At 38.9% G+C, this 72,089-nt stretch overlaps 2 protein-coding genes across 3 annotated transcripts; both read right to left on the bottom strand.

The window, feature by feature from the left end:
* Positions 1 to 3,436: 3,436 nt before the first annotated feature.
* On the bottom strand, positions 3,437 to 5,473 carry sf3b5 (splicing factor 3b, subunit 5). Its single transcript, XM_042502505.1, has 2 exons — positions 5,371 to 5,473; positions 3,437 to 4,131 (listed from the first exon to the last, which is right to left on the bottom strand). The coding sequence occupies exon 2, from the start codon at positions 4,103 to 4,105 to the stop codon at positions 3,845 to 3,847; it is 261 nt and encodes an 86-aa protein (XP_042358439.1). The 5' UTR covers positions 4,106 to 4,131; positions 5,371 to 5,473; the 3' UTR covers positions 3,437 to 3,844.
* Positions 5,474 to 14,181: 8,708 nt separating this feature from the next.
* On the bottom strand, positions 14,182 to 50,302 carry oprm1 (opioid receptor, mu 1). 2 transcript variants are annotated; one of them, XM_042502754.1, is made up of 6 exons: positions 49,854 to 50,302; positions 22,236 to 22,585; positions 19,997 to 20,172; positions 18,011 to 18,189; positions 17,531 to 17,720; positions 14,182 to 16,263 (listed from the first exon to the last, which is right to left on the bottom strand). In XM_042502754.1, the coding sequence occupies exons 1-6, from the start codon at positions 50,123 to 50,125 to the stop codon at positions 16,258 to 16,260; spliced, it is 1,173 nt and encodes a 390-aa protein (XP_042358688.1). In that variant the 5' UTR covers positions 50,126 to 50,302; the 3' UTR covers positions 14,182 to 16,257. The 2 variants fall into 2 exon arrangements, with proteins under 2 accessions (XP_042358688.1, XP_042358690.1); XM_042502756.1 differs by having other exon boundaries at positions 17,537 to 17,720.
* Between the last annotated feature and the right edge of the window lie 21,787 nt (positions 50,303 to 72,089).

The raw sequence follows: 72,089 nt of genomic DNA, 5'->3' as shown, positions 1-72,089 counted from the left end.
GCTTTTTTAGCTATTCTGACCCACAATCCTCTGCAGGAGCAGATACTCAATCTTGACAGCTGGTTGACAGCTGACAGAAGATGGATGACAGCATACTAAAATGACTGATGACTTTTCAAATGTCAAAGTGAACAAAATAATCATAGAGAATAACAACAACAACAACAACAACAACAAAAGTAAATTACCATAATAGAGAAATGCATATGTGAATATTAAATGTTAGAATAAACAATGTATGCAGTTACCACCTAAAAGTTTTACACTGAAACAACAGCAGAGCTCTCCGGGTTAACCTGCGTCTCCTCCAAGTTTGATGATTTCTTTTATCTCCATGGTAACAGACGTATGAGAAGGTCAGGGCTCAGTGTTATGAGGAAGTAGTATGTCCTGATTGTGTGCATACTGCGTGCAACAGCGCGTACTTTGTAAGTGCATTAGTAGTACCAACTTACTAAAAAGTAAAGAGAAAAAGTACGCGATTTAGAAAACAGTTTCCTTCCATGCCTGTGAAAACATGGATGCTTCACACGTACTATTGTGACGCAAGATTAGTGTCACCAATTCGGTATCTGTTGTTTCTCCTTTGAGTTATGATTGAGATCATTTTCTTTTTCAAAATGTCATGATGTTACAGTGAAGCTGACCTTTGACATTTTGGGTATAAAATGTAATAACATGTTTTGTGAGGTCACAGAGACCTTGACTGTTGACCACCAAGTGTTCAAGTGAACATTTGCATAAATTATAAATAAAGAAAGAAAGACAGACACAAGCTCACAGTGACATTGACCTTTAACACCCAAAATCTAATCAAAGTAATAAAGTCATCGTTGAGTACAAATGGACATTTGTACTCAACATTATTTGAAAATAAAAAATAGATATTGCATTTAAGAGTCCAAATGTATGTTTGTGCAAAATTTAAAGAAATTCCCCAAAGGTGTCCTTGAGATATCAGATTCTCAGGAATGTGGAGAAACGGACGGACGGACGGACAGCCTGAGCGTTTATTGCATAAGTTCTTGGCTATTGCTTGTGCGCAGGCATAAAAAGAAGAGTCCATCTCCCCTTATGCTCCTGAAAATGGAGGAGCGGAGGCCTATTAATGTGCTCAGAGAGAACCAGTCAAGCAGTTTGCGTGTGTTTTATGTGACGGAACACCGACAGACCTCAAGCTGCCTTCACGCCTGACTTGGCAGCGCCGTCTTCACGACTCTCACAGTGAGAACAGATGGCGAGGGTTTACCCCACAAGTAAAACTCCAACACACACACACACCCAGACGTGATGCGCAACACAAGAACTCCTTGGCACCCACTGACTTGTCTCTCAATCCAACAATGAGTCATGCAGCAACCTTTCCCACCAAGTGTCTGTATTTGTGAGCGTGAATCTGGCTGGACGTATGCTTTGCTAAATCACCTTAAGTCAGCAAGTCCAACCTCAGCGCCCGCTGCTCTTTTCTGGTCACAGGTCTCATTTTGCCTGCTGCCCATTTCAGCCAAAACAAGACCGCAGCTTGAGGCATCTATTCTACTTCAACAACCCTAAGGGGGTTTGCTTTAGTAAGGCATTTTCTCATGGCTGGAAGCACATTAAACTGACACTCCTGATTAAAGGCACTAATTTAAACTCAACACTGGAATCATTTTTTTAATGTCTACCACGAGCTGTGTTATTGGCAGTTTCTAAACATCTGCCGCTGCTTTCAAAACACCAATTGCAGCTTCTTGCTTTTCAGATATGTAAGTGAAAAAAGTACCAGGCAATTTGTAGCTCGATCGGCGTGAAACATGAACATTTTTCTTGATTTGATTTCATTCTGTTCTCCGTAAAACAGACAATGCATGTTAAGCACATAGCAATGTAATAATGTACTTGACAATCAGACATAATGACACACAGCATGTCAGGATGTGTGTTTAAGTCGTGCACAGCTGATCTGAGTGAACTCAACTGTGTGGGTGGATGATTGGGTACAAGTGTGTGTGTGTGTGTGTGTGTGTGTGTGTGTGTGTGTGTGTGTGTGCCTGAATGTTGTCTATGTGTGAGAGACTGTGTGGGTGGACAACAGTTTGTTGAATCTGCAAGGCCAAACGAATGAAATGCACTGCTGAGACATACCACCATGCAGTACATACGTACACCCAGCTGAAAAGCTTTTTGTCCGTACTTGAGGTTGTTGATGTTCTAGCCTGCATTGTACATTTTCGTAATTGACCCAAAAGTTTGTTTCCATGGGTTTTGGTTTTAAAAAAAAGACACTCAATGCACTCAATAGATTATTTCTCTCAAATCTTGGTCACAATTAATACTCTAAAATGTGCAGTTTGATTCTAACAAAATGCCACAGATGTCTCAGCGTGCCACATTTAACCGTCCTCACAACTGCACAAATCTGTTACCATGACGAACTGCTGTCATGCAGACACTGGTGAGGACGACGAGCATGCAGATGAGCTTCCCTGAGATGGTTTCTGAGCGCATACATTTAAGTTGCTCAAACTAATTGTTGTCTCAGCTGTTTGGGTGGCTGGACTCAAACAATCCTGCTGGCATGGTTACATGTGGTCTGCAGTGGTGAGGCTGGTCATATGTTTGCCAAATTAATGGACATGGCACCGAATACTTCTTTAGTAGTTAATCTGTTCACAGCTCTGAACATTACACTCCCTCAAAACATCTGTGGCAATGTGTTGTGTGATCAAACTGCCCCTTTTATTTCGACCATCCCAAGACACACCTGGGTGCTGATGATGCTCTCTAATCAGCAGCTTAATATGCAACACCTGTAAGGGGGATGGCTTATTTTGGAAAAGGAGAGCTGCTCACTGACATGGATTTCAACAGATTTGTGACACAAATTTGAGAGAAATATATATGTTGAATGAAGTCTTGAGTATCCAACTTGCAAAATGGGAGCAAACTCCATACACCTTTTTCAACATAACATATGTTTAGTGGTCCAAAGTAGATAAAAGGATCTATGTTCGATATGATGTCTAAGTAGGACAGATTCTGATTGGCTGGTAGTATTTCTATCTTTGATAAAATCGTCCAAACGATATTGTTTGCCACTTTTGTTGTCGGTATAATTGTAGTACGGACTCCGCCATCCACAATTTTTAAAATGATCTTTTTATAGTTATAGTTATGTTTCTTGAAGTCACTGAGTGATCGAATGAATATGTGTCAGTCACATGCTATTGCCTTTGTAGTGACGTTTTCCAACTGAATACCAAAGGTAGACTTGCATGCTACACCACCATCATAAAAATACTATATGAGGGGATATCTGTTACAAGAATCGTGTTTATCCCTTCTGTGGCATTACATAAACTTGCAGAATCTAATGCAAAGATTTGACTTAAATAGTTGCTGGTTTGACTTAAATAGTCTGGCTAATGACTTTGTGATGAGAAAATACTACATGTTTAATGGAAACACGTGAAGTTTAATTGAATCAAATAAGAAATTTCAACCAAGAATACAGCTCCATCAGTTAATACAAATATGTGACACATTAGTACACCATTTTTCTATTATCTTTTCTGATAACTGTTTGGATATTGAAGCCCGTCCTCCTTCCTTTTCTCTTTGCAGCTGATTTTCCTTACAGCTGGGGAGGAAACAATGTTTTTGAACGGTCCAGATCCAAATGATGAAAAGATCTGAGTCCAGTCATCTTCTGTCATGTAACTTGACACTTTGTTTTATGGTCACAAATTCCAGAAGATAATATTGGCTTTGTTTAGCAGAAAATCAAGCTGAATGTCCAACATTAAAAAATGCAAATCCTACACAAACATCCTGTAAAAAAACACCCACAGCCCAGTGTAATTTAGGCATCATCAGGTTTGTCTGCTGGTGGTCCACAAGGTTGAAGCATCTTCTCCATCAGGTTGAAACGGACGCGCGCTTTGCTCTCGTTCTCAGCGACGGAGAAGTAGTTGAGCAGGTCGAAATGCCCCATGTAGGAGCAGTAAGAGTCTCGGTGCTGGTTGACCAGCCATTCCCACTTGCTGGTGTCGGCGTGTCCTGTGCCGATGTACTTTGACTGAAGATGCTCCAGTTGACTGTGGATGTTGTATCTGTCAGTCATTTTGGCTGTGATGAGTCCCAGAAGCTCTAAACAACAGTTAGAAAGTAATCAATATAAGTACATAAGTAATTGTGTGTTTTGGGGAGTGTCTGTACTTTTCTTGAGTTTTTTTCTCAATTCTGTCAACTTTCATTTTTACTCCACTACATTTCCCCTGAGCATCTTTGTTACTTACAACAGAGTAGGGAAGGAGGGGAGGAATGAAGTGGGAAAAAGGGATGGATGGACAACTAAAGAAATGGGAGGGAATGACAAACTGGATTATGCAATTAAATCCTGTAACGATTTGAAAAGGACCTTGATTATCTTTAAATGTAACGCATGCAGCATTTCAGGTGATGTACATGTTAAGGAAAAAAATCAGACAGTTTGCTTTTTTTATTGCCAGCATTTTCTTTTCTTTTAATTTCAATACTTAATAAAATTTAACATTATAAAATTATTTTTGATACTAAGGCTAAAATTAACCACGTATCACTGAGGACAAGTATATTTACTGTGCCTAGTTATCAAAAGTTATTTTAAGGTAGTAAATATACTTAAGTATATAAAGTAAAAATACAAGCAAATGCTGTTAAAAAAACTCTATGCAGTCTGAATTTGAACTCCTGCGTGAAATGTACAATTAAAACAAGTTTTTTCCCACATCTGAGAGAATTTAAAGAACAACATCTGGTTGTTCCTCCCTCTTGTGTCCACCCTTTCTTCGCTATTTTGTAGTAAGTTACTCAGGGGGGATGTAATGGTGTAAAAGTATATTTTATGTTAAAAATGTAGAGAGTAAAGAGAACAAGTTGACACACACACACACACACACACAAACACACAGATTCTTCCAATGTACTTCTGCACCCTAAAATATAAATAAAAAAATAAATGATTTGTTACCTTACACCAGTGCTACTTTTTCGGTACGTAAGCCAGTAATGTCCGCAACATAAACATTTAACGCACGTAAATACCGTTTACCGTTACAGCTTTAAAAAAGATAGTAACAGTAAATCAGCTACTTTATTTCTAACTCCGTAAAGTAAAAGTAAATATCTTCTTTCATCGAGTTTTCTATCGCTGTAACAAACACACAGTTAGCATGCTAACGCTGCTTTCAATGGCTTTTGGCTAACAGGAACATGATGTTAGCTTGCTAATAGCTAGCTGGTGTTAGCCCAACAACAGTCTCCTCGAACCGCAAATTAAACTACTCTTTTCACTAAATTAATGTTTTTTAGAGATAGTATAGCACTTAAATGCGAAAACATACTTACTCGATGAAATTTAAACAGTTTAAGAGCGAAAGCAGAAGATGTAAATAATTGTTATATCCGTCCACAGTTCACCGCAGTGTTGGGGCACAACGACTTCCGGGAAGTTCCCCCTGTAAAACGAACCGGGGGGAAACAAAGGCTTAACTTTGTTCTTTTCAAATTACGATTGACGATTGAGTACAGTGTCGCCTAACCAAGTTTAGGTTAATTAATTAATAACTGATAAGGATTACAGCAATGGTACTCTGTTTTATTTTTTTATTCGATTTTTATTAACTTGTATGATAATATATTTTTTTTCGATACTTTTTTTTCAATACTTGATGTCTTATCAGTGGTAAAGTCCTGCAAATTTTTTTTGTCTAGGCCTAGTTGTTTGAATTATTCTTAACATTTATATTATTTTAATTTTGGGCACATGTTTGTATTAAAGGCGCTACATAAATAAAGTTAGATTGAGTTGAGTTGATGATTATATCATTTTAAAAAATATTTTTAAATATATGTTGATGACTTACATGTTTGTTTTTTGTCTATCTTGTGTAGCATGAAGGGACTACAACTGCATTTCGTTGTGCAACCTTGTGTTGCAGTCTACAATGACAATAAATGAACCCTAGAACCATAAAGGAAAAATGTAACCTAAAAAATAAAGATAAAGATAAAAATGAAAGAATAAGAAAGGATTTTGAACGAGCTCAGTACAGTTTAATCTGCTTTAATGCTGTTTTCCCCTCAGGCTCTGACACACAGAAAGTGATTTACTTTGCTGCTTTTATGGGAATGTAAAATAGTATGAAATGAAATAGCAGCTGAACTTTACAGTTGAAATATTTCAGTTTGAACCAAAGTGGCAGACTGAGAGACCTAATAACACCATCCCTGGAGTGACACTGCAGCCTATGGCTAAAAACGTAACCACAATTTGTTATCTGTTATCAAACAACTGCCTGTATCATCAAAGGTGACTGATGTCACAAATGTTTACCCTCGGGCTGGAGTGATAAAATGTTTATTTTGGGGCAAAACTGATGCTAAAAATCCAACTTTTCCACTGATAGATATCACAGACAAGCTGTTTTCTTATCCAAGGATGTTTCCTCATTATGGCCTAAACAGCTAAATTTGTGCGTTATTATAATATTTTCACTGGTGCTTTAATACATTCATCCCTAAAGCTCAGTTATGACAGAAGGGTGCATATTTTTTTTATTAAGGTTTTATGTCTGTTATATCAGATATATCTAATTCATTTTTTCATAGCAAAAGCTTATTTTCTAGTCCCTTGATGGGAACACCTTGTACTTTGGATAATGACCAGCAAAGGTTATTTTCTTTTTCAATTTCAAGTTTTTTTTTTTTATTATTATTAATACATTGCTCTTTGAGCTGAGTCAACTCCCTTTTCTTGATGTTTCTCATTAGAAACAGCAGCGGAGAGAGGGAGCAGGAGGAAGCAGAGTGCAATAGTCCTGGTAATAGCAAATGGTAGTGCAGTCCTCAGCAGATAACATCCGTTGAGTCACACTACCTCAACAACATAGATGTGGTACATAAAACACCTCATACATAAAAGCATTATTACTTTTTGCACAAAAATGCTACAGGTTTGTTCCCACTAGAGCCACAGTGAGAAATTTACCGTTACTTTTTCTAGATCTTGTTGTGGTAAAATGTACATGGAAAATTGACTCTGGCTTTTGTTCCCACAAGACACACAAGGAGGAAATTGCCTGAGCATTTACAGTGCATGTGGGAAAGGGGTTGATTGTCCATAGATGTTGATGGTATTGTTTCAGTTTTTCAGCCTGCAATGAATAGAAATTTAGAAAGAATCAACAGAGTTAGGTAGAGCAATGCTGTCAGAGGTTAATTTCCAATGACATGCTGACAGCAAGCATAAAAAGCAAACAATGTGATATAAGATTGCATTATTTAGGCTGACCTTTATGTGTGAATAAACTATACAGCATGCCCTCTGGAAATAGCTCACACAAGCTCCCTTGTAGCTCACTATAGAAAAAAAACTGAAATATGTTGATATGAAGGATAATAAAGGACAGTCTGTTTATCTCACGGCACCATGCAGATCTACAGGGATAGAGATGACATTTCTGATAGCGGAAACCGCCGATTTATTGTTCTTATTCTATTAGAGAGAAAAAAGAGAAAGGGCCAAAAGGGTCATGAGTGGTGATTAGTTTCCATTATTATTATTATTATTATTATTATTATTATAGTTTATTATTATAGTTTATTCTTGTGGTATAGTGCAGTGCATTCAGTCCTCATGGGTGAAATCAGAAGTATAGGGAGTTCAGTGTCATTTTATGTATATACTGTATCTCCTGTCCCTTTGCATAAGAATTGCTGAGTGCACGATAAAGGACAGCAGACAGTTGGGGATTTGGATCAGAATGAGAATAAAGATACAATTATATCTATGTCATTAGTATCCTCACATTCACTTAAACATGGGGGAGAATGAGATAAGCTGTTATGCAGCCTGTTGCATTATGCTACTCATTTTCTCATTATTTTTATGTGTGTGTTTGATTATGATCGTAACATGCTCTTCCTTCAGTTTCCATTTCACTTCAGTCTGGACCAGTCCATTATTCAATATTCAACAGTTTGAATGAGAGTTTTTAAGTGTCCCATAGCTTCTTATAACTGATTCATAGAAAAGTTTCAGGAAATGGCAGTGTAATTTTGCACTAATTATTGAGGAAATGGGGAAAGTGTCTGGTGCACTTTTGAGTAATTACTTTCTATTGACTGTCTTTTTTGTCAGAGCACAGCAGGCCAGCTGAATGTGAAAAACCTGACTTTTGTCCACTCATGAGCATAAAACTTAACATCAAAGCAGGTGCAAGGGTGACACTCAGAATGCTATGCAACACATTAAGTCCAATACAACCATTGTATACAAGCATTTATCAACTAGGAGCAGAGGATTATTTTAAAAATGAACGCAGTGTCCCAGTGGTCTTCCAGGCCCTTACCCACGTCTTTTGACAGACAGACTGCCCATTCGATGTTCAGCAAGTTCAGCTAGTCCTCCAGCCATGAATGTCAAGAGAGCAGACTGTTTAACGATCTTTCCATTTTAAATGAATTGGTCTATCTATATTCTGGCCCTCACCTATGGTTATGAGCTTTGGGTATTGACTGAAAGACTGAGATTGCTGATACAAGCAGCTGAAATAAGCTTCCTGCGGAGGGCGGCTGGGCTCGGCCTCAGACATAGGAGCTCAGACATCCAGAGGGAGTTCAGAGTAGAGCCTCTGCTTCTACACATCGAAAGGGGCCAGCTGAGGTGATTCAGGTGTCTGATAAGGATGCCTCTTGGGCACCTCTTGCTAAAGGTGTTCCCGTGACCCGGCCCTGATTAAGCGGATGACAATGGATGGATGGATGGATGGATAGTCTTTTAGTAGTCAAGCAACCTAATGTCATAGACTGTTGGCATTACCGCCACAGTTACTGTTTGGTTTCAGGCCCAGCAGGCATGCTTTGGGACATACAGAGAAAATAACACTGAATGACTTTGACATAAGAAATATCACTTCTGACCAGAGTGTTTTAACAGCTGTACAGTACCAGAGCAAGGGAAATAATGAACCTTGATTGCCACAGTTGTGCCAACATAGATCTTGTTTTGTCATTCATTTTGGATAATCCAACACCTCCTTTAAAGTCATTAAATAACTGTTATCACAAGCTGAGAGTAGTTCATGCGAGTAAACTGATCTTCATATGTGAAATCTTTGCAATGCGCCTTTAAAACACTGGTTTATCTGGTAATGAGAAAGACCAGCGTGTGTGTTAGTGCAGCCGCAGCCACATTTGCAGTATACAGCACACTATTGAAAGAACGCATTAATGTGAAACAGGTACTATGGAGTGTGCATTCAATGATGGTATTACAGCGACTCTGTAAAATCCACTTTATAAAGAGCCCTTTTGCAAGGAAGTCAAGTGTTTAAGTGCTACATTGTCTTTGAAAGAGACTCTGGCACAAAAGGTCACGGGTACACAATGCATTTAAGGGGCAGCCCTGTATCCATATATATAGGCTACTGCATCTGTGTGTAAGGCAGAAGATTAACTGTAAATATTTTTCCTGTAGTTTTTTGTTTTTGCACTCTGCCAGCATCTGCATCGAAGCAGTTTTCTCTCACTTTTGTGGAGTTACATCTATGGTAAAATAATAGTCACCGGGGCATAATAATCAAACCTTGATAGCCAATCTTTTAGCAAGCAGACCTGGGAACTGCAAAGCAAAGCACCAGCAGGAGGAAAGGGCAATGAAATCAGGTGGATGGATGGGAATATTGCCTGACTGGATGGCTCCTGTGCCCCACAGTCCCTCTGAGTGATAGCACAGTAAAAAATGGAGTCAGCGATACTTCTCGTGATTTAAACCAGCTGCCTGAGACGGAGCTCGTTCCCAACCACCAGATGTCAGAGGTAGATAGAGAGGAGAGGTAAAAACTAACTACACCCTGTGGGGTTGTTACAGCGACGGCTGGTTAGTCGACGGACAAACCGAGGCTGCTCAGTGGTCAGCTGTTAAACTGCCGGCATTTGCTGGGTGGCTGGGATAAAGTAATGGCAGCTTTACAGGACTCACTGGTCATTTGCTTACTGATGCATCAGCTCGACCAACTGTTTTTCTGGCTTACTTCCTGTCTTCCTGTTTTCTTGGGACAAACCATGACTTTATTTCCACCACACCTGAGATTCTCTCTGCAGCGTCCACTTCTCACTATCCTACCATGCCGTGAACCACACCGGCAAAAATGCAATGTCCCTCTCAGTCAGAAGATGAGAGCCGGTTAGCCATTAATCTGTGTGTGAAATAGCCTGAGTAAGCTGCTGCTCTATGACAGTGCTGATCTGCCCGGCCTGGTGGACTTAAATCGGATTTTGCACAGCTCTGAACATATAATATCATACCTTCTTGCTGTGTGAGGTTTCGCAAAGGATTAATGTCTATTTGCTCCTTTAAAACTCCGTATTTCTCCATTGGCCAAATGCTACAATCAGTAAAGAGCCTGTTCACTCACTTTGTATGACCTGAGAAAATCCAAAAGCAGTGGAAGAGTAGAAAAAGACTCTAGCTTTTGACGTTTTCCCTGAAACATTAACACGAACATCAATCTGCTGCACTGTGTGAATCAGATAACACAAGATCAGCACTATATGGCTATCTCAAATGAATAGAAATCACACTTCCACTGAATTTTATTATTTAGGCCAGTGTTTCCCAAAGCTTTCATCGAGTACCACTTGTCCTGCATGTTTTGGATCTCTCACTGCTGCAACACAGCTGAATTAAATGATGAGCTCATTATCAAGCAGCTTCAGGAGTTAATACCGAGTTGAACATTTGAATTAGGTGTGTTGAAGCACAACTCTAGTACTTGAGTCAAAGAGTCAAATTATTAATTGAGACTAAGGACTTGAGTTTTTGCTTTTAAAAATACTTAAGTATTCAAAGTATCTTTTATTGTATATTTTCACAATACATTTGCAGAATCTAACGACTTTAAAACAGCCCCACTGAATGCACTGACTTGCTTGTAGAACCTGTAGAATGAAAAGCTTGTTGAATATGGATGTGGAATTCTTGTAGGCCATGATGAGATTTGTGCGCAGTAAACGGAGCAGACGTTTAAACAATACGAATCATTCTTGATCTCAAAAATGGACTTGAGGTTAGGGCCATGGCTGATCTGGTGGAGAATCTTCCACTCAATCTGTTGCCGCGGCCACTGATGACCACACCGATGAGCCGCCCAATCAGCGAGGTAGAGGGGACACCGTTTCGATAAACAAACCATATGCAGAACTGTTTCTGGACCTTTGCATTTTAGAAACGAAAAAAAAAAAATCAGCTGGCTTCAAAGCAAATGTAAAGAGTAACGAGAGCCTTCATAGAAACGTAGTGAAGTCAAAAGTACAATATTTGGCTTTCAAAGGTACAGGAGTCAAAGTACTAACTTTACAAAAATAATATGCAATGCAGATACAGATACTCAAAAACTGTTCTTATGTACAGTACTAAATGTGCTTCATTACTGTCCACCACTGTATCTAAAACATACAGGACTAGTGGTACTTGAGGATAAGTTTGGTAATCACTGATTTAGGTCATGCCTGTTGCAGACAGTGTGATATTTTACAGCCTCTGTAGCACTCAAACCCTCTAAATATACAATTCGAGAATGTGCAAAACGTGTACTTTTAATCAAGGATATTAGATCATGAATATTTGTGTGTGAACATGTGCAGAATATGTGTTTACATGCATCACAATGAGATAATTAACCTTATCCAATGTGTCCAATTTAAAGAAAACAATAACAGAATGTGCACATTTGCATGAGTAGGTGAATAGCTGTTCCCTGTATGCAGGACGGCATGATAAGGTTCCATACAAGAGAAATGAGTTGGCCATGGTAACACATTTCTGCAGTTACTTAAAATAAAATGTTTTTAATCTTCTGAGACAGATAATAATAAAAGATAATCAACCGAACGACCCTCGTTTTCTCAAAAACGAGGGTCGTTCGGTTGATTATCTTTTGTTTGGTTGATTTCCATACCTAGACAAGGGCAGCCTCGCATGATCACGTCTGAATGTGAGTGCCGTCTATGCAGGAGGAGGCGACATTCAACGCCACTTGACAGAAATCACTATGACAGGACTAATCATGCTGCCAACTCCAATAACATAAAACGTGGCTCCCCGTCAGCCTCACACATGACAGGGTAGAGTTGAAGGCATGAACGCAGACATACATGCCGTGAATGTGCCTATGCTCTTCTGAGACTGTATTTATGATGTTTTCTTACGGTGTTTAAACACATTGAATCCACAGTGACCTCGCAGATAGTCTGGGTTGGTATCTGTATTTTTGGATGAAATCTGGGGTGAAATTATGCAACAAAAGCTTAGATTTCCCCAAATATTTGTAAGTGGTTTTAAAAGACTGAAAGCTTCAGTGCAATCACGGCGTCCTAGTATGAAATAAGAAAATGGTGTGGTAACATATCTGTGAAGTGTCCTCTTTTACTTCCCCTCAACACTTGGTAATACGTAGCACCATATGTCAAGCGAGGGGCCACTTGCTGAGCAGGGTCAGAGCAGCAGAGGAGTGAAAATGAAACACACCTGCTGGTAAGTGAGCCTTATAGTTGAGAATACTGAGAAGAGGGAGGGATGAACAATGTTAAATTACTCACTTTCATAAATAAGTCTTTAAACATTAAAAGAAAATGCATGATACAAAATTGCTCTAAGTTATACAGTAAGTCTAAATTACTTTAGAATTAAAAATTCTATCATGCATTGTGCAAAAAAATGATGAAAGCCTTAAAGCATACCCTTTCAATGTGGATAATTGATCCCTCACTCCCTCAGCCTTCAACCTGTCGATCTCACAGAAGTCCACTTGAGTTTCAAACAGTTTTCAAAGGATTTCCCATGAGAGGAGCTGCCAAGGAAAAATCAATTACATTAAAAATCATTACACCCCCCACACAGACACAGAGGGCATTTATCTGGCCAAACACATTTAGGTTCACTTGTTCTAGGGTCCTGGCATTGTGCACGCAGGCTCACTGGTATGCCGCAGTGGGACAGTTAAATTGGAGCAGAGCAGTCGTTAATGTTATTTGTTACACCTGTGCTTGTCCTGCATTGACATCCTAATGCACAGCCAAATGAAGATACACACACTGAGCTGACGCAGCACCTTTGAGGCTGAAATATGGAGAAATGTCACACTAATAAGTCTTTGCATTGCAGCAATCATTTGGTGGTAAATTCTAGTTTGGAGGTAACACGTGTTTGATGGTGGAAAAAGCACAAACTGATGGTTGCTGGATTTGAATAATGCCTTCCCTGGCTATACAGTTTATTTTGAGATGATATCCCCGTAACTCATTTTTATTGTTTGTTACTTGTAGTAGTCATCACTGTGTGTACAGAGAAAAGAAGCTGCGTTGTGTCTCAGGAAGACGCACTTGTATTTTCAGGAAGGACACGTCGCAATGCAGATGATGCTTCAATTATATTCAAGAAAAAAGGCATTCAGTGAGACTCAGAAGTACATTTTATTCCATAGACAATGCACTGATTAACAGCAAAATTACATGTACTGTGTTACAGAGTGTCGCCCATAGAGTAGAAATTATCATCTGTACATTAGATTACAAGCAATGGCATTTCAAGATGAGAATACAAGTTAAGTCATGACTGAGTCACACGTATTATTATGAGCAAATAAAAAAAAGAGTTTAATGTGTATCAGATCATGGACACCATCAAATTATTGTCATTTTTAAAAATTGTCTTTACATATTCTGTATGGTATACCAAATACCACCAGCTGCAAAATGTGTTATAATGATAGCCTATTACATTAATCCTAAATGTCAGTTTTTGTGTCAAACAATGTATCATTTTCTTTATCTCATGATAAATAAATATAAATGACAATTTCCTAAACTGCATTATAGCATACACAAGTGACACTTGCCCCCTTAAAACTGGTTTTGTTTATGGTTCATAAATGAAACATTTACATTTTGTTGCACAATAAAACTCATTTGCATGAAATATAGGATGTTACACTTTCGCCAAACTCAGCTGCTGTTTTTGCAATATTTTTTTTAACTTAGACAATTTGGCCACACATTTTCAAAGACTATATCTACAAAATTATATTTTTGTATATAAATTACTATCCATGCTACCTTTAATTTGTGAAGAAACTTTGTTTTTCCAGCATGCCTCCATGGTGACTGAATAACATAAAAATGGAGAAAATTCAGGATTTACTAGTGTAAAAGGGGGCAAAATTTTCAGCAAAAAACAGTTTCTCAGTTTCTGGAAATTTCATTGTCAATGGAGACATGCAAGAATAACATTTTCCTCACAAATTCAATGTAACATTGGTTGAGTAACTCATGTATTAATTATCATTTTGTCAGTGAAGTATTAGTTTTAAACAGTTTCTGTCATAATAGCTGGTGGCCCGAAATACTGGAAATGATAACAGTTTCCTGCATATTCTTTCAAAATTGATTGAAAGCAGCAATACCAAAAATAGACTGTCTGTATGTACAGAATCACGTCACCAAACACCAGTTTTATGTCAAAACAAACAAAAAAACATGAAACAGTCGATTCAGTTAAACTCTGCATACATGTTCAAATTCACAATTGAAGGTTTTACACACATTATTTTCTCTTTAATATCTCCTCAGGTAACAAGGCAGCGTCCATATGACAAAAGTTATAGTTAAAAGCACAATAACTTGCTGGTCCAACATGATCATCAGAAATCTTTCTCTGGCAAAGTTATGATATCATGTTTATAGAAAGCAACAGAATACTTTAAGTATTTTACATTGGAGATAAATACAATCATGTCCGACTTTACAGATCATTAAAAAAAAAATACTTGTACACAGAATATCGAGTAGAGCTACTGTAAAGGCAACTGGTAAGTATAGCATACAGCACGACAAGTTAAGCACAAGCGATTCTAAAGATTACAACAGATGTACAATCCTGCTTGACTCACTTGTTAACTTCTTTACAAGTGTCTCCATTGAAACCAGTAGCTGTTGTAACGGCTGTTAAGCTGTAGTTAATCATACTCTGGTCAGCACATGTTCAAACTACGCTGCAATAGTACGCGCCGAGTGCTGTGCAAATGGGCTGATGCATCATTTTTGCTGGTTTGGAGGATCCACAGTTCAGCACAATGATCCAGCGTGATAAATACAGCTGGTTTTCCCTCTGTACATTCAGAAGTTTGTCAAATTCTGAGAACATACAGTGCTCAACTATATGTCTATTTAATGATAAAGTACAGTAAAAGGGCATAAAACTTCTTTACAGAGAATAAAAATAGAAAGATGGAGACTCAAGGGGCAGTAAATGACAGCAAAGGGTTAGCTGGGTTGAGAAAGCACAGTTTTACGTCAACACACTCAATCTTCCTGAAGTGGCCAAAGCCAGCATGGTGCTGTGGAGATCAATCAGTAGAGAGCATTGTAATAGGCTGGAATTCATACAGAGGGTGAACGGGAAGCTGTAAATGACTTTGAACAACACCTCCTGTCCAGAGATGTCTTCATGTGGTGAAGGAGCCACAGAGCTTTTGAGCATGAGTCCAAAATCGGATTACTTTACGGTCCATTCATCCCCATAAATCCATATTTCCTGAAAACTACAACTACATTGTCCTCACACGGACAAATAGAAAACATCAGGAGGAAAAGCGATGGTTAGAAGAGGAGACTTAGATCAATGAGGCAGCGTTCTCTGGAGCATTCAGATAGTAGTGTCTTGTGTGGGTGGCTTTTATAGATCTGTATACTGTCTTTGTTTGCTGCAAATATTCAGTTTGTATTATCTATCTTGTCATTGTAGTGATAATAATAACAAGATACAAGTTTTGTCAAGTTGTAGTAGAATTGTTGCTCAGTTTAGTGCAACAGCTTCCTCAGTAAAGAGGAGTATTGTTTTTTTTCTGTTTCAGTCTATCCTGACCTCATTCCTGTATCTGTTTCAGTAAGAGTTAAAGCCTTGCACAGCCATGCAGTTAGTAACAGTTAAGCTGCCCGGCAGGTGAACAGCCTGACCCGATGCAGCGCTGCAGTTAAGCTTGCAACACATCTGTAGAACGGTCTGTGCTATTGAGTCTCAGTCATGAGCCTGGTTTGTTTGTGTGTAAGTGTTGTTTGTGTTTTGTGTTTGTGTGGTCAGAGCCCCGTGGTGACCTGCGTAACCTCTGAGTTGAGATCGTCGTTGGCAACACCGCCACAACAGCGGGAGTCCACCGACGACCCCTCCAAGGCTAGTCATACCTGCAGAAAGGTGGTTAAAAAAAGAGAATGTATTTCTATGTTATGTTGTGTATAGTATATTTTTATGTACCTTTACATGACTGTCTGTTCATAGTTATACACCTAAAATATTGAATGCACTCTAATGTCTGTACGGTCAATTTGACGCTACAATCAAAGGGCACATGCTGAATCTTTAACCTGGAAAACACAAGGTCGGGTGCAGGATGCTACTCTTTAGCCTGCTGTCTGCTAACTTCCAAAAGCACGGAGGCAGGCTGCGTCTCAAGTTACTCAGTGACAATTACCAGCACTGCATTATAACCCATTTACCAAAAATCCAGAGTTTGGAGCTGATCTTCTGTTGTTTTTGAAGTGCGCATTAGGCCTAATATATTGTCTGTGGGACAGATGTAAAGCTCTGAGTAGCCCTGCACTAAACAACTTCTCCATATTTACCACAGACTGATATTTATTGGTGAAAGGGAACATATCTGCTGGTTGTAATTTGTTGTTCCTTGTCAAATAACATGCCGTGCATTGCTGTGTTCCAAAAGTTGAAGTTTATCTCAAGGCACAGTCATCACAGCAGTATTGTTTTCACTTTGAGTGTGCTCTCTCGATTTACCAGTCTATCTATGTTCTGACCCTCACCTGTGGTCATGAGCTCTGGGTAGTGACCAAAAGAATGAGTTAGCTGATACAAGCGGCCAAAATGAGCTTCCCTGGAGGGTGGCTGGGTTAGAGGTGTTCTGGGCACATCCAACTGGTAGGAGGCCCCGGGGCAGACCCAGAAAACACTGTAGGGATTACATTTATTATCTGGCCTGGGAACGCCTAGGGGTCCCCCTGGAGGAGCTGGAAAGCTTTGCTGAGGAGAGGGACGTCTGGAGTGCTTTGCTCAGCCTGCTGCCCCTGTGACCCGGCCCCAGATAAGCGGACGGCTATGGATGGATGGATGGTGTGCCTTCTGATCGTCTAGATTAAAATCAACAGATTTGAGGATGCAAAAAAATGTGATGTGTGTACGGGCCCTTAGTTTGGCATAAAAAAATTGGAAATAGGGGGAGAATTTTAAATTTGACCTAAAAAGAAACCACTTACGAGCATCTTTCAAACTCACAAAGAAAAACAACATTTTGTTTTTCTTAATGTGCTGGACTATTTTTTGGCCAGGTGAAGTGACTTTTGAGCAAATGACATATTGACCACAAGTCCTTGACTTAGTCTGACTGACTAGCTCCTGGCTGTAGCATCATTTACTCAACAGACACAAGTGTAGTCTTACATCTACCTGCTGATTGGACCTTTCTCCTGTGTTTGCACTGTTGTGTTCACGCTGGGGGAGCTTGCGGCTAGTGACTCCGGTCCGGGACGAGTTCTGCATCTCCATCACCGAGGGGCTCGGGGTGCAGAACTCACGGAAACAACGCTTGAAGTTTTCATCCAGGTAACCATAAAGAACCGGGTTCAGACTACTGCAGAGGTCAAAAACAACATTTCACAGCATCCCTCAAAACCCACCAACATCATTTTCACTTTCATTCGCAGCATAGCATGGGTCAACTACGAGTCGACTTCCGTCACTGAAAAAACCATGTACATTATCAAAAAGTCAATACCATTTGCTCTTATCTGTTAAACACACAATTCTTATCGGGCACATCCTGTTATCTACATTTAACAGGCTTTAATGATTTATCTCCTCTTATTAGACCTGAATTCTTAGCTTGAATATATTTGTCTGAGACTAATGCAGGGTCTCTACCTGTTAGTGTAGCCCAGGGCAATGCAGAAGTGCCAGGTGATAGTCTGCAGCGTGGAGCTGGGGATATTGATCAGAGCTGTGAGGATGACAAAGATGTGGATCGGTGTCCAGCATACGATGAAGACAGCAACCACCACCAAGACCATGCGGGTGATCCGACGCAGGTTCCTGTCCTTCTCCTGCATGCGTATGTAGAAGACATAGAAGGTTTAGTGTTGGGAGTAGGGCTGCACGATTAATCGAAGAAAAGAAAATCTGGCTCAGTGTGAGAGCCTTTACTGTGTTTTCCTGTTGCTTGGCTGCATCTGATGTGAGCACGCAGACACGAGGCAGAGAGAGGAAAGAGAAACGTGACAGACACAGGGGACATAACTTGAGTTAACAGCCTGCAGTTCTATCAGGACTTTCAAAAACACCTTAAAAATATAGTTAAAAGCTGTTCAGCGCGTATTCACGCAGCAAGTATTCACTTGTGACGTGCTATTATGTGTAGAGTTTTATTGCGTGTTTTATGTGGGATGTGCCTTTTTGTAGTTTTATGTCTGTCTTGTGTCATCTTTGTATCACTTTATATCATGTGCTATTGTGTGTATTGTTTGTCATATGTGTGGTTTTTTAAATATTTTGTACAACTTTATATTATCATGTTATTGTGCTGTATCTTTGCTCTGACATACTGAGGGACTGTAGATGTGAATTAGCTCTAAACTATAATCTGGTTCAGTGCATCAGATGGTAACATTTATGTTTTAAACTGTACATGGTCCCTTTTGAATTAATAAACAAATAAATAAAAATAAAATAAACCTCTCGTTACATTACTCGTTGAAATGAAAGTGAAATAAAATCCTCCAAAATCTTCCAAACAAATGCAATTTATTATTGTAATCCATCTAAGACCCAAGATTTGACACCTGTCAACCCCAAACTAGTCAAACATGTGTGTGTGTTGGGGCTCAGTTCATGTCTGTGCACGGAATATGTGACAATATACAACAATGTTTTGATATTTTTTAAAGTATTCTGAATACTTAAGTATTTCAAAAGCAAGTACTTAAGTAATTTAACTCAAGTAATAATTTGATTTAGCAACTTGTGTTGCTACTTGTGTCTATTCTTTGACTCAAGTAAGAGAGTTATGTATTTTGTCCCCCACTATGAAAGACAAGCACTTTGATATGTTATGTTGATGTTGTCTGTTTAAAGCCCTGTCTGAAAAGCAAGCATCTCAGAGGTGTTTTTTCACTTGAGCATCTAAGAGTGCAATAGAGAATTGTAATTTCAATCTTCAAGAGAAAAATCGTTTAGTTCTAGTTGGGAGTAAATAAGGGTACAAGATGAGTAGTGTAGAAAAGAGGAAGTACAGATAAACAGGGGAAATGTGATGTAGGGAAGGTAATGGCAGATGAAGTACACAGGAGAGTAGAGGATGAGAGGAAGGAGGAGGAGAACATGGTTAGAAGGGAATGAGAGTTGAAGAGTTGGATCAAAAGGCAGAGAGAAAAGAAAAAAGAAGATGGAAAGGAGGAAAAGTGGTTGGGAAAAGTGTGTCTCTGGCTGAGGAACCATGAGTGGAACCACATCATATCTACAACCACTTTGATATTGTATTGCAGCAAACGTCTAGTGCATTTTCTCAAAATGATTGTTGTTGGGTTATTTGGTCTTTTACTGCGATGAATTAAAACTGAGCCGCAACCTCAGGCTTAAGTTGATTCTCCCTAATTGCTTTCTCTTGAGAGCAATAAGTGCACCGTATTTGCATGCAAGCTCTGGGCAGCCTTGCATTTTGCTTCATTACTCCAAAAGATAGAATCAATTAGTTATTTTGTAAAAAGTGTAGACCACGTAGCTGGTAGACACAAGCTGTTGAGATTTCACAAAAAGCTCACTGATGCTTGCATTTCAAAATCCCCATTTGCATGTAATAGAAAGCCTTTGGCACAAAATATACAAAATACAAAAAGAAAACAGATTTTTCTTGACCTGAGAGCCCGACAGCATGCGCACACTCTTCAGACGCAGGATCATGAGGCCGTAGCAGACAGTGATGATGAGGACGGGCATGATGAAGGCGAAGATGAAGACGCAGATCTTCAGTAGGGTGTCCCAGTACCAGGAGGGGTGGGGGAATATGAGCTTGCAGTCAACAATGCTTGAGGCTACACAGCGTGAGAGATATATGTTGTCAGGTAAACAGGGACGCAAACATTCATCACTTCCACATGAGCAATTTCAAGAGTACCTATTTGTATCTGCTCTGAATATAACTCTGTTTTTCGGGATTAAAGGCACAGCGTGTACGATTTAAAGGGATTTAGTGGCATCTATCAGTGAGGACTTCATATTGCAATCAGCTGAAACTTCTCCTGGTTAGAAGTCCTTCAGTGTTCATTGCTCAGGAGGTATTTACCAGGAGCCAAATTATCTGCAGAGGCCTCTTCCTCTCCAAAACAAATGGACCAAGTGAAATGAAACGGGTAAAAACACTGAATAAAGCAGCTTCATATTACAAATCAGTTCTTCTCCCAAGTTGTTTGGCACACTGTGGATAGGCCGCCTGCTAGTGTGTGCTCACCCTATTTCTGATTCAGATGCTCAGGAGGTTTTAACTGGGAGCGGAATTATATGCAGAGGTCTCTTACTCCCCAAAACAAACGGACCCAGGGATTTAACCTTTTGAAACCTGGAGCCACATCACTTTTCTTGTGCTGCTTTCAAACGCCTTTCACAAGTATTTAAGCATTTGAACCCGTAGCAAATTGGTGTGATTTCTTTTAAAAACATAAGAAAAACTCAATAAGCAACTTGTTAAGAAATTTCAGGGAATTAATACACAGTATCACTCTTTTACTAAAAAGCTAGGGAAAAATATCTAGGGTAAAAAAAAAAAATAGCCACAAAGAACTTATATTTATAGCTCATCATAATTACATATTTAAAATTTAGCACTTTTAAAAACATTGTTTCTTTTTTAAATTATTATTATTATTAATTAATTATCATCTTTAAAAAATAACTGTTAGATAACTCATATTTGGGTGATTTTGTCTTTTCTTGCTTATTGCCTTCTTCCCATGTTTTTGAAAGAAATCAAGCCTATCTGGTCAGGTTTAAAAGAGCTTATCAAAACACTAAATAAAGCAGTTTCATATTATAAATCAGTGTTTCTCTGATGCTGTGATGCTGTTTGGCATGTTGGAGGTGGGCTGCTAACCATCTGCTATTGTGCGCTCAGTGGTTTTTTTTCTCTGAAAACTGAAGGTCAAATGTTTAGGAGGTTTTCACCAGGAGCCAAATTATTCGCAGAAGTCCCTTCATCTCCAAAACAAACAGACCCAGTCATTTAAACTGTTTAAACCACTGAATAAAGCAGTTTAACATTTTTAAAAAATCAGCGCCTTTTTGGTGTTCTTGTTGCAGAGTAGCTGAAAAATGGCAGACGCGAGAACTCGATTGCCCCTATCTAGAGTCTGTGTTTAAACGGCTCATCCTAAGACAATGAATGCACAATGATTCACATTTTCAGGTGATTATACACTACATACTTATCATATTATATTCCATTTCTGTCAATACATCCTAACACTAAATCCTAAATACTGGACCGTTGACCATGACACACAACATCATCAGTTTGAGTCCGACCATTTTCTGCGTTTCATTCCCCATCTCCCCCGTCATATTCTGCCATCTCTCTACTGTCTAAATCGCTAAGAAAGACACGGACGCCCATAAAAATACCACTATTATGTGTTCTGTCTCGCTAAAGAAACAACATCTTAATGCTCCATGCAGAGTTAAAACTTTAGTGGGTCAGCAAATCCCTCATTACTGTCTGTCATCAAAACAAAGCGGGATCACACATTAGCAATTTCAGTTGCAGTTTTCCCTCCATTACCTCTGCAATTACGCTGTCAGAGAAGCCAGACTTTGCAGGTAGCCTCTTGACCACGCAGAGGATTGTATTAGTCACCATCCTGGCATATAGCATTAAATGGTTCTTTTATGCAGTTACAGAGAAACCTATAAGCAACTTGTCTGGATTGATTCCTTTTATAGAGCCTGCCTGAGTACATTGCTCTTTCAATCTGAAAGAAGATTGCTTTCTGATGAAATATACTTTTATTCGCCTTCGAAATGCTCCAGGAGAGATAAATTCCCTAATTTATTGTGGTTGTCTCAAAGGATATACAGCAATTATATTGTGTGTGCACATGCTTACGGGTGACGGCAGTGGAGGCCATGAACATGACAGGCAGCCCGATGGCCGAGGAGAGAATCCAGTTGCAGACGTTGACAATCTTTGCATTACGCGGTGTCCTAAAATCCAACGCTTTGACAGGGTGGCACACAGCGACGTAGCGGTCAATGCTCATGGTGGTGAGCGTGAATATAGAGGTGAACATGTTGTAGTAGTCGATGGACATCACCATCTTGCACAGTATGTCTCCAAATGGCCAGGTCCCCATCAGGTAGTTGACGCTCTGGAATGGTAGCGTGCTGGTGACCAAGGAGTCGGCCAGAGCGAGGTTAAAGATGTAGATGTTGGTGGCGGTCTTCATTTTAGTGTATCTGCACAGAAAGCATGGATTTATTATGAGACAAAGGGCCTCTGGGCACAGACATGTAAAATGTCCAACATTGCTCCTATACAGGAGCAAGACCCCCAAACTGACTACAGATGACGTGACCACATCACATATTGTTGTTTTGAGTCTCTTTGTGGATATTTATTGTCTCTCATTTTTAGTCTTGTAAAAGTCATTTTTAGTGTCTTAGTAGTCTTTTAGTGCCTCTTTGTTGTAGTTTTGAATCTCCTTGGAGTTGTCTTGAGTCTCTTTTAAGTCAATTTGTGTCTCTTTGTAGTCTTGTTCTGTCTTTTCAGTTCTTTTGAGTCTCTTTGGGGTCTTTTCATGTCCTTTGGTGTCTTTTTGGAATGGAATAAAGAAGACACTACAAGGACATAAGTAGAGTGCCAAGAAATTATTTAAATGTGTTCAGTTTGTGTTTGTACAGGAAGAGCATCCATCATTAAAAAAAAACGTGCTTCAAGGTACTGTCTGAATGAAGGTTGATCAAAGGCTTTTACGGATGATTATGGTGGTAAATTGGTCAAAAGAGGCAGGTACTTCAAAGAGAATGGATGATCGTGGGCTGTTTGTTGAAACAGAAGAAAGAGTGTGGATCCATTAGCACAAAGGATGTAACACAGACGGCTGAAAATGCCTCAAGTGTTTAGAGCTCCTGTCAGCAAAGAAAAATGTTATGTTTAGCGTTTTCTGTTTACTTTGCAATGAAGCAAAGGTGAAGCTGGATCACGTCAAGAAGATCTTAAAGAATCTACCTTGTACGTCATAACCTGCATACCAAAGACTCCAAATGAAATATGTAAGAGAAAAGAATTATCTGGTTATTTTTTAGGTTTACATTTCTTAATGACATCCAGTGTTCATGAAAAAAGAGCATTAAATGTTTTTTTTTTAATGGATTAAATAAAGTGATAAATTGAGCAACAACCTGTAGCTCAAGACCACATTGGACAAGTCTGAGTGAAGTATGACATTTTATTCAAGCTGCTTTTGTTTTCATAATGATAAATGTGAGACGAATTTCTACTGCTGGCTCCCCCAATGAGGTCAACATGCCTCCGAGCTATTAAGCAGCTCCACAGAGAGCTAATCAACCCACAATGAAGCTATAATGAAGCTATTCAGGAATTAGAAGATGCTACCTGTGAAAGGCACTTAAATTCTAATTTCACTTATTATTTTGAATTCGTTTTCCCATATAGGTGAGTTAGATAAGAAAATTGATACCACTCTCTCATCTGTTCATTAATCTCCTGAGTCTCGAGCTTTTGTTTTTAACTTATCATTTGACATTCGTTAAACTTGATAAGTATAAAAAAAGATGCATTTTTAACTACTCCATCATATAAACAATGGGTTTATCTTTTATTGTATCAAGTTTGTAACAAAGTACAAACAGATTATTTCAATATCTTAAGTAAAACAAATTGCCAGCAATGCAACATTTGTTCAGTCTTGCAACTCTAAGGGTAAATGGTCACTGTTATAGTCTAGAGTGTCTAGAATGGATGAAAATTATTCATTTCAATGCCCAAACAGGGCTTTGCAACAAACATTGCAAATAATGCAACATGTCTAAAAGCCTTGTGACTTGTCCGTTTTGTAACTGTAGACATTTTCCTTGCTCCATATTTAAAGCTAGGAATATCAGTTGTTTTTTTTCAGTAACAGTCACACATTGGTCTGTGTGAAATGCTGTGATAATACAAAAATAAAGTCCCAATGTCCACAGTTGAGCAATTCCAAATTAACAGTGTCTTAGCTTGTTACTTTTGAGAAAATTAGTGAAATTTGTATGCCTTATCAAACCACAAACATTACTATGCATACATTAACAAGTTTAAACCATAATGGTTAGGATTTGTAACTTGTGCACCGTTTAGTTGGGTTTGGCTGTGACTGTCCCAAATTGTCAAATAGCAATGCTTGTTCAATACTGTTTACTTCTATATATGACGCACTAAGTATCCTCATGCATCTGTTGTTGATGCTTCAGGACAGCATGTCAATTTATGTCTCTTAAATGAATTGTGTCTCATCAAAATACCCTTCTGTTTTCACAGAAAATGTGCAGTTTATGTTTTAGATGCATACAGTCTTTTTTAAAATAAACGTATAAAGTCAGTAAAACACTTGTGTTTATGCCCATTTCCTTATGCAACACAAGTATGTAGTTATTTTTAGAAAAAGAAAACATCATGGTTTGGCTCAACATTCACACAGGAAGTGAACAGTGGGCTCCCTGGTGAAAGTCTGGGGTTTGTTGGACCAATCCGCCACCCCTCCCTCTACAAGCTCGATAAGGACTCTCCAGCTCCTTACATTAGGTTTTTTACAGTTGCATATCATGCCTCAGCAAAAGATACCATCTAGATTAAGAATGACAACAGGCTGGCCATCACAGATCAGTGTACTGTGCTTTGCTGCCACTAGTTGGCACAAAAACAAAAAATAAAACGTGTCCACTAATGACCAAAACAGGTCAAAGTTTAGCAGAATGAATTATAAATTGTAGCAGAAAACCAGAATATTTTGTCCTCATATGAAGACACAGAGTCACAGAAGAAGCTACATTGAGCAGCTCGTTAGCTTCGCTTAGCATAAAGACTGGAAACGGGGGGGAACTGTTAGCATGGCTGATCTTTCAAACTGTTACAAAATACACCTTTTCCAGCACCTCTAAAGCCCACTAACACGTTATGTCTCATTTGTTAATATAAAAAATATAGAGAAAAAAGAAAAGAGTAAAAAAGTAATTATACCTATGTATTGTACTATTCCTTGGCTTTAGGTAGTTGCCAGGCAACCAGAGGAGACACCAGCAAGTTACTGGTTTCCAGCTAGGAATTAAATATCCCCCATAAAACATTAAAAAGTTTTCACACCGATTTTTTGTAGATGTAATAGGCTATAATATATCAATTAGAGAGTGTTAGAGGTGCTGCTGACTATAGCCTTACATTTTTAAGACCAATTTGCAAATGGTATTCATCTGCTCATGACCAAAATGTCAAACTATTCCTTTAATTCAATTTCCAAGGTACAACAGTAATTATTCTGTTTCCCCACTTTTCCATGTAAAGACTACTTAGACACATCCCTGCCGTAATGTTATTGAATTATTCTGGATGCACAAAGTGACAGTGATACATTACACCCTCTGGTCTTCACTTTATTAAACCCCAGCTGTCATTCTACCTGCGAGGTAATTTACTTCTATTTCATTGCAGCACTCACCTCAATAATCCCAAATCCTCTTAGCAACCAGAAATGACAGTGAGTTCATTAAATTCTGATTAACGTTAACACTGACAGCTTAGTGGGTTTGTTATTTCAAGCTTTATTTGAACAGGGACCGACGAGGCACCTCGAGATGCGGTAAAAGCTGTCATGCTACGCTGAGTAGTGTGCTGGAGCTGGTGGTAATTTCCAGCACCCCTTTATTGACTTTGAGACTGTTGTTAACATGGCTACAGATGATGGCTCATTTTTTCTCCAGTGTGCTGTATGTCTGAGGCTTATGCATGTCCAGCATGCCGTGTGGGGGTTAATGGCCTCATCTCGTCTAAATTAACTAAACGAGGTGTTTTATTAATGAGTGTTCAGCTTTAATTTATTCTTCGCCCTTGAGATTATGCCATGCTGATGATCACCCATTTCTTGTCAACATGATTTGATTATATAATTGTGAAAGATATATTAATGAATAAATAAAAAAATACATATTCAGTGGAGATAACAATTCAAGAGGAACTTTGTTTTTAACTCTATATAATCAAAAACTGCTCATGTTGTTAAAACTAGATTGTATGCATTTCCGTTGTTGAGAGTTCAGTTTAAGTCAAACAGCCCAGACATTTCACTCACTGACCCTCCAAACTGTGGTAGAAGTAGCCATGTCAATTCTAAAAAGAAGAACACAGGTTGACATGCCCTTTTCCACTGAGAATATAATGAGGACACATTGCTATGTGTAATTATCTCTCCTTTCATTCATTCAAATCCCCCAAGACCTCAAACTCTATAACTAGCTCTAACTCTCTATCTAACTCTACCTAACCGTACGCAAGTGCTCTGAGAGTCTAAACATAACCACAAAACACCATGCTTCAGTTAAAATAAACTGATATTATCGGTAAAAAGCTTAGTGTGCAGGATTTTCTGGGAAAAAAAAGGCATGACCCAAGTGTGTGGTGGCGTATTTATCTGCAGAAACTGTGGCTGTAATCAATTTGAAATTATGTTGGTGAAATTCAGATTTGGTTGTTCTATTTTTTTGTTCATATAATGCTTGGAGTTTGAATTGTGTTCGGTGGGACATTTTGGCTGACAATGACGTCCATGTAATGTAGCTTATGCAAACTACACTTACAACAAAAAAATCATTTTTTTGCCAACACTTGGGCTGGGCAAGATTGCTTTAAAATAATATAACAATACTTAAATCCCAATACACAATATATATATCCATCTCGATATATTGAAATCTCATCACAGTACTATAATACAAATGTATTAAATTAACTAGGGGACCGAAGTTTGAATGTTCAAATGGTCACTGACAATTCCTGCATAGCATACATTCAAAGATACGTTGTTGGTAAATGTTTTGCGATATCATCTGTTGAAAGATACATTAATTAAAATGTTTCCTCATGCTGATGAAAAATTAAATTCAGGTAGCATTGCATTTCAGTAAAAACACATTTGCTGTTTCAAATTAGCCGTGTATAAAGGTAATTTTTAGGATGCAGGTAAGGGAGAAGAACTACCCAACTACTGGTATTTTGGGAAATTTAAAACACGTTTATAAGATGTGTTTCTAGCTTGATTTACTATAGTGTTGCCTTATTATTATATTCTACTGAGGAAATCTAACACAGTATTACTTATTAATTTCCCTGCCAGCGGCAATCATTTGATAAGTATCATTCATAAGGACGATGTAAGCTGTATCTCTCACGGATGGTTTCTCATTTAGGAAAAAAACTCTGACAAGAATATCGAAGCTCTGTTCTTCCTTTCACCTAAACCAAAGATAAGAACATTGTCTCATTATAATTCAGTAAACAGACCATACATAAATATGTTGATGGGAAATATTCAGCGTATTATTGACGGGAAGAGAGAGTGACAGAGAAGCCACAGAGAGGCCATACAGAAGTAACCATCTGCAAAGAGTAAATCTTCATTACGTGGTTTCCTGTGAGTAAACAACAGTTGACAACAGAAATTGCTCAATCTGCCTCTAAACTACCTTGACTTGGTGTTTTTTTCTTGGACCACTGAAGCACAGAGGCGGTGGATAGATGTGCCGTAATGGACCTTAAAATCACACAAAACAGTCCTTTGAGTAAAATCATGTATAATTCATGGCCTTCCATCAACCCATTAGCTGTGGTTTCCACCTGGGGGAATGAGGCACCTTCTTCTTCCTTCTGTTTCTCATCTTTATTTCTCCTTAAATGAGAAAAAAGCAGATTTGATGATGATTGTAAATTATCCCTGAGGCGAATCTGATGAGAATTTACAAACTAATCGCAAATGCAACCAGTTGAAAGAGGAACTTCAGCCTTATCTGACAGGCTGTTATTGAGGAAGCATTATTCAAACATCCAAATCATTTGACATATATGCAGATCCACAACTTTGTCACTAAAACTGTATTAATTTTTCTTATTTCAATACATTTACATAAAAAATAGGAATTTTTCACTTTGGTTGTTTAAATGCACATAATTTCAACAATGTGTACTGTGGCCATTTTGGCAAAATTATAATTATGATGAAATACTTTGGTTATATCCACACTCTGACTAAAGAGTCCAAATAATTCTCTAAGTACACTGCATGACAAATTACTGAAGTGAAATTACAATAACCACGAGCCTGCTGCTTATGAGCCTCATCTGTTGCTGACACTGTACTGTGAAAACACAGAAACAGATATTTATTACTTTGTGAGTCTTTTCTGTCTTGTGCCCTAATGATGTTTATCAGATTGAAAAATTCAGGGCGATACTTTTAGATTTTGGCATGACAGTGGAATTTTGATGATGTATTAATGTGTAATAAGCAGCGTGTAAATATATACAGTTTACAATCAGTCCATTATTTACATTCATTTTCAACCACACAAAACCTAAAGAATAAAATATATTACATATCAGCTAATGAAACTGTTGCTCTTTCACTCTAATGTTCCCTATTCACCTCGCCTGTGTTTACTCAGCACAAGTAAACCCTTATGAAACGTTCAAAAAGGGGCATATTGATCTTATCTGTGTTACTCTTAATCGGGAATCTGAATATCCAACTACTTTAACTTCATAGCTGAACAACACCTCAAGTTACATCCATCCTATTATAATAAAAATAAATAAAAATAAAAAAACAGATGGACTTTGATTCCCAATGTATTGTTATTTACTCTAAATGTAATGTTTATACAAATGTGTGAATATATGCACAGATGAAGACTAAATCTATGCTTTACTTTCTCTTTTCATGTCTCTTTAATAATTTAATTAAATCCTTTATTAGTCCCACAGCAGGGAAATGTGTAATTTGTTTCATATATATTACTATCTGTTGAAAAGGGTTCACCTTATTTTTCTTGTTGTTATCGTTGTTGTTATTCTGTCTGAGATGTCGGGGTAGATAAGCTCCCCATTCAGGGATAATGAAATTATGGCTGTGTTCAGCCCCTACAAAACATAGCAAAATGTTTATTTAAAGAGAAACGGTGGTGTGTTGAACACCCTGTTGTATTATGCAAGCGCATTGCCGTTTAATAGACTGGCTTTTATTTAGTTCAGTTCAAATCAAGGGGCTTTATTGGCAAACAACTGGGAAAAATAGCTTTACCTTGCTAACGCAATTATGAAACAGAAACAAAAATTTTATTTGTTATATATGCTGATACTTCAGTAACACCTGTGACAAAGGAGAGAAACATATTTCAAAGCGACAACGAGGAAACATGGCTAACCCGGAAATCATGGCAGAACAGTGTACACTTTTTTTCAGATTGACTGCACCCAAGGGCTGCATTATTATGTCCTCTCAGCAGGGAGGGCACAGGCCCTGTTAAGATGGGTAAAATAGTTGTGCAGTAAATGGCATTCAGTTAAATTTGGTGTACTTGATCTGTTTAGGTCACCTATACTTAGGCAGGTGTTAGGATCATTCATTTGGTGAGACTGTGAAGGTAAAATGCGATTCAGTGGAATAGGGGTAGATAGCAGTTTGCTGTGAGACTGCAGCTTTTATTAGTGTTAAGCTTTATTTAGTACGTTGTATTCCATGGGGTGCAATTTTGCCTCTGTTTCAATCATCTGTTGGTTAATAAATACCACATTTTTGCACATACATTTGCCTATCGACCTGCTTCTTCAAAATGCCTTTTAAATTTTTCTGGTGCAATAATAACACTGTTCTCATACATATTTAGACATTTAAACCCATCACTGGTGCTGTCTGTGTCACTGGGATGAACCAGGCTAACACCAGCTGGTCAATAACAAAGAACAGCCATTGTTCCAGTTCTTTGCGGCTGTCAATAATAGCTGAGCCTTGAGTTCAATTATGGAAACACTGAAACAGCGACGGACGTGAATGCACATGGGACGACCCGGCAGGAGAGAAAATATGTTCTGCCCACACAGCATGTTCACACTTCATGAATACGCCGCATGGAGCCATTTAAATGTGCCCGCATGTTAGTAAGTTGATAACTGTCTGTTTTCACATGTGAGCCTCGGGCCTCACCATGGCAACAACAATGACCAGGTGGCCGAATAATAAGAGAGCATAACAAGAACATAATGATAGCAACACATTCATGAAAAGCACTTGTGGTAACATTCCTTGTCCAAAGCAATCTTTTACGTCTTTGTGGCCAAACAAAAACCAGTGCCATGTAAGTGTTTTCTTTTGGTTGATCATTTGGTTGTCTTTCCTGTTCTTATGGCCCTTCACTCCTACCAGCTATCTATTCTAATGGTTTTAACATCAGCTACTGAATATCACCGTCACTCGTCACTTGTGTAATTAAGGGACCCAAACCCCTAAAGGTGAATTTTAAATCTTTAAAGAAAACTCATTCAGTTTTAGTTCAGTAAACACCACAGTAATGAAACATAAAAGCAAAGTATTTAGGAAAAAAAGAGCAGAGGCTATTAATTTGAGCAAAGTAGAATAGAAAAAACACAAGGGTTTATAAAAATAAAACTGGATTAGGATTAATGACCTGCTTATTGCTGCTTTTAAAATAAACATTTCTGGGTTTTTGTTGCCTGGCGCTTTGTTTATTGTGTCACACTGATCATTTTGGAATGCTAACAGATATTCAGAGACGAATAATGTTAAAGCTGTAAACACCGCTGCGAGCTCCCTATTTTCAACAAGTCTGTAGTGAATCAACAGTTTTGTCACCATATTTCAACAAATGTCGAGATGAAACCTACACACTCGAGGTCAACAGTTTGGTACTGAGGGTGATTAATTTTCATGGCTCTTGTGAACAGCGAGATAAACATAATTCATCACTGATGCTGGCCCGTGTATGTGTAGCCCTGTGTATGATTCATGGACTGCTGCTGGGTGAGGATAAACCAAGGCCTGGTTGCAGAAACAGAGGCTGCTCATGTGAACAGACGTCTGTGTGCCTGCGGCTCCGGCCAATAACACTGTCCATGCTCACGGTGGGGAGCATGATGGATTAGGGTGCACACAGTGTGACAGTGTGACTGTGTGCATGTAAGACTGCCGGGCATGCGTCTCTGAGATTTGTGCTCTGACTGCATGTATGTAGTGTTCATGTTTGTGTGTGATGGGGATAAAATTCCCAGTTGCACTAAATGTAATTCTTTATGAAAATATCGATATTTAAACAAATTGTATGGACAAAACTGACTGATTCAGTTCATTACACACCTGACACACATCACAGTACTCAATCACATTAATGATCATGTAAAATTCAATACTGCCATGAACAGGTCCTGCTCACTGATTTGTAACATTACCCACTACGACCTAATTTGCGCAGAGATATTAAAGGGATAGTCACCATGGTATAAACAATACTACAACATCTCAAGGCCGTTGTCAAATGTATATTGTCTTAATATATAGTTTAATGATGTATTGCTCACCCCTAATGTATTATTATGTTTAATTAAAATACATACATTAGGGATAGTAGTAGTAATCTAACAGCTCTCAGACAAGACTTAACAGTCTACAGCCAAACAAGTGATGCTGTGAGGCTGCAATGCTCAAAGAAAAGAAATGGAAGTGCCAGATAGATAGAATACATCATGATATTACACTGCAAAAACTGCCGATCTAAACAAGTGTAATAATCTTATATTTAGATTAAAAAATCTAGTTAGTCTTGTTTTAAGTATAAATGGATTATCTAGTGCTGACTAGGAAAGATCATTTGACTTAATTCAAGTAAATATCACTTGCCTGGTCTTGTTGAGCATCTTTGTCTTTTTCTGAGTTATTTTTAACTAGATACAGGAGACAAGTCTGGAAACATCCACTTCAGGTCTATAGAAACCTTATTTTAAGCACCAGTATGTCCAACTAGGCTTAAATAAATTGCTTGAAATTAGTGTTTTTGATCTTATTTCAAGATTTTATGGGCTATAATGAGAGTCACACAGTTTTACTGGTTTTAAGACATCTTAACAAGCAAAATTTGCTTACTGCACTGGCAGCCAAATTTGCTTCTTTTAAGTGCAAGTATGCTTAAATCTAGGGTGTTTGGCCTTAAATTTGACAGGCCATTTTTGCAGTGTATGGTGAAGCTCTAGGAAAAGTTAGGGGATCCCCAAAGTCATTAGTGTTTATCCTCTGGAGACCATTTGTTTCAAAATCTGTGCCAATCTGTGTTATAGTCTAGGTTATTCACTAGAAAAATAAACAAATTGACCTGCTGTTGTGGCTCAATTAGAGGTTTGGGGAATCATCAAAGTTGTCCTGCTCAGGGGAACATTCATGTCTGTACCAAATTTCATGGCAATCCATTCAATAGTTAATGTGAAATTCCACTCAAACCACAAATGTGAACCTCAGTTTAGTGCTAGAGGAAAAGTCAGGGGATTACCAAAGTTCATTTGATTCATCCTCTGGGGACCATAAATCCCTCTTCAAAATGTTGTGCTGATTCATCCAGTCGATGGTGACATATTTCAGAGCATAAGTGAGAACTTTGGCCTGCTGGCAGCACTAGATGAAAAGTCTGAGGATCGCCAAAGTAAATAGAAATCATCATCATCTGGGCATGATGAATGTCTGCACCACATTTACGGAAAATCCATCGAATAGTTGTTGAAATAATTTAGTCTGGACCAAAGTGTTGGAACGACAGACAGACGAATATTGTCATCCACTAAGCCACCAATAGGAATAAACAGGCCCTGCAAACCAATATTCCTCAAAAAAGTGATAAGCACTGCTGTGTATGTTTGGTGCAACCGAGATGTAGATAGATGTAGAACAGATGTAAACACTTAACTGTGCACAAAGGGACATACTTACACACATACAAAAATAAGGGTTCAAAGCATACAAAGCATGGATGTATGCATGTATGGATGGTGGAGAACTCAATTATGCTGCAGGTATGTTTGCCATGTTTCTACAGATGTTTAGATGCTTTTATTTTTCACCATGATTTTCGCCTTCAGTAATCTCAGAACTCATCGGCTATCATCTAACGACAATAAAGCCTCTGAGGGGCACGGCAAATATTTCAGGTGATCTGGTGTAGCCAACAGGTACCCGAGGCTTCCTTTTCCATATGCCAGTCATTTCGGCTAATAGATATCTGCTTATGCAAATAATAATAATTATTAAAAAAAGCTGCATAAAGCTAAAAAGTACTCAGCCAATAGTTGATGGGATCAGATATTGCATTTCGGCAAATGTGTTCTGCCTCTCTACACAGACTGTTAACCTGCTGCTCTAAAGTGATTGTGCAAAACTTATTGGACTACAAACGAGCACCAGAATACCTTAAATACCTTAAATACTTAAATCTTTTCCTGCTCCCAACAGATTCTGCACACATATGCAGGTATCTGTTTAAGGAGATTACGCCTTTGGTATTTATTGTATTTGCTATGAATCCAGGCAGACTGTTCCTTTAAATCTCTCTCTCAAGAGGATCATTCAAGTTTAATTTAATGTGATTATAAAATGGCACAGATTACTTATAGGGGGCCTAATTTACATTAAAGCAGTTTATGTTTAATTTAACACCTGATGTAATAAAATACTTGATTAAAAATGCATTAGAGCTCCCGACTGTAAAACATTTCCCATAGAACGATTTGTCTCCAGAACAGAATGTGAATACGTCAACAACAACCTCAGTGTTGAGGTCAGACATAAGGCTTATATTTATTTATTTTTTGATGCATTAGTTGTATAAAGGATCCTGAATGTGATGTGGCTGTGAGAAACCAAAAAATGAACAAAAACTAAAATAAATGTCAGGAGGCTTCATCACTATAATGATTTCTCTCTTCTGCCTACATGACAGTGGATGGTTATTGCTTTATTGGTGTTAATATGTTTGGAAACTATATTTCCCTTATGGTACGAGATGAATTGAAGTAAACCCCAGTTATTTTTTTTAAACTCTTTTTTAAATCATCAATCCATTAGAAAGGCACTGCTGGGAATATGCTGCAGAGGAAACAGATCCCAATGCAGCCCTAAGTGTTGCTAAACGGTTGCACATACACATTGTAAGCAGCCATAGCAGCACTTATATTCTGACACTGATATAAAGGCTCTTAAAAATGTTTTTTAATGAATCATGATGACACTTACTGTTCAAGGAAAGCTTGAAGCAACAAAATGCTGATGCATGAATAGTTAAAAGAAAAGGCAGATGATATGAAAAAGCAATATTTGTTCAATTAACCCTGAATTAACTGATGCATGGCTATGTGAAAGGCTTGCTAGCATAAAGCATTTTGCAGGTTTCAGCTTTATTTAGGACTGACAAAACAAAACTGACAGCTCAGTACAGAAGTTTTTTCTCATGAGTTGACGGGCCAAAAGAGGGTTAAAACGCCAGTGAATATTAGAGTTATAGCCCTTTTTGGCTAAGAATCAGAAAGGAATTACACTAGAAACTAAAACATATTCCCTTATGTGTTCAAATACGCAGAGATGGGAGTGATAACTCTGCAGGGGACAATGTGCTGAGAGTAATGCTGCCATAAAGCTATCAACAAAGAAAGGTTTATTTCTGTCAGGATTCGAGGGTTTTGTTATAGTTATTCACATTTTTTTTAAGTTACTCTCCTCATTTGTCTGGTTTTACTTCCAACCTTTGTCTGTTTCCCGCCTGTGTTAATACACACCTGCTTTGTATCAGGCTCGTTAGTCCTTCCCTGTTTCAGAGTTTTCCCTGCACACCTGTCTGTTGTTAGTCTCGTTTGTCACACTCTAGTTTTACCTACTACACCCTCAATGTCTCCACTGTTAGTCAGTCCCTGTGTTTCCCTCCTTATTCCAGTGCTCACCTTCTCCAGCTGTGACTTGCTCTTAACATTAGTTTGCTTTATATACACTGATGGGCAGTAACGCGTTAGAAGTAACGCGTTTCTGTAATCCAATTACTTTTTCAAGTAACGAGTAAAGTAAGGGATTACAATTGCAAAAATAGTAATTAGATTACTGTTACTTCTCTGCAAGCAGGCTGCGTTACTGCGTTACTAAACCGTGATTTTGTTTTGTGAGACTGTCTCGTGACAATGACGTATGAGCGGCGCGACGTCTGTGGTAAACAACAGACGTGTAATGATCAACAAGACAACATGGAGCGCGGGAAAGAGCAGGGCCGTGCAGCATTTAATTATTGGAAGTACCGACATTACTTTGAGTTTGACTCAGTTAAAGGTGACAAAAACATTAGCGTCCGCTGTACACTGTGCGTGGGAAGAAAACTTTCATCTACACCTGCATCTGCACCTAGCAAGCCGGCACGGGAATGTGAAACTCACCGAGAATCCCGCACTGACGTGCCCGCTGAGGCTACCGCATCCGGTTCCACCGAGCGAACCTCCGAGGGCCCTCCTCCTGCTAAACAGGTGAAAATAGACTGAAGACCGACAGGGCTTAGTGCCGCTGAACTGAAGAAGCTCGTCGCTGGCTATATTGTCGAGGACATGTTGCCCATTTCCACTGTAGACTCTGAATCGTTCCGACGCATCTGAGTTAAAGGATTGAAACTCATAAAACAAGTTTAAAAAGACAGTTTCATTTGATTCAGTTTTATCTAATGGAATATGCAGAAAGAATAGAATTAGGCTGAGAGGTCTATTGCTTTATATTGTATTCAGGTTGTGCATCATGTTTTTGAAAAGTAACTAAGTAAAGTAATTATGAAAGTAACTAATTACTTTTGAAAATAAGTAATCAGTAAAGTAACGGGATTACTTGCTTGGAGAAGTAATCAGTAACTAATTACTATTTCCAAGTAACTTGACCAACACTGTTTATATATATATATATATATATATATATATATATAAAATATATTAATTAAATATTCCAATTGCTATTGTGTTTAAGCTGTAAATACAATATGGTATAAATAGTAGCCGAGTATATATGATATGATTCCACTTGCTATGACTGCCATGTGACGTGTGTTTTTTTATTTGTTGGCTCATTCACACCCCCTATTAGACGTAGTTGATGTATGCCACCGGCTGTGTATGAATGTTGCCAGTTAGTGCGGGAACATGCCCGAAGTGAGTTGCAGAGCACAGCACTGTGTACAAATATTGTGTATTGAAGCCTGTAGGTCCACTGTGTGAACATTATGTGAACCATGGTGTAGGAAAATGTTCATGAAGAGAGTTATGAGTGGGTTGCTGTGCTTTTTACTTTCTAAAATATTCAAACAACACACAATGCACTTGCTAAGCTAGCTTGTTAGCCTCTGTGCTAAATGAATGGTTTACTCTAGAAAGCGCTGTGTGTGAGCTGCCTGATAGAGCCAACTGTATAAGGGACAAATACATATCCTGTTTCTGTTCAGGTACATATTTTTATGTTATGATCATTTCTATATTATTTTGTTATGTTTGAATGTTGCCAGTTAGCAGGAGACGTGCTGAGTGCCGAGCGTGCTGTGTGCGAGCTGCCTTATAGAGTCAACTGTATGAGTGACCAGTACATAGACTGTTTCCGTTCTGAGAATAAACTGGAAAAGAGAGAAACTAGCCTCATCATTTCAACACAATGCAGAGTCGAAGGGGTTATTTGGACCAGCCAGCTGCAGTGAAGTGCAACTGAGCGTGGTTACACTATGAGTTTGTTTTGGAGTCTTCATCCCCCCTTTGCCAAACTAGGGCTTTAACCAATACTCCCTGTGGGGGTTCAGGTCGATGATGATCGCCTTTTATTAAAGGCTTTGTTAATTAAATTGCCTTGCCATTGGTGTCTGCTTGAATGAAAAGGGAAGTAATTGGAGCAAGGAATAAAAGCACATCATGAAGTATTTTGGCAGAATAAAATTGGAATATCGGAAGCGACGTGTTGAGTGACTGGTAATGGCTTCTCATCACAGTCTGAAATCCAGTTATAGAGAAATGATTTAGCACAAACACACAGAGATTCGTGGCTTTTCAGTCATCAAACAGCAATTCCACATCTGAGCTGGCCACTTCATTAACCACTTTCAATTTTTCATCATTACAAAAACTGTGTGTAGTCTTTGAAACTCAATGGGTGATAAAATTATTATTACCCATTGAGTTTCCCATAAATTGAGTTTTTGTGTGTGCCAGAAAGAGAAAAAAGACACAATTTAATAACTTTATCACTTCTGGCTCTATTTTAACAAAAATGAGAGCAAAGCACGAGGCCATGCATACACGCTCATTGAGTGTAGCCAAGAGCACCTGCTATTTTCACTCAAGGGTACTGTCAATATGTTCAGAAGGTTAAGCTGGAGAGTAGCAGAGACTGGAGGGTGTGCTGACTATTATCCTCTTGGCCAAAAATACTAAAGTGCCTGGCAAAGTGTATTTTTGGACCAAGAAAGTGGCAACATGTTGCGCTTGGCTGCACGTGTCTTTGCATTGGTAAGCAAAGTGAACTCTGCATGAGTTACGTCCCTCTGTCACATCCTGTCTTTCTTTTCAGGTTTGTCCTCTCCCTCCACTGCTAAGTACTTAAACGCGCTTTAATTGAGAGTGCAGACATACAAAAAACAGGTAAGCGTTTGCACGGGAACTTTATGCATCCATGTGAGGATCAGTAAACCACCTGCTATTCAGTCATCTCTGAAAAAGACTAAACACATGACATATCCTGAGCTGCTCTTCCTGAGCTGCTCTTCACTTACACACTAAAAAAACACGTGTAAACACACACACACACAGAGAAAATTGCAAAGAATTGGAAAAGTTAGCTACACGTCATAACATCAGTAAGACAAACAGCTTGGCTGAGCAAATTTCATGCTGTCAGACAGCGACAGGCAGATACTGTTAGTGCAGATGTGCTGCTGCACAAGTGGAGGGTCCAAGCTTAGGCGCTTATAGTGATGCATCGTTGTGAAGAATTACACGCAAAATCATGCACGAAGAAAAATGTGTTGAGGCATTTCAAAAAGACATCCATCAGCAGTGAGGTGGCACGTTGAACGCTCCTGATTGGCTTGACTGAAACTGACTTAGGGAGATCAATAATCTTTGGACACAGAAAGACAGGCTCAAATTGGGTAGAAACTCAGCAGATGTACAACCAAGTCACTGTTACAAGACACCCATCTCTTATACGCACACATGGCTAATAAAGAAAATGCCTGGTAACTGACGCAAATCATTCCCAGACATCAGCAGACACAAACACATTTCTCTTCTTATGTTTCTGTAGCAGCTTCCTGGCTTTCTTTACAGTGTAATTAAAGACAACATCACATTTTTAACTGTGCTCTGTAACATTTTTAAAGAAGTATTTCACTGCTTGACAGATGGTCTTTTCATAAAAATAGAATGTCTATGCAGTAGAAAAATGCTAATTGAAATTGGTGCGATATGACCAGAGACAACTGAGAAAAAGGACTGCTGCTGCGACTTTTCCTCATGAGGTAGAAAACCAACTACTACCAGCCTGTCTCTTGGTGCATTTCTATACTACTGTCAGGGATGTACAGCCTGTAATTTGCCCAGCTGAATGACACATTTTGCGTCATCCGGTGGTGTTTTGCTGGGGGAGAAATGGGTAGACTTTAAGTTTAACATAGTTCATTTACACGTTACCCATATTGTTATGGTAAACGGCAGGTTGAAAACTGGCAAAGTATCCCTTTACCTGCAGCCTTCAACCTGTGTGGTTCTGTGGTCTTTTTTAATTTGCAGTTTTTGTAGCACACATATTTTTTACAAATTGTTGGCATTGCATGTTTCTACAAACCACAAATAGCTAAATTTTTACAAACACGTTGCTGTTTGTCATGTGGCTTTGTAGTCCCGAAATATTTTTTTCTCATCACCTGTTGCTGTTTTTCCCACAGGGATTGTGCCATGATCATCTTTTACCAATACATCGCTGCATTTCCTGCCAGGATAGTGACACCGCTGCTTTATTCCAGCCGGGATTTTACCCAAAACACAGGTATTTTAAGCTAAAACATGATCTTCTCATAACAAAGTGGGACTTGTTCCTAAACCTAGCCAAAAGTTAATCACATCAATACTAAAAAGTAAAATTTCAATGTATTTGTGATATAATTACATGCAAGTGTAACATATCTGTGGTTTGCAAAAATATACAATGTCATTTTATTCTGGTTATTGGGTTGCACTCCTCCACAGCAATATCCGCTCGTACCTTGGGTCACTTCTGACTGGTGACAGCAAAACATGTCAAACTCAAGGTTTCAAAATGGGAGTCCACAGTCTTATGAGTGATGTCAAGGTGGCTACATTTAAAAAAAAATGTATACAGACTATAACTTAAATAAAATAATTAAATCAATCAAACAAATCTGTAGGAAATTGGCAGCAGGAATGTGAAATGTGTGTGGCTTGTAATTAACTAGGCTAAAACATCCAAAACAATCAGTTAAAGCTGAAAATGATATACAGTATGTGTAACTGTCATGAAAAGACTTCTTATTAAGAAGTGTGTGCTAATTATTTGTAGGAGTTTTGTATTTCTTTAAATAGGCCAGTAAATTATTTTTTTGGATACAGCTGTTCAGTTCACAATGAAAACCACAACAATAAAAAACTTGACCTTGTTAAGAGATGCTTGAATGTAGTTTGCAAAACAGCCTCCAAATGGGATTATCTAGATCACGAAGAGTTGAATCACACATGCCACATATAATAAGCAACCAACGCATTGTGTTCTGCTCATGTGTTTGACAGTCGCTGCCCATTGTGATTCTCTCCATAATGGCCTTTTTCATACTTCTCCGGAAGTATGAAAAAAATAAATAAGCAACCAATTTAAGCCTAACCCAGCCCAACCTCTGTGATGCTGGTAATGGAAACATGGAACTCTAGATGAGTCCATCAGCTTGTTGTTTAGGGACACCATTTTTTATGTACTACAGATCTTCTAAAAGGGTTTTTTTTCTGTATCCCCCGAGCTTTCAAACTGGGATGATGTCATCACTTGACCTCTTTGGCTTGCTTTGTTTGCTCATTCGTGGCATGTTGCAACAGTAAGCTATTCTTGTGGAAAATCCTGTTTTTGAAAAGACAAAAAGACGTACGGCAGGATTCATACAGCTGGGGGGGTGGGGGTGACAACATCGTCAAATTGATTTGGAGAACAAATCTGCGATACCCTCTGGTGCTTTGAAATGCCAGCCTTGATGAAGACGGACATGTTTAATTGTACATGTCATAGAGAATAAAGAGCAGAATCGGGATAGGGGAGTGAGTCACCTTGTAATTGACAGAAAAAAGCCAAAAGCATCCATCAATCATCAAGCAGAGAAAGAGGCAAAAACTTTCTTTTGTTCCCACCTCTTCAGTAAATCATCGCTCATCTATTCTGCCTCTTACTCAGTGTGGAGTAGACTATGGCTACATTCCTCCAATAAATACCTTCTTGATTTTCTCTGAGATCTCTTCAGTCTCCAAAGCCAAGGTCTGTCAAATTCCCAAAGATGCATGTAACTGTTAATGAATGAGTCATGATAGAATCAGGTAAGGACATTGTGCTGAGTTTTCCTTTCACATATGTAGCATGCAACATGAGATTTTCTGAGTTAGAAGTGTTCTCACCAACTGGAAGTATTTTGTATGGTTCGGGCAAGGAGAGGCGCTGGAAAATAACACCACAGTTGCGTAGCCGGTTCGTAATTTGGTCACAAATCTTGCCATTCCTTGAATTTGATGATTCCAGAATTGGTCTTTAGCCCAGTTCTTTATATGAACTGGGCTTAACTGGATAGACTATATTCTGTCATATAGTCTATCCAGTTAAGCCCAGTTCATACAAAAGATTCGTAATGATAGGAAACCATTTTAGAGCGCTGCAGAGAAAAGCTGCAGCAGTGTTTCAACTGATTGATTGATTGATTGAAATGTTTATTTCGAATATGCAATGAACAAAGCAATAAGTGTGAACTGGCCAGTCTGAGCTGAACTCAAACCAGCTCATGTTGTCACCTGTGACTCAGCTTGTCAAATCGGCAGCAGCTGGTTTCAGAACGTAAAGCGGGTCACCTGTTTTAACAGCCAATCTGCTTGTAGCAAAGTCAGCTGGGAACGTCAAACTGACCACACATGGCAGGTTCGCTTCCTGTGGCATTTTGTGGGTCACTGCTGCTGCTCGCTTTATGTATTCTTATCTAGGGATAGATAATAGTATAAACACGTAATGGTTTTAAAAAGAAATATCAGAATGGGTCACCATATTGATTTCTGCCAATTTTACAAACCGATATATAGATTTTTTTATTGACAAAGTGAACAAGTACAAAACATCAACCCTAAGTAGAAGCCCAAATGAATTGTTGTATATCTGCATATCGGATATCAGCAAAAAATCCAATATCGTGCATCTCTAATCTTATCACAACACATTGACTCATTAATCGCTGCTGGTTATTTAAGTCATTTTGGCATATTGATTATGAATATTGTCCATCCGAAGCTCAGACAGATGTTTTTGTTATTTCATCACAAGCCTACAGAGAAGCTAGCATCTCACTATCCTCACTGAGTAAAATGAGCAGGACAAGCTGAAAATCAGAATAGTAATACTAAGAGTTGTTGCTAATGAGATGGTAAACTGTGTCGTCTAGTTGCATTGCTGCAAACTGGCAGGTTTTTAGAATGTTGCAGATCGGCAGGTTGCAAGTAGTTGCATGTTTCAACTTATCTGGTTGCGTGACTTTGATATGAACTGAGCTTTAGACATTTTTGTTACCTTCTTTTAGGAAATTACCCTTTTCCCTAACCTTCGGATGTTTTTCTTTCTTCCAGTGTCACGGAAACTGCATGATCGAAAGGCCATCAACACAACCACACTCTCACTGTGAATTCTCTGGACCTGCTCTCCGCACTAGGGAGCTGGCAAGGTAAAGTCCATTTAATGTCCAATCAAACTGATTCAGACATTTGCGTTCTTACAAACAGAACTCCTGGGTAATGTCTGGGTCTGCGGTGCATATGTGACAGGGGCTTTTATATGTCTTTAGTCCTTTTCCTGAGTTCAACAATCAGACTTTGCTGAGTCTCCAGCAGTGTCCAGTGATGTTAAGAAGCTCATTACACACACACACACATACACACACACACACACACACACACACACACACACACACACACACACACACACAGGAAGGATAGCCTAATTGCCTCTCAGATCTGTCGACTCATAATTGTCTCGCTAACAAGAAATTAAACTCTGTACCACCCTGCTGTGTGCAGATGCACAAATTTAGAAAGAGCAGCATGCCGTATTTCCTCCTTTCTGTGTTTTTCCAACGACCTTGTCAATCTCTGATAATAGTAGCGATCATTGAAATTCAGGCAGCTTTTTGGTAAACACACGAGTCGAGCAATAAATCTTCATTAGCAGCTGATATTTTTATTATTGCTGCAGCCCTGAATACATTTGTCTTGACACACTTGTGCCGGGTAAATTTGTCACTACTTTAAAGCAAACAAAGTAATGGCAGCATTAAATCCAAAGGCAAGCGGAAATTATCGAGCTGTCCACTTGTCATTGGCAGCAAATTCAGGGCTGTGCAGCTCTTCAAAAGCTGAGGTCAGAGCCCTCAACCTCAAATGTTCAATGCTTGTGAAGAGGTGAGAGAAGGATGCGCCAAGTGCTGTGCACACATAAAGGAATGCATCTCAAAAGACAGATGGTTATCCGGAGGTTCAGGGCTGCTGGAAGCACGACGTCTGTTGTTTGTTCAGCTTTTCTGTGTATACCTGAAAGAAATCCATAGGCTGGATGCTCCTACATTGAGTGAGTGACCACGTGTTCAAAGTGAAATGAGAACAATTCGCATCCATTATGCATGAGGATATTCATGAATACACATGAAAGACATTTTGAAGCAACCAGAGTCTATTCATAAGTCATCAAAGTGAAAATGGAGTCAGTGAGGTTTGACTTGTATGCATTTTTTCTTGGTTAAAAAAATACTTTACACACCTAGTGACTAATTTGTGTTAATTAGGGAGAAGCCATTCTCTTTAATCCCACACACCTCCTGTTAATTGCAATGTGTAAAACATTCTAGGAATTCAAATGCAGTGCATCCTAAAAATACAGACCTTTTGTGTTGCAAAAGACTAGGTTTATGGGTTTATTGTAAAACAATATACTGACATGCCTCTACATAGAAAGGAGTGGCTTTTTGTTTGCTGTTATTGTTCCTCCTTTCCATACTGGCCTTAAGCATTTTGCTGCTGGAAAGATGGTCAGTGATTGTGTCCATATTGGCAGAAATGAGAAAGTACAATTCAGGAACACATACTGCCCTGTTATTATAATGCAAAGTTTGTTAAAATTCAAAGTACCCCTTAAAAGAAAGCCCTTCCAACAGCATGTCAATGAAAGTGATTGGGGACAAAATCTGAAGTCCTGGTTTTGTGTAAAGATGTATTCTGAAGTTCAGCTGAAGTTTATATGAGGGTTCTTCAAGATGTTATCTACCAAAGTTGCAGTCTTTTTAGTATGCATTTGCCTCTTTGTGTTTCCCTGGACAGTTTCTTGCTGAGTGGTGGCTGAACGGAAATTGGTACTGAAGAGAAAGAGTGATTGTCCAACTCAGACGGTTAACTTCAGCTGAACTTTAGAACTCATTAATGCCAGAGACGATTTTGTCTCCCTATCACTTACATGGAAATTGCTTTAGAAACAATTACAGCGACCTATATCTTTTCAATGTACTATATGGGTATGTCACTATTATTTTAAGATGTGCTGTGAAAGCTGTGAAAAAAGATTGTTTGCTTTCAACTAATCCAAGCTCTGGAAATTATTTCGAGAAAAGGCTATAAGCCGTCTGGATTGTGGTCGAGCATTACCCCAGCTGTTGACATCATATCAAAGGGCTGCAGATTAGTTGTTTGAAACTCAGCCTGAGACTGTTTGTCATGTCGGGCAGCGGGAACCAAAAGAAAACCATTAGAGAGAAACGTTAGCGAGGCTCAGTGACATTAGTCTTGTGAAGCAGATTGTGTTGACTCTCATCATAACACCTTTTTTTCATGCGTGAAGGGTTCAAACGCTCACATAAACAGCAGAGACACAAAAAAGTAACTTTGACATCAGAGAGCAGGGTCATGGAAAATTTGTGGAGAGGTAACAAAAATATATATGGTTGTATTTGTTGTGCTACTACAAAGAAACAGCAGTTTGGTGCATCCAGCTCAGCAGGTACAGATATTCAAAAGCCTCCTAAAAATCCAGAGTTTCAGAAATGCTTTGGCTGCCGAATGTGATCAGCCAGGTACAGCTGTTGATCTAGCTGGATGTTGGATGGAGGCAGGGCTTTTGGATGGTGGTGGAGTCATTTTGCACTCACCAGGCTCAAAACGCCTCCCAGTGTTTCCATGGTAACAGGAAAGCACTCTGCACTGGCAGCGTATTCCTTGTGGAACCTTGCGGTCTGCTGTTCAACCGCAATTGATTTTTCCGATTGAGCGTGCAGATCTCTGGTTGCGATTGTTTGCTCACAAGAAGTTTGCGGATGTGAGTGTGGGGCATACAGACGAGGGACACGGAGACAGCGAAAGGACACGGAGATAAAGAGTGAAGGAGAAATGTTTTATGGCTTTTAGGTTATCAGTACACAGACAGTGAGGGGGAAAACATCTCTCATCCCCTCGCTGTCTCTATTTAATCTAGCAAAAATGCATCCAAGGCCATGACAATAAAGTGGGGACAAATGGTTAAAGACTACATTTCCATTTAACGGTAAATATCCTCTGTGTGTCATTAGCTAAATGGCTCTTCATTCTCAATCTGCCAGCAGAGAGAGAAGAGACCAAAAGACGGGCGGAGCAAAGAAAGACAAAGAGGTTGATGAATGTTAATGACTTTGAGGGATTGCAGTTCTCAGAGGAATGAGACACATCCTTTACCTTCCTCCCAATTTTCTTATAGTCTCATTTAGTCGAAATCCACAAAACTTTTCTTGTTCACAACCACGCATGCCTGCACACACAATGCTGCTTGAGTCAGTTTTGTTTCACTGCTTTTGATAGAAGGCAATGGTTGAAAAACAGCCAAGGACAAGAAAGCTAAAGCTCAAGTCATGCCCTTACATCTCTCATCTGCTTTGTGGACAAACTACTTTGGAATACATAATGCGAGCTTGTGTACCAACTCATACATCATAAATACTCTTCAACTCTTGCCAGACATGTGCAGAAAGGCTTGCATCCCACCCTTAAAATGATGCTGGTGCATAACTTATACTTCAGAAGGTGATTTCTCTTCAGTTTGCCAGGTACTCCCCTTTCTTTTTCCACGTTTGTTGCTATGGCAGTGGCAGGGGTGAAAGAAAAAAAAAAACATTTACTGTCTTTACTGTTACATCATTGTTTCTCACGTATGTTCTTTGAAATAAGTGCTTTTAATCATCACATGAAAAATGATAATAAAGCATGTGACAATAGAAAAAAAAAGAGGAGCCTTTTCAACTGCAGCAGACAATAATTAGCCGTCAGTTTTTCTGCAAGAGGGCAGTACAGCGGTACTGCCAAACGCACTCATCGACCCATAACATTTCCATAAGGAGACACATTCTGCAGCCTTAGTTGTTGTAGGTGAAGCTGCCCATGTGGCCTACGCTAAGGCTCCTCAAGCATGATGCAGCATCAGTTAGTTCGAAATTAATGTGGTCAAGACTAAAGAACTGCCTATTTGCACAAAACAAAAACTGTGACCAACTTTAAACATCTTGGCGCAGTTCTTGACTCGCAGGTGAGCTTCACTGGAAATACAGAGTATGTTTTAAAGAGATGCTCACAGTGACTCTACCTTCTCAGGAAACTTTGTGGTTTGGGTGTTAGTCAGCAGATTTGAGAATTAGTGTATAAAACTATGATTGAGAGTGTTTTAACTTTTCACATTCCTTGGTGGTCACCTAAGCTGTACAGGTAAGAGCAAACTTTCTAGGATTGTGTCTAGGGCAAGTAAGATAGTCAGCAAGCCACAAAAGCCTTTAAGCCAACTTTCTAAAGGAAGTAAGAGGAAAAAAGCGAGGAGTATCTTAGCACGCTTCCATTCTCTCTTTAGACAGTTTGGCGCTACAGAATCCCCCTGGCAACTAAAGATGTATTAAATAAGCATAGACTGTATATAAAGGTAGACACACATCCCCACTTTACCCCGCTATGCTTAAGTGAGGTTGAAATATCGGCGATACGGGCATTGCCATCTTGCAAGGGTGATGTCATTGAGAGCCAAATTCTGTGCAGTAGCGATATTAATAGTGGGGGAGTTCCTGCAAAAACACCTATCCGACCAATTGTGAGCAGCTCCATTGAATGTGACTGCATGGATTGGCACACACAGCTGTCAATCATGGTGGAAAATACCCCTTTTTTTATATAAATTAATAACTCATTAATACCGAATGAATCATAAAAACAAACAGCTGAAAAAACATCAGATGATAAGAAATACCCTCAGGGTCAGAAACCATCTTTGGGAAAATTTCATTTGGCGTGTACTTTGAGATTTTAGTTTGGCCTATGTCCTGCTCATGGAGGGGCGGGCTCCATGACCTGTACTGCAGTCAGACACCAGAGGGTGTTTGAGATTAAAACGTTACACTTGGGGGGCACTGTCATGTCGTCGATCTTTATTTACAGTCCATGTTAAGAAGTCATTCATCCGGTGCAGTGCAGTCTCTCTTTTTGATTTTATGTGCGTGTTTTTGGGCTGTTGAGTTCATATAGTTTATACATTTGTGCTGGTATTGGTAATGGAGTTACCAAAATTTAGGATTTTCAAGGCCAAAAGTGACCATATTTGGACAAAAGGGTTGAGATGCGGAGCAAGGGGTGCATTTCACTGATAAACTGTGGCAGCCTGTTACTTAAACAGGTGAGTTATAAAAGAGCTGTCATGAACAGGGAGAGTAGCTTTACAGACCACAACCATTTTCTGTATGAAACTTTTAGCATGATTATTTCTGTTATTAATTTGGGTATTTTAACATAGGCATCTGTGGGCGTTGACTCATTTTTGGAGCCAGCCTCAAGTGGCCATTAAAGGAACTGCAGTTTTTTTTAGCCCCAGAGGTTGCTGCTTAGTTCAAACTCCAAAACACTGTGATCCCAGCATTGTCACACTAGTCTGTACACTTTACATGTTAATGTACTTTATTTTCTTTTCCTATTTTAAGATCTTTTGTTTTTTTTATGCCTTTTTTTATAGGAAAGGTTCAGCGTGAAAGCGGAACAGAAAGAGGGAATGACATGCAGCAAAGAGCCAAAGGTTGGAATTGAAAACTCCTCACTGCTGTGGCAAGGTCATCGCCCGCTCTGCCAGGTGAGTGACTGGGTTATTTTGAATGATTTTTAAGTGTTCATTAATATAACATTCTTTCATATAACATCATCATCACATAGCTTACCATCCCTTTTAAAAATGTAACACAGTAATGTTTACTCACATATTTGATATACATATATAATAATACATATTTGAGCACATTTTAACACAACTAATGTTACTTTCATTGGGTAAAACATTACACCATACTCTTTCCACCTGTGGCCCAAGGGGTAGATCTACTGTGAATAATTTGGGGTAGAAAACATGGTGGCAGAGATGCATGCATTCTTTAGCAAAACAGAACTATTTGGGGAAGCACTCAGACTGGAGGGGTTGATGTGTGCACTCTGGCAAATGAGCATTCGTTTGACGCTGCATCTGCCCAAGAAACTTTGGAAAACTGAGGAGAATTATATGGTGTAACAAAGTAATAGTAATATATTATAGTAGTAATAGGGAGGTAAATCAAAATAAAGGAGTCTACTCTTCTTTTAACACTCTAATTTATCTAATAAAATGGTGTTGTTTCAATTCTAAAGCCATTTAAGTGGCCATCTTGCAACTTCAGCACAGAAAACCCTCCACTGGGCCGCTCTTCACTGATTCTATCAGACCCACAAAGTGGGTAATCACGAGGTGGAGAAACGATCGTAGACCCCTTTTAGCTTTATCTCCATCCTCCTCAGCTTTCTCGTGACTCACCATCAATCTCTCACCCCTCAAGCTTCCACTCACGTACAGCTTCTTTCTAGGTTCATTTCTCACCTGTTTTGTCCTCATTCTCCTCCTCTACCTGCCTCATATATCTGCTGACTTTTTAAACCTGAAAGAGGCTCATCGGGGCTGACATTGCATCAGCAGGGGAGCATTTAATCAACATAAATGTCTGATTTTCAAGTTTTATTGAAGGCACCACCTGTATGTGAAATCCATCCCAGTGGTTTCTGATGTAATTATACACTGCTTTATTCCTTTAAGTGTTAATATCAATATCAGTGTGAGATAACTGAAAATAACCAGCTTGTAAGACCTTCCTAATACTGAGTTACAGCATTTCTCCATGCAGGAACATTTAGTCAGTTGGTTTTTAAAAGTAAAAAGAAAGTTAGAAGATTTCATTTGGCACCACGGGTCATCATTGCTTATTCCTTGTGACAGGTTATTAAAGAGAATAAAAGCTCCTCCTGTGATGAGATCTCAAAACATTTGTTTTATACAAAGTTTTAATGATCAATTAATAAGATGTTAGTTAAGTGAAGAGATTCTGCATGAGAGAGGCCTAGATTAACCATTTAAGACCTGGATCCTGTTCTGCGTTAAGATGCCTTTCACAGCCTTTCAAACCACTGAAACCTGATTTTTTTTTTTTTTTCATTTGAAAACATGAAGAGAAACTTAAGTAGCATTAAGCAAGATATGTCACATAAAATGCAAACATTTGGCATTTTTTTTGTTTTTACAAAATTCTTGCTATTGTTTTGGGTCATTTATTAAGTTGTTTGTCAAGAATTAAATATGGTTAAGCAATTGGAGAAATACTGGAACATGCAAGTCTTTTGAGCTCAATAATACTCAACATTATACTCATCTTTCATGTAAAATGCCAGAGTTGATTTAAGGCCTCTCATCCAATAACATAAAAGGTAGAAGAAGCACAGCCATGAACAAGGAAACACTGAAGCCATTGTGCACATGACAACAGCAGCATCTGACAGAATCACGGTGCATAATGGTTTTGTTTAGCACTCACATGGGAGTGATGTGCAGCATCTGTTTCTAGTTTGGTAATGGCATTTTGGATGAAAAAGGTGGAGAGAGAGCGAATGTGATGTGTGTCTGTATATACAACACACCCTCTGATATTATGGATATTGGCTGTAAAAATAATAATAATAATAATAATAATAGTAATAAACTCCCCTCTCCATCCTTGCTGGGCTCGCTTTTGCGCGCTGCTGGAGGGAACCTGCTGCGCGGTTGGAGGGATTTTACGCACGAACCGCAGCTGAGCTGGCAGCACTGTCAACATTCACATGGACTCACACGGCTCTTATAAACACACACACACACACACCTTTACGTGCAGCATGGTTAACACAGCAACAGGTTGCTATAAAGCCCTCTCTCACTTTAAGATTTGTTTGAAAAGGGTTTCATTGTGCGCAACACAGTTGAGAAAACATCAAGACACATCAGTGTTTTTACTGTCTTACCTTACTATGATATACATGACCAGCACGTTTCCAACCAGCCCCACCACGCACACTATGGAGTAGAGAGCGGTGATCACAATCGCGATGATCACCGGGTTGGTGTCGTCGTACAGGCTGCCGGTCAGTCCGCGCTCCCCGTGGCACGACACCTCCGTGAAGCTCGTGGTGTTGTTACTATCGGTGAAGTTCCCACAGAAGCTGCCGCTGCTGTTGTAAAGCACGGGGCTCCCGTAATTCGCGTCCGAGCCGTTGTCTGCGCTCTCCATGGTCATCGCTCGGTGTTCGCGCTGAGGTGCTGCTCTCTCGCCTCCTCCGGTGCCCGTCGGCGGACTCGGTGGCTGAGATGCCCCGCTTGGTGCTTGTTGTTGTTTCACGCTGGAGATGCGCTGCGTTTCCGGCACTGGACGGACCGCCGGTGTATGTCACTGTGTTGAAGAAGGTGGCCGCGTGTGATGAGGGTTAACACCAGGCTGCGCGAGACCCAGTTTACCAACGAACACCCCCCACCCCCCCACCCCGCACGGAGCAGAAGCGACGACGTGAAAATGAGTTACTTCGCTCCCTTTTTCTCCCTTCCTGTCCTTACACTTCCTTTCCTTCCTCCGCGCTCATTTCTTTATTCCATCATTTTTTCATTCCTTTTATTTCCTTGCTTCTTTCCTTCCGCTTCAGCCTTCATTTTCTCATCTTTTGCTTGCTTCCTACCTGCCATCCTTTCGACCTTTCTTGCACCATCCCTTCATATTATTGTTTTCTTTCTCCCTCCTTTATTTGTTCACTCCCTCCCATCTTAGATTACTTTCTTGTTCCTCTCGTTCTTTCCTTTATCCCTTTCTTTCATCCACTACTTATTCTCTGTTTCCTTCCTTTCCTTCTTCCTTCCTAGCTTTCTACCTTCCATCCATTGTATCTCTTGTATGTTTCCTTCCTCTGCCATCCTCTCCTTAACTTCCACATATTGTACACTCCCTTTTTTAAAAGATTATTTTTGGGGGCATTTTCCCTTTATTGGTAGGACAGCCTGAGATTGACATGAAGGTGGGAGAGAGAAGGTGGGATGACATGCAGCAAAGGGCCACAGGCCGAACTCAAACCCGGGCTGCTGCAGAATGTTTTTGCCTTTATTACATATTTTATTCACTTCTTGTTCTTCTCTTTCTCCCCTTTCTGTCTCTCTTTGCAATACTCCTATCAACCACTCCCCTCATCACTTCTGTTTCCTTCCTTTTCTCTTCCTTCTCCCCTCTCTTCCTATCTTCCTTGTATCTTTCTTTCCTCACTGATTACCCCCCCCTTGTCTTATCACCCTTTCCTCTTTTAGTGTCCTTTCTCCCTCCTTTCTCCACCTTTTATTGTTCACTCCTTCCTTCTTTCTTTCCTCCGATGTTTAATTCTGTTCTTGTGCTCTCTCCTTATTTCCTTCCCTTCTCTCTTTACTTCCTTCTTTGTTCATCCCCTCTGTTTCCTTCCTTTTCTCCTCTCTTGCTTGCTTCCTACATCCTCTCCCCTTTCTTGCATCCTTTCTTCTCCACTCCCTTCTTACCCCCTTTCTCTCATCTATGTTCATCCCTTTTACATTTTTATTCCTGTCTCTATCCTTTCCTATATTTCCACCTTTCAAATTTTTCATATTTTATTCCCCTCTTTTCTTTTCTTTCATCCCCCACTCTACTTATTGTCTTCTCCTTTGTGCTTCCTTTCTTTTCCTCTACTTTTTCTCTCTCAGGTCTTGGTTCTGATTGAGGCTTTTGTTTGTTTTTTGTATGAACAGTTTTACAAGGTGCTCTTCATCAACAACACCTCTTTCTCTGTCTCTCTCTGTCTCACACAGACAAACACACAAATTGTTCCATCAGCTTTTTCTGTTACAATGTGATAGTGATAGTGATAGTGAATGTGAATGTGATAGTACAGGAGAATGTAAAATCAACCGTGATGGATGGTGAGGAGGCGTCTGACAATTATCAGTCAAGTAGCCCATGCGTGTAGAGCACTGATGAGTTCCCTCGATCCTGATTTCTGTTTTCTGTGCTGTATTCTAATCAGTGAAGCCTTGTGCAGGAATGTAGCACAGTGTAATCCAATAGGGATTGATTTTAATCAAGATAATGTCCCTGCTTGTCTCATTACAGTTTCAGAGAGGCACGAAATGGGCAAAGATCATTTACTGAACGTGCTGGAGGCCCGCCTGAAGTTAAACGGTTCAACACAAGCATAACTAGTACTCAAGGTCCTTATTATAAGTTTGTTTTCACAATTGCTTTAATCAACAAAATCAAAATGTTAAAAAATGCCTTGTCAGCTAATTGTATTAGTGAGTTAGCTGACAAAACCTGAGGAGCATCAGGAACGAAGGGAGCTCTCTTTTATTGTTGCTGATAAGGATAGGAGAGTCTTATCACTTTAAATGCATGGACGTGTTTTCAAATGCCCAAAGACAGAGTTTCATTTAGTTGGGATGTGAGATTACTTTGCGACTGCTGCCTCGTTGTTTAGTTTCCACATAAAGAAAGGCCGCCTTCAGCTCTGAGCTTGATATTTTATCAAGCAGACTTGCTTCTGTGGCTTGTGTTTGAGCACTGTTTTGAATAACATCAACTACCAGCTGTGATGATAGATATATAATTCATCCCTGTAAGACCATAAGGCATAACTATTAACACAAACAGCACAGATGGTGGTTAAATTTCAAGGATGAGTTTCGATTTTTCATATCTAAATTAATTCAAGAGGGAATATCATATCAAGATGGCTGCAACTTTGTTGATAACCACTTTATTTGTCTGAGTATGGGGCTCTTGTCTGCTTTAGCCCATAATTTAGGATGCATTTTGAGAAATGACTGGCTTTTGTCAGCCTTCATTTTTGAAATTCATTTTGGAAAAGGCATCACTTAATAGACAGCCCGGTCGCCAGAAGAAAATGTTGGCATTGTACTATCCTTCAAACAATGGACTTTTGTATGTTTTATATATGCATATAACCTTCTGGAGCGACAAACATCAGATTACATGTATATGTGGCATCAAAATGAGGGTGTTTTTTAGTGAGCTGTTGTGGCATGCCCTGCAGTGATTGTCACACCAAAACCAGGTGTTTTTCAGTGACACCTTATGACATTTCTGGCTGCATTTGTGGCACTAAAACTGAGGGATTCTTAGCAAGACATCACAGCATTTCCATCAGCAGTTGTGGTGATTACACTGGGTGTTCTGTAGCAAGTCGGAGCGGCATTTCCAGTCGCAATTGTGGCAACAAAACCTGGTGGGGTTTTTTTATCAGCAATTTGCAGCAATTCCAGCTGGTTTAATAGGCTGTTTTGGTTTTTTTAGCAAATTATGGTGGCATTTAGAGATATGATTGTGGCACCAAAACTGGATATATGTCAGCAAGAATTTGCAGCATTTTCAGTGGTGGATGTCTTGACAAAACTGGGTGCTTTTTAGCGAGACAATATATCCAGTCACAACTTTGGAACCAAAACCAGTGTGTTGTGTGCGAGATCTGTTTGCATTTCCAGTTGTAATTGTTGCACCAAAACCAGGTGTTATTTAGCAACACATGACAACCTTTCCAGCTGGGTTTGTGGTGTCAAAATAGAGTGATTTTTACCAAGACATTACAGCATTTCCATCAGCAATTATGTTTTTTTAATGGGACAAGGTAGCATTTCCAGTCACAATTCTAGCAGCAAAACCAGGTGTTTTTTTAGCAGCGCATCTACATCATGGTCAAATCTCATTACCCAACATGCTTTTTATAGCAGGTGTAAACAGGGCCATATTTTCAGTATGTACAGTGAAATGTATGGGTGGTACACTCTTGGGGATGTGCAGGAAGGCTAATGTACAATAATAATAATTAGAATATAAGTTAGAAAAGATAACTATAAAATAAAGATTAGAAAAAAAGATTAGAAAAAAGATAATTTCAGAGATCAGAAAATCAAAAAATAAGTATGGAAATGGTAAAGTGTTTCTTTTGTTGATTTTATATGCTGGTTTTAGTGGAGCTGTTACTTTTAAGTAAAATTTGCAGAAAGCAATCTAAGAAAATGATTACAGCATTTCTTCTGAGCCAATATAAAGATGAAGAATGATTACAGCAACCAACTCTTTTAATGCACATATGGGAATGTGTTATTGTTTTAAGACACATAAGAAGAAGAAAATAAGCGGCATAAATTACAAAAACACTGAATAAACAGTTACTTACACACGCATTCCCACAGATAATTGACTAGGTGCTTTGAAGTGGGAAGCTGGGTGCTTTAGCAAAATACAATTTAGACTCTTTGCAATATCTTAGTATTTCCTCTGAAGTGCTGCCACCGTTTTAGTGTACCTTGGGTGACGTGGTTGGAGGTATAGGGGCTTTGTCTTGTTGCCATGGTAAGGATGAACATTAAATTTCACAGAAATAACATCTTTGCAGGCTCCACTGGTGAGCTGTGTGTGCATGTTATTTTTTGTGTGTAGCTGTGACAGAATAGTTGTCAAGCCTGCAGGCAGCATATTGGATATGTTTCCTTTCTTGACCCTCACAAGTTCAACATGTTTTAGCTTGAACTTAAAAACTGACACTTGTCCCCAAAGTTCAAGATAATAATCAGAGAAAGGTGACGACCATGAATCACATTGTGTCTGGGACTTCTGTTGCATAATGTTTCCCATCTCTCATTTCCTCTAATCTCTCTGCAGTAAGGTATAAGAAACACCTTAAGTTTATTGACATGTTCATTGAAGTGTTCAGATCCTCATGCCACTCTGTGAAAATACTCCTATACAGGTAAAAGACCTGTTACTTAAGTAAGTAAGTATGATAAGGAAAATGTACTTAAATTATTATAAGTAAAATTAACCCAAAAAATACTTCTAAAATACTTCTAAACTCTGAATTATCAAAATGGAAAAAACCCCAATAAAATTAAGATTTTTTTAAAAAGAATAGCTGCTTTCCCCTCATTCACACCTTCCCTCCATCAGCCTCGTCAGTTCCTCCAGAGTTATCCTCAGTCATTCAGCCCCCTCCCTGTTCTGCTGTCTAATCACCTGATTCCCCTCACCTGACCCTCTCTGCCCTTTTTTCACACCTGCACCTCATCCAATCATTAGACGAGTTTGTGTTTGAGTCCTGGTTTTCAGTTCAGTCTTTGTTGGATCCTTGGCCAATTGTGTAAACTTCAGGATGCTTTTCCTGCTCTAAATTTGTGTAAAACCTGACTTCCAATTGTCTGAAGGCACCTGTGTTTGGGTCCACCCGCTACACACAACATCATACAGTGGCTGCGGTTAGGAAGGTTCCTAACTGAGTGAGATGAACCAGAAGTACCTGAGCAGTTGCCATGATAAGATCTGTTTAGATTCTCCTAATATTAAGGAAAGGTGCGTCAATGCTTCCCTTACCTAGCATATGATACACTGGGGCATCCTTTACCAAAGGAAAGGAGAGTGTCCATCTCACAATTCTTTCCAGCAGCAACTTTTAAAGGTTCACGTTCCATATTTTGCAAGATAAACAACATGTTATGGCACTTAGCAGGAACAAGGGCAAAAACTGGAATAAAATGAAAGCATGTGAACATAGTCAGTGTGAACTTAAGGTCACTGGTCCAGAATTTTGCATCCAACTGTTTGTGTTTCTATTTACAAAATCTGCTAAGATAGTGAACATGTCAATTTCATGCATGCATTAATGTCTTTGTAAAGTTATTAGAAAATACTTAGCTTCACATTTAAAGGCCTACTGTGACTCAAGAATAAGTGTCAGAAAATCTGATGTCTCTATACCTCATGAGGAATTCTCTTTTTCTATGTACATAATCATATATGACAATTACATGTTTGTGTATTGTAAAGTAACATATAGATTGTGAAATTTCACAGAATCCAGCAACAAATAACTAAAACTGGAAGCACTGGAAAAAAATATTGAGTGAGGCGCAGCCGTCCTGTGACTGGTGTCTTTTACCAAACACAGAAACAGACAAATGCATCACTGGTTTGCCAGAAGTATTCTGCCAACAAACTCACAGTGTTTCACCAGAGATCTTCTACGCTTCTCCGAATCATATCTGTTTATACAAGACAAATATTTATTCATTCTAGATGGATACACGCATTTGTCACACTGTATTTGATGAAATGCATTTCATCTGGAGGAGTTTATGCAACCATCTTAAGGCATGAGGCCTTTGAATGGGCACGCTGCATGGTTATTGTAATGTTATCTCCAGTGACTCGTATTTTGCATTTACAACAAAGACTCAAATGAAAGCGTTTGTTCTTGGCAAGAACAAAGAAAAAACAAGGCATCACAATTGATGTTTCGACAGTGGAAGATTTTCTTTTCATGTCAGGAACAGGATCGACTGCAGAGAGGAGATGAGCATTTTAAATGCAGCAGACAATGAGCAAAACAACAGAAACACACCACAACAACTCTAACTGCCAATTAGCAGCTTTTATCGTCTGTATAAAAGTCTGGCAATCAGCACAATACTTGATACATGAACCTAACGGCGCGGTCATCTGTGCCCAAACTGTGGGTGTATTAGTCAAAACAAAAAAAAAGCTAATTTCTTTAGTAGGTCAAGAGGAACACAATTGAAAATTATGATTGCATGTGACAAACAGCACTGACACAAAGGGACAGTGGTCACAAGTTAGGCAGCCAGAAACAATGAGTCACAGGTTTTTCAACCAAAAGAACCAAACAAAAAGAAAGGGAACAAAAAGCTGCATCTGATGTGACTGTATTTCCTACGTGTTTATTTCTATTGGTATAGCAATGAGCACATCATAGTGACATGAGATATTGTGAATGTTAATGGTACTGTAGTTTAACTACATGATGAGATATGCTGTTTAAATTACTGTGTTATTAATATGATGATTATACTTTTTTAAAATCTCATTTAGTGTCACTGATAGACACCTGATACTTTGACTGATAATGTGGCATTTTTATCTTTACTGCAAAGAACACTCATTTGTATTTTCAATTCTATTGCAGGAAAATATTGATTTTAAAGGTCCAGTGTTCAGGATTTAGGGGGATGTGTTGGTAAAAATGGAATATAAAATAAGTATGTTTTCTTTAGTGCATAATCACCTGAAAATAAGAATCGTTGTTCTATCTACAATGGGAGCGGGTCCTTATACACAGAGTTCGCCATGTTACACCACCATGTTTCTACAGTAGCCCAGAATGGACAAACCAAACACTGGCTCCAGGTTAGAGTTGCAGCTATACACCAGTTTCAAGTTATACTGTGGTATGAAAAAGTATGTTTATCATACCGTGTACATTTGCTTATCCACAGTATTGACAAAAGTGCAGCTGTTTAGATAATCTTACCTTTATTTTAGTTATCTTTTTAAAGTGGAACTTTTTACACATACTTACATTTAAAAAATATGTTTCATGATTCAATTATAGTAATAAAATGTTTGTTCAACCAAATGAAAAATCCTCTGTTTAAGGATCACTGTAACTGATATTAATGTTAATAAGTCTGTAATACAATGAAAACCAGTATTTTATAAAATGGTTTTTGTACCGTGAACTCTCATACCATTGCATCACTGCTCCAGACAGGTCCATTTGTAGTTTTGCATTTTTGTGTCAGCCACCATAGTTACCAGCCCCTCTGCGACGAGACTGTTTTTTCACTGTTTTCACCAGTTTAAATCACATGGTCCATTTGTTTTGAGAGAGGAAGAGACCTTTGCAGATAATGCAGTTCCTGGTTAAAAACTCCTGAATGATCTTAAACTATCCGAGAAAAAAAGTGAGTACACATTAGCAGGTGCTGGGCTGTCAGCCTGCTTTGACGAGCCCAACAGCCTGAAAATGCAATACTAATTGAGGAGATGGACATTTTCATATGGAAAACAAACAAACAAAAAATCACAAAGCACTTGCTGCAGCTCATAAACATTATTGCTGTGAGTGCAGAGTAAAAACTGAAGGCAGCTCAGAGAATTTGCATTTTCATCAGCTCCTGGCCACTCTCATCTGGATAATGACAGCTGGAGAGTTAGATGACAACTGTTTGGAGGGATTTTTGTTGAGTTAATGGAAACCATAAACCTGTACATTTTGTGATGGAAACATGTGCCCCTTCATCCTCAAAGAAAACTATGCAAAAGCACACAGAATGACACCAGCAAACATTATAAAGTTAGCTGACATTTAAATGCAAGACAGGGAGATAACGTAATAAAGTGAGAGAAAAACATTAAAAATGGGAAAAGAGATTTTAAAAAGAAGATGGAGAGAAGGTATTTATAGATACAATCAACATTTCCAAAAAAGACCTGCTGCTGTTTAAAAAACTGTGAGGGTTTTCATATTAAAATGATCTCTCAGCTACAGCGAGACCATCTTGACAGATGATGGACTTCAGTGGTAGTGAAAGTGTTTTCATGAATTTTGTATCCCCTGAGCTGTTATCATCTTTAAATTCAGGTTGAATTCTACAGTTGATCTCTTTGTTTAAACAAATAATAGCTTGTTGTACTCTGATGTTGACCTGTCCTGCTCTGGTACAATTTGTTTCAGAGCCATCAAAATGATGAAATGGGTAAAACTGAGTAACTCCCAAGAAGTCAAAGTCCCTTTGAAAGTCTTTCTGTCTCTTTGCCTGCGGCAGCTCCGACTTCCTCTGCTTCAACTGATTTATGGATCATCGCTTTGATGGAATATTTTACGCTTTTCAAAGTGAGGAAGACAAAGCATTTTGACATTGATTGCCACTAATGATGAAATATGTCACCAGCATATTGTCAGCAAGGATTTTAGAAAAGAATATGGATGATGGCAGGAGGAATTTAAATGCTGAAGGTCAGTGAAAATTCAAAGGACATTATATTCCATCTTAATAGCTTTTAGAAATAAAGATCTGACTGAAATGCAGTGGCTAGTCTGTAAAATGATTAATTTTTTACTTGTACACCCATGCTATTAACTGAGGCTGTACTGAGGAACAGTGATGCTTTGAGCTAAATATTTACATGCAAACATGGTCACAATAACCATTCTAACATGTTTGCCATATAAAATGTTAACCACATGTGCTAAAATTCAACCCAATCACCAAAATAAGTGCCAGTATTGTATGTTTTTGGAAGTCATGGATATGTAACTTTTTTGTGTCACTTTGTGAAACCACACTGTGGTGTTTAGGTACAAAGTGTGCTTGGTTATGGCAAAGGAAAGATCATGTTTGACTCAAAATACCCGTAACCTGCTGTTGAAAATGCTGTGATGTGTCACTAAAAAGCACCCAGGTTTGGTGGCACAATCGCCTTTGAGTGTTCCTCGATGTCTCACTAATTAACATTTATCGGTTTTGTTGTTTAATGGTCTTGAGCTGTGCAGTGCTTCTCTCCTTGCCGTCCACCATCCCCTCCACCTCCCGATAACAAACACAGCTCATATACGTGTGAATTACTCCACTTTATAAGTATTGGTATTATGCATATGAAACGTGCAAATGTAACATATGTGGTAGTGCAGAAACCAACAACACCAATATTTTCCCCTGGCAACTGGGTTGTAAATTTAGTTAACTGGCAATAAAAACCAAACCAGCTGAGGCTCATGGGAAATAGTTTAGCAGGTATTTGGTCATAAACAAAAGTATTGGAAAAAGCAAAATGATGACCTGATGATGGCACTGAATGATCAAAACCAAGAAATCTCCAACACAATTATAACCCATCCTGAGTGAAAATAAATGTGTGTACAAAATATTACTGATCAAGCGCTAATTCATCACATAGATGCTGAGATATTTGACTGGATTACTGAAAAGTTTGACCCACTGATGACACTAGAGGAATCATTAGAGCATCACAAGTCATCACAATACATCGTCTATGAAAATCTGTATAAAGTTTCTGACAAACATTGCTCTACCCAAAGTCATATATTGCTATAAAGCAAACCAAATTTGTAATTGATAAGTTTGTAATATATTACTTTTTAACTCTATATAGTTTCAGTATTCGCTCCACCACCTTTAAGAACGGTATCATTACACGGCACATACAACTAACATGCATTTCCTTGTGTAATCATCTCCCAAGGCTTTCTATCATCTCAGAATTGAATGCCAATAAAGGGAGTAGAGCACCCGAAAAATAAAAGCAAACAAAATTCGACAGAGGCAGAACAAGAGATGGCAAAAACGTTTGAAAACACACTGAAAATCCCTGTGCAGCACCATTCAAGTGTCTTGTAACTTTTTGTGGGCTCGTGAAAATCCTTCATTTTTTTCCATTGCATATTTGCACCTTTGCTTTTTTTATCCCTCAAGGTCAGATCCCAATAGATTCTTTGTGTCTCAAAATAAATGAAGACACTTGACCATAATTCAGAGGATGTGGTATTGGAAATGTGTTTTGACATACAGCTGTGATTTAGAGCTTACTGTCTAAATGCCTTACCCACCTTCCCTTCAAAAAAAAAAAAGAAATAGAAAAAGGAAACAGTTCAGGGACAAATGGTAACCTTTAAGTCACTTGTTGTGACATATGGTTCGCTTTCTTATTAAACTGCACATACTGTAAGTGTTATTGTGCTGCAGCACTTTAAAGTAATGGGACTCCTGATAAAGCCTGTTTCCTTGAAAAATGAGCTGAATTTAATTCAGTGAAACTGCCGCAGCCTCTAGTTTTTTTTATTTTTTATTTGCAACTCATAAAAGTGATCAAAACAAATAAGCAAAAGCTGCATTTGTCTGTTTGCTCATATCATCATAAAAAAAATATAAAAGAATAGCTGTTTCAATAGGAGTCGTGGAGGTGTTGTTTGTCTAAATGTCTTTGACTTTTACTGTAATAGAACTCTAAAGCAGCAAAATAACATTTTGGTGAGATTCAGGCACATGTTGGAGGCTCAGGTGTGAAAGATTAGATCAGCAAGCTTGTGCACACAGTTTTATTCCACAAATGTGTCCTTTGTTGCCGGAGAATCTGTCCAATTCAGGATCACCAGCAAACTCAGTTGTACGGTGAGCGGCCTGAAGGTAGACAACATGATGACGGGATCAGAATGAGTCATCTTGTGAGTCCCTTCGGCACTGTGAGTTAGGGAACCTTGTGACCTTGTGTCACTGTTAAAGCAATATTTCAGTGTTTTTTCCAGAAACATCAGTCTGGTTTTAAAGCTCTGCACAAGACAAAGAGAGTCTGAGTAGATATAAAAAATGAATACATGGCGATAGTTTTTGAAGGTGGTATAAGGGAAGTATTCAAATGTAATTATTTGAGATTTCCATGGAGCCTACAACACTATTAACAACTGAATTTTAATCACTGGAGGAGCATCAGCAGTCCTGCTGTTGGCTGGTAGCCCACATCTGTCAGTCTGTCCAATTAATCGTCCCCTATGTACCAACCAAGCAATCAGTTCTTGCTTCAGCTCTTTTCCAACGACACATGCTCCCCTGTGTCTACAGATAAGAGGGAAAAATATCACCCCCACTATTCAAAACAACACGCTAAATCTTGGCTTAGTATTGAGAATCTGTGTTAAGACTGTGAGGAGTGACAGTATAGTCCTTTTGAATATTTTATAGACAACCTTGTCTCAAGAGATTATGTTTTTATACAGCTGTTTTCCCTAAACAAAATTATATTACTCTAGCAATGCTAAATGTTCAGACTGTTCAACTCCAATATGTTTCATTCATCAATGTTTTTTCTACAGTCTACTGGCTAGTTCTCCGGTCATATGTGTCATATCAGTCATATGTTTGTTTTTTATCAAGACATCGGTGCATTTCCTGCCAGGATAGTGCCACAAAAAGTGGTGTTACCAAAACCTGGTATTTTGATCATGATCTTTTCCTAACCATAACATTAGTTTCCATAACAAAGTTTCAACATATCTTCCAGATAATAACGTACAAATGTAAATTATTCATCATTTGCAGAAATTTACAGTGCCAACATGTATTCTGGTTATTGAGTTGAAAAGTGAGGGTTGAAAAGATACAAAATGTGTTGCTCTGCATTATTATTTTGTTTTTTACCCACTGATGGATTAAGATAAAAGATTTTATTAGATTTTTTAAAAAATCAGAAAAGAGGGTTATATATTTTTATATTTTTGTATTTGTGGTTATTGTTACTCTCTTGGAAATGTATGTATCTATAGGAGGGTTTTTTATGATGATGATGGTAATGTGAAATCAGCCTCAATCACCACTCTGATGAAGGCAAAAAGAGCCAAAAAAAATTCAATGAGTAAAGTTTGGCGTACTGGAGAAGAGTTGTGTTTTAAGTTCGATTGCCTTGCACTGTAGTTTACACAAGTGTGTGTGTGTGTGTGTGTGTGTGTGTGTGTGTGTGTGGTTCCAAGTTAGAAAGTGAGGATTTTCAGATTGATTTGTCCTCCACTTCATCCAGACTGAATATGTTAAGATCAAAACATCACATATTAAGAAAGACGGAGAGAGCTCAAGGGCAATAGTGCTGAACAGCTGTCAATTAGAGAAACAAAGGAAGACACAGTTGCACAGTGTTACACCATCTATTTTACCTCCATGCTCCATCCATTCATTCATCTGCATATTACCAACAATGCCTCATATTCTCTCTTTTACATCATCCATCCTTCTTTGTATTCTTGCCAGCACTGTGTGGAGGTGCTTTTTAGTATTCTCTCTGTCACTTTGCTCCAGCCTGGTGCCTCTCATCGTTTTATGTCCAGACACTTCAGAGGAGAAAAAAAAGAGGGAGGCTGAGTAATATTTCCATTTATACATAAAAGAGGCAAAAGGGCAAATGTGAGTGGATTTTACTCACTGTTCCCTATTAGAGGACCCCTGGTCTGACTCAGCAGATGTGAGACGTGGCATTAAACCCTCTCTCTGGATGACTGTATCCTTTAATGGGACACCTCTAAAAGCATCATAAACTCTTATAAACAACAAATAAAATGGTTGAAGGAAGTCCCACATTAAAGGTAAAGAGAATTAAAATAACCAAGGTCTAAAATTGGGCTTGCCTCCTGTTCGACTGTCACAGTAAACAGAATGCACAGCTCTCCCAATATTAGCACAACTTTTTCTCAAATGATTTCAAGTTCATTCTTGAAATCTTGTAAAATTGTATTAATTGTTTCTTAGCAGTGCTGTTTGTGATGATCGTTAACCACTTCGGGAAATAAGCTTATTCACTTTCCTGCTGAGAGATAATTTGTCTGAAAGTGGTGTCAATCTTCTCATAACAAATCACACCATAAACTATTTGTGCAAGCAGCTTATAATGACCCATACTTACATATATTGTTAGGTGGCGACCTTCAGTGGCTGCAGTAATGATGTTTGCAAAGGAGTAAGTCAGGTGATGTCATATAAAGAGTGCGAAAGAGGAGGTCAGAGTAGATGTTTGGGTCAAACAAACACAGGATTTTCAACCAAGAGACAGCTGTTCATGTCGTATGGTAGACCAAAAGTTCACTTTGACTTGTTTTAAATTGTGCACATACAAGCTGTAAGTAACATACCTGGCATATTTACAAAATGTACTTATATTTTGTACAAGACATACTTTAGTTGTAAACGTGGTAACGTACCACATGGTGTTTCATACGTAGGTACAGAATTTTAGTTACTAATTAGTAGGTCAGTTACTAATACGATCCATGATCTTCTCATAAACCTAACCAAAGCTCAACGGTTCAATAACGTACACCACAAATTGTCACTGGTGGTGATATCTAATGGTCTAATTTGCTGGTTTGGGAATGACTGGCAGATTACCTATTCAGTCATAAAGTGTGTCAGTGGCCAGCTTTACCTCAGTTATTATTATTATTTTTTGTTTGACTTAACCACGATCCCTCTCTAACCACATAACCACACCGAAGTTGCCATGCACAGATGCACAAAGCAGGAATGATAAAAACACTGGCATTGGCTATTAATGAGCCTTGTTAGCATGACAACGGTTTGTTCAGCTACACTTGGGGGAGTTTGTCTACTGGCTGTGGAGGCCTTCTGTTTAGGATTCATTAGTAAGGCTTATTCAAAAATCACCACCAGACACCTGATTGTTGTTGTGGATAATAATCTGATTACTCTGTCCACGGAAATGACTGCCAAGCTGCTTGCCTGCCACTTATTGCCATTATCTTATTGGTCCAGATGGATGTGCCAGTTGGCCAATGACAAACTGCCTCTTAAACTGACACATTTATGTTGTTGTTTTTTGTTGGGGTTTTTTTTTTGGTCTTTGGCTATCTCCTTTGTGACTCCCTTGAGCTGATGAATTCTGTTTTTGAGTGCTTCATGTGAGTGTCATATTTATTTTCCCAAATTTGGAACTTAATTTGTTTGGAGAGGCAGAAAATTGGAAAGACCTTTTTAAAAGCTGTAGAATATAAATAGAAGGCTCAGACCAGACCTTGGCCAAAGGGCTCATTTGGGATTCCAGTTTTCTAAAACCATTTTGAAACTCACTGATCAAGTAAAAGCCTATTTGGCCGAAACTGAAGTCCCTCTGGAGTCTGTGCGACATGCTGTCATTGTCCACCAATGCCTGATGATAACCCCAACATTAAACTGAATTATATCATTAACACTAATGAAATGTAGAGTTCATAATAAGTTGACAATAATTAACAGTGTCCTTCCTGCTCTGCGGACAGCAGGCGTCATGTCTGGGAGGACAACACAAACTCTCTTAAAGGTTATTAATTAGAACTCCATAAGCAACATTAAACTGTAACTACTGATGAGATGCATGCTGAGCTCAGTGTGTTTGTGCGGGCTAAGGAAAAGCCACACAGGATACTAAAAACTGTCAAGTTATAAGTGTGACAAAAGGAACAGGGATGCCAAAAGCGTCAGCAGCTCTGATGCTTAACAGAGATTTCCCATGTCAAAATATAAAAAAATATTTTACAGATTATAATAACATAGAAGCAACAATATTAGTACATGTGTATGGAGACTAATGAAATATCGACACTGGATTAGTGTGTACAAAGTCACATCTGAATTAGTTGTTAGTCAGCTGATCTGCACTGTAAAATGTTTCTTTTCCTCTTGCTCATGCAAAGTGACCTGTTGCTGTCAGACTGATTCGACATCATGGAGAGATCTGAATATATTTGCCCGACAGCAGGGGCTTCTCTCCTGGCTGGGAGCAGAGCCTCACCTCGCTGTGGTTCCCTTTTTCTACACTGTACCACAAAAATGACACTAATGCTGTCTACAGAAAACAATAATGTTTTAGACAATAATGTCAATTTAATTTTGTGACAACAATCTGGGGAAGACTTTTTTCTGTTTCAGCATATTCTCCCATATAACTCCCAACTCGTCAAATACCAACACTTGGCCAATGACCCTACACGTCAAATTATGAGTCTCTAGCTACCCACCCCCCCACCAAAAAGACAGCAAGTTAACACGATGCATTGTGTTTCTCTAACATATACTTTTGTTTTCATAAGAAATGTACAGTTTATGCAGTTGCTCTGCAGATTAAAAAAGCTGCCACCTAGTGCTCCTCATACTGCTGCTAAAGGGTTCCTTGGTGTGTTAGTATCTGACACCGAGGACCCTTCACTAAGAGACTGGGTTGGTTTCAACATGCCTCCACGTATCATGAAATGTTAATGGAGGGACTTTACTGGCCTGCACTGATCCCTAACCTACATCCCATCCAGCTACTTTTGCATTACATTTTGACATGTCAGAGTAAAAGAAAAAACATAGATGTAAATAAAAAATGAATGATGTATGCGCTCCATTTAGATGCTTCAATTTAAGGTTCCTTTCATTCTGCATGCTGGCTCGCCATCACACCATTATGGCTTACTGGGATATTTGAATAGGACCAGGCCATTGTCAATGTCATTAGTAACACCTGTGCTATGCCAAGTCAAAATGTCTGCCGTGAAAAAGGCCGACATGGTCTTATCAGCCAGCATCAGAACCCAATCTCATTTATGCTCTTGTGGCTAAATGGATGCAAATAACTGCAGCCAACATTTAATGGAAAGCCTCCAAAGAAAAGAGGAGCATTGTGCAGCAATGGCAAGAATTTTGACAGCTTCAACAATCACATGTAAAAATGCAAAATTAACATGAAAATATTTCTTTTTCTTGTTACCACAGACAGGCGAGTACACTGCAATGTCTATTTACACTCTGGATACAATATATAAAAGGTGCTGATTTTCCTTTTACAGAACCCATTTTATTAAAGAAACCAGCATGAAAGCATTTAAATCAATGTTTTGGAAATTGTTTTCAGAGAAAAAGAGATTGTAAACAAACATCTCCACCCAAATTAAACTCCCGTCTGTTGTATTTTCATGCTTTCAGCTTTCATGGTCACTTAATGTCCTCGAGCGAGCACTTCCTCTCCCTCTGCATCTGCAAATTCAATTTCCTTCTGAATCACGCTGCTGTCTCCTTTCTTTTACCAAGGTTAAAGTATGATAATCAGTTATTCTTTCCTTTGAGACAAGTGAATCTGGTACACCTATGTTGATTCATTTGCTTTAAATAACATTCATATCCTCTTAAAGCGTCTTTGTCAAGCTGAAAACCGCTAACCTTTACCGGTGAATGACTCTGAGAAGTGATACGAACAAATCTATCATCAGGTGGCAGACAAAATCAACTCAGATAATGTGAATAAAGGTCTGACTTTGTAGCTGTTCTCTCGCCCACAGAATGAGATAATTTTATTCTGTGATCCCAGTGTGCAGCTTTAATTAAAGAATGATTATACTCTTAACTTCTTCTGCAGTGAGCTCCCACCACTGCTGCTGAAGATTTAACTTTGTTTTCTTGTTTTTAACTGTACATCAGCACCTGACGGAGCACTTGGCTGTTGCTTCAATCAGAAAACAATTCAATAAGTGACACCATTCCTCACTCAAGAAAATTCCCACCTCTTTTCACACTGATCAACATGACTTTGGGACACAAAAGAAAGCACTGAGGCAACACAAAAAGTCATGACTCATCAATTTCTTTGAGTTCATGTTTATTTGTCATTCCTGTGTTTCCTGTTTTATTTTCGCAATAACTGTCTCATCTCATTTCAGATCAAACGTACCGTCAAGTTTCCCTCGTTTTTTTTCATGCTTGCCCCACTGAATCAAAATAGAACTTATCAGAAAAAAAAACACTTGGACAAACATTGTGGTAATGAGAACTACGTTCGGTGACAGACACCGTTTTTGAGAAAAATTTATTTGGCGTGTACTTTGAGTTTTTAGTTTGGCCTGTGTCCATTCACTAGCATAGACGGGCAGAGTCTAGGACCTATACTGCAGTCAGACACCAGGGGGCGATCGAGATTGAAAAACCTCACTCTGGGGAAGCTATCATACCGTCCATCTTTATATACAGTCTGTGGTCTTGCAATCAAATTCTGACAGTATCAGAAATTTGGGATGACCATCTCATTGTGTGTCTGCTATTATGACCTACGTCTACAAATCAACTAACAGAATTACAGCATGAAATGATGCACTGATCACTGGAGCTAAACACAAAGAAAAATGCTTTGAGCTGTCACTGCAAAATTAGTGTGCCAAGTTGGCCTCTTTTCCCCAGCCTGGACTCTGTCCTCATTCTCCTCCTCTTCTCCTTCTGACTTTTTTGACACACATAAATGCCACTATAGCAGGAGAACGCTAATGATGTTTTGTTCTTGGGTATTGACGTCAATGGACGTACGTCACAGCTTGTGATTCAGTCACCATTGTCATTGTACAGTCTGTTCACATTCAACTATAGAAAATGATGTCGTAACCAAGTATATTAGATCCATGTCACACAGTAGCTGCACTTAACTTATACAACTGCTAAAATCTCACAGTCTGTAGGAGGCATTAGAATAAGTCATTGTCTTCTCTTTGTCAGATCATTGTTGCCTTTAAGTGAGAGTTCCAGTGTTTTTCTAATGTTTCGTGTGTGTGTTTGTCTGTTGATTGGGATGCTTTTGCCTGCGTGACTGATAACTTGTTTACTGACCAGAGCCTGATAAAGACCCTGAACTTTTGTGGTGTGGGTCTGCTGTGTGAGTCCTTCTCCAGATTGTGCTTGATGGAAAATGGAAAAAGGCTGGGGATGAGTCACTGGATCAAAGTTATTGTGTGTTTCTGGACTTAATAATTGCGTCCACTGACCGAAAAAAAAAAACCTACAGGAAAAAGGACACAATAATAAAACACTTGTGCAATATATTGCCTTTTAATGCAGCATCTACCTTGTAACAATTTAAAAACTTCATTGGTGGTCTGATGGATGCAATTTGAATGTGGAATTGTTGTTAGTGCATCTAGCAGGGACAAAGACCCCAAACAGCCCTGCACTGAAACAGTGCGGAGAGCTTTAAGGTACCAGTGAGACATAAAATCCAGGAGGTCCAGTTTGAGAAGCACTCTGTGTTTCTCACAGAGAGCTCAATTTGGTTTTGACACAGCCTTGAGGTACAGATAAAAGAATTTCTCTTGCATTGTGCAAGGGTATTTTCACTGGTATGACAAGCTTCTCTTTCAGTTAATTGAGACTGGTTGGTGTCCTGTGTGCTTCAAATTTATTTTGCAATCCTCTGAAGAGGTTGTAATGAGGCCTCTGCCTTTTTGTTCCCTTCATAGACATATATTGTCACCAATTATGCTGGAATAATCCAGACAGAAAGAACTCCTGCATGAATTTATATTCTGTGGGCTAGCTGCACCTACAAATGTACAGTGCTCATGCACACTTTGTGCATATAAACTGCTTCCTGTCAGCTTTCAGCATGATGTGAACAAATAATAATAAGAATCAGCATGTTTTCAGGTTGAGGCGGCATGCTGTCGCCACACAGCAAGAGGGTTTAGGGCTTCCCTTCACATTACGGGAGCTCCAGAAACTTCTGCCTCTCAAACACATTGTAAATAGCTGCTCTCTAAACCACAAGAGAAAACAAATGAATCAGCAGTTGAGTTTGATGGAAAACTGTTTGCAATTCCGAAGTTTACTGACTGATCATAGAGAGGTTTTTTATTTTCCTGTATTCCCTCCGTGTATAGTTTTCATGTCCTCTCTGTGGGTTTTCTTTGTACTCTCTGACTTTCTCTCACAGTCCAAGGACTTCCTGTGAAGGAGAAGTGACAACAGATAATGCATGTTTTCAGGTTGTTGTTCTATACATCAGTAGGCAGTCAGGATATTTTTAGGTTATGTTTTTGTGTTTTCCACTAGTAAAACTTTATGAAGCACAATGTTTGGTTATAAAACTCAGCTATCTCGGAGTCCCACGCACCTATCAGGGGGAACACAGCATGAACCCATGGGGCAGAAAATAAACATAGGTACTCTGCTGTTTGCTGCAGTATGGCCTGGCTCAGCAATGTAGTGTGTTGATTAAGTAACCTTCCTTTAATCAACTTGAATGCGGATTCCAGCCTCCTCTGACAGTCATTGCATGTAAATAAAATGAAAAATGGAGGTAAATACATAAAGTATAAATCTTGAGAAAAAGTGCAAATGATTATTCTCACCTCGGCAATGCGATTTGTCAGTGTAAAAATGACATGCCTTATGTCATCACTTTTGTGTGTGTAGGAAGGTGTTATAGCGTACAGTGTGTATAAGTGCTTGTGAATTTTAGTCTTAAAGGCCAATTATAGTGACTGAGTTCCACGAGCTTCCACAGTATTTTACACATAAAGAAAAATATAAAGTGAATTCTGCAAGGTGTGTCACATATACAGATGATACACTGCTGAAACACACTCTTACAGAGCAGAACAGATTAGATGACAAGTTGGTGCTTAAGCAACATAATTCTTATGCAACAGCAAACAAGAGTTAAGACAGACTGAACTGAGAACTGCAAGTATTGAAGTATTTAAATACCTTATCTCAGCTGTCTCAGTTTAGTTCAGTGGAGAATGCTTTATTTTCCAGGGAATCAAAGAGTATTTCCACAATAATTTCAGTTAAGCAAAGAGAGAAGCAGACTGGGCTGTTTCCCTTTTTCTCAGGGCACCCTTTAAATAAGGTTCCATTGGCAAATGTTTAGCTGTGCCAAAAATCTGTTTTTTTGGGTTTTTTTTTTGTTGTTTTGTTTTGTTTTTCTAGACTATTAAACTCACAAAGTGCTCTTATCTAAGGCATTAGAAAAAACATTTTCAGATAATGACTGCCTGAGTCAATGCTGCTGCAGAGTGAAAAAACACAAACCATTAATTTGCCTGAAAAGAAACTCACATTTTGTACATATTTCATCTGTGTTCATGCAGTTTGTCACAGCGTGGAGGGCAGTGATGAAAAGAAAGGTACATGAGTGCTGTTCTTGTTCTGTACTTCACCTTTTGATAGGGGAATATTGTACTTTTTTCTCCACTACTATACAGCTATAGCTAAGTTTTCAAATTTAAAGCAACTTGGGATGAGAACATGTTGGCATCAGACACTGACACTGTTCATTTTAATTTTAAGCCAAATCATGGGTTTTTTTCAAAACCTAACCACATGCTTTTTGTTGCCTAAACCGAACCATGGACTTTTGATGCCTAAACCATAGGTAATCCTAAAACCTAACTTGTGAGTTTGTTTTGGAAAAGACTGTATCCATGGAGCAAGCAGAAAATGTACATTTACCATAAGAATTTTGAAAACATACAATACCTGCAAAAAGCATGCAAGCAAGGACATGCCATCCCTGAATGACCAAAACGGATGAAGAGGGGTACCTAGCTTGTTTGTTTAGACATGTAAGTCCACTAAAAAAGCAGCTGTATTCGACAAGTTTGTATGAGAGTGTGTTGCAACTGGTAAACAGCTGAGAAACGAGTTGAAACTCATTAGAAAGTTCCATAAAGCCGTGGGGGGGCTAGATACAGGTAATGATACAGGTGAGTGATTTTTCACTACAAGCAACTCCCTTCTCATTGTCCTATTAGGTGGGTTTCCATTACAGATTTGCACAAAACTGAAGGGATATTTTTGAAATGTCGATAAAACACAAGTCCGAGATGTTTGCGTTTACATTGAGTCAGTTTTCAAGTCAAGTCAGTTTTATTTATATAGCCCATTATCACAAAACATGGTTTGCCTCAGAGGGCTTTACAGTGTACGACATCCCTCTGCCCTTAGACCCTCACATCACCCAAGGAAAAACTCCCCAAAAAGAACCCCTGTAACGGGGAAAAAAAAAGAGGAAGAAACCTCAGGAAGAGCGGTAGAGGATAGTGAGGGATCCCTCTTCCAGGACGGACAGACGAGCAATAGATGTCGTAAAGCAATAGATGTCGTAACATGAGTGATGTTATGCGCCTTCTCCTCTTACGATAACATTCCAAGAAGCATGGCGACGGATGTTCAAATCATTGGATGGTTTATTTCTATTGCAGCGACTGCACTAGTGGTCATTATTTCCAGTCGAAGGAGATGTAGGAATGTTCTGTGAGCAATCATGGAAAAGCAAGCCCCTTACATGTGGACATAGCTTCTTGGGGGATCTTGAGGGATTCCTTGGAGGTGATAGTTCACAATTTCACAGTGGAATGGTGGATTAAAAACTTCTGGATGATTTGCTCGACTTTTGACTAGTTATGCAATGCAGGAACACCTCTTGTGGCGCCTACAGCATCATGTCCAAGGGAGCCAGTTCCTATTATTCCTATCATGTGACCTATAAAAGCACAAAAAAGTGTTTTCATTGCAGTTTTGCAAAATATGGCTTTTTCAAATCACTGGAAATACCACCTCATGCGAGCGTCAAAACGGTTTTGCGATAAATAAAAGTTGTTTTGTTTTTTGTTTTTTGACGTACTTCCATTAGGTATATTTTATATTCACAAATTCAAATCGGGCAGTTTGAGGGTTAATGGAAACCTGCCTATTGTTTTCACTTTGTTGCTTGATATGCAGTATAGCTGCTTTAAGTAAAGGATCTGAAGACTACTTTTAAAATGAACCACTGGCAGAGAATTGGAGTAAGTAACACAATCCACAGGGCTAAATGTTGTAAACACGGCTGCGTGTAGGCTTACAGTGGGCTAGATTACACATCTGCATTTGCTGGACCAAAGCAAAACTAAATGTGCATATGACGACAAATCTGATCATATACATGACTGCTCGTCTGCAGACTGTGCACTAAAGCTACCGCACTTGTATTTACATCCACACAAATACAGTTAGAGTGATTTGAGCAGAGTTTTCAGATTTAATAAGCCTAATTTAAATGGCTGGCT

The sequence above is a fragment of the Plectropomus leopardus genome, chromosome 15, assembly GCF_008729295.1.
Source record: "Plectropomus leopardus isolate mb chromosome 15, YSFRI_Pleo_2.0, whole genome shotgun sequence".
NCBI classification, from domain to species: Eukaryota; Metazoa; Chordata; class Actinopteri; order Perciformes; family Serranidae; genus Plectropomus; species Plectropomus leopardus.
The sequence above is the reverse complement of the archived record's forward strand: the minus strand, read 5'-3'. Positions and strand labels throughout refer to the sequence as shown.

What these genes read in the sequence shown, in the direction of transcription:
- oprm1 (XM_042502754.1), bottom strand. Translation starts at nt 50,125, where the DNA reads ATGACCATGGAGAGCGCAGACAACGGCTCGGACGCGAATTACGGGAGC. An exon ending in GTCATGTATATCATAGTAAG is followed by an intron (nt 22,586 to 49,853) that starts GTAAGACAGTAA and finishes CTTTCTGTGCAG; the next exon opens with ATACACTAAAATGAAGACCG. An exon ending in GGCCTCCACTGCCGTCACCC is followed by an intron (nt 20,173 to 22,235) that starts GTAAGCATGTGC and finishes CACGCTGTGTAG; the next exon opens with CCTCAAGCATTGTTGACTGC.
- sf3b5 (XM_042502505.1), bottom strand. Translation starts at nt 4,105, where the DNA reads ATGACTGACAGATACAACATCCACAGTCAACTGGAGCATCTTCAGTCA.